The sequence below is a fragment of the Lotus japonicus genome, chromosome 1 (genome assembly GCF_012489685.1).
Source record: "Lotus japonicus ecotype B-129 chromosome 1, LjGifu_v1.2".
Lineage (NCBI taxonomy): Eukaryota > Viridiplantae > Streptophyta > Magnoliopsida > Fabales > Fabaceae > Lotus > Lotus japonicus.
Window position 1 is genome coordinate 7,567,038 of NC_080041.1, and position 60,948 is coordinate 7,627,985.

A 60,948-nucleotide genomic window follows, 5' to 3' on the forward strand; every position below is an offset into this window, starting at 1 on the left:
CCATGCCAATTGCAAACTGAACTCCCCAGCTATGATTGATTCTGTTATCTGCGCTGAACTACCTGACCCTCAGACGGAACCCAGTCTCTTTCATGCTGTGTCCAATTACATGGTTCATGGACCCTGTGGGTTGAGCTATACACAATCTCCCTGCATGAAAAATGGCCAATGTTCAAAATTCTTTCCCAAAAAATTTACAGATACTACGTCATTTGACAGTGATGGATTCCCTGTGTACAGACGAAGAAATACAGGAATAACAACTACTCGACGAGATGTCCCGCTTGATAATGGTTATGTTGTTCCCTATAACCCGAAATTGCTCATGAAATATCAAGCACACATCAACATTGAATATTGCAACAAGGCAAATTCAATCAAGTACCTATTCAAGTACATCAACAAGGGTGTTGATCGAGTTACAATGGCAATGTCGGTGGGAGGAGTTGAACGGGAAATCGATGAGATAAAACAATACTATGATTGTAGATACCTCTCTCCATGCGAAGCTGTCTGGAGACTTTTCAAGTTTGAGATACACAATCACTGGCCACCGGTGAAAAACTTAGCATTCCACTTGCCTAATCAACAACCTGTCATTTTCAATAACAATGCTGATATAGATGATGTACTTGAGCGCGGCAGAGAAAATAATACGATGTTCATTGCATGGATGGTGGCAAACGCAAGATACAACATTGGTAAGAACCTCACATACGCTGAATTCCCATCCATGTTTGTGTACGACAAACCCAAGCGGGAGTGGAGACCTCGGAAGAAAGGCTTCTCAATTGGACGCATGAACTTTGTGCCCCCAGGTACTGGTGAGCTATTCTATATGAGGCTTTTACTGAATGTGCAACGTGGCTGTATAAATTTTGAAGAATTGAGGTCTGTTAAAGATCACACATACCACACATTCAGAGAAGCGTGTGAAGCACTAGGATTATTAACCGATGATCGAGAGTTTGTTGATAGTATACATGAAGCTTCTGAACTGGGATCTGGGTACTATCTTAGAGCATTATTTGTTAGATTATTACTATCAAATACGATGGCCAATCCACTAAACGTTTGGAAGATGACGTGGAAGATGCTAGCGGATGGAATCGTATATAAACGTCGAAGAGAACTCAATAATCCAGGTCTGATTGCATTTATTTATGAAGACATGTTGAATGTTAAATTTTTTTTTAATTAACAACGAGCATGTTCGCTGAATTTAGCTGCATTTTGCACTGTCCTTTAATTCACATGTTAATGTTTTGGTAGATCTTACAATTGATGATCAGAGGTTACAAGAATTGTGTCTGATTGAGATTGAAAGCACATTGTTGGTTAATGGAAAATCACTGAAGGATTTTAATGGTATGCCTTGTGTTGATTCAGACATACTTGCTGAGTATGGTAACCTATTATTGTACAATGAGATGAATTATGATACAAATGAGATGTGTCGATTGCATTCCGACTGCATGCGACAATTGAATACAGGTCAAATGAAAGTATTTCTTGAAATAATGTCAGCTGTTGATAGTAAAGATGGGGGTTTCTTCTTTGTGTATGGGTATGGAGGTACTGGCAAGACCTTCCTTTGGAAAACTTTGACATACAAGCTGAGATCCGAGAAAAAAATTGTTATAAATGTTGCGTCCAGTGGCATAGCATCACTATTGCTACCTGGAGGCAGAACTGCGCACTCATTGTTTTCTATACCGTTAAACTTGGATGAAGATTCATGTTGTAGTATATCACAGGGGAGTCCAAAAGCAGAATTGATCCAAGCTGCAAGTTTGATAATTTGGGACGAGGCACCCATGGTCACGAAATATGCATTTGAGGCACTTGATAGGACTTTAAGAGATATAATGAAGACCAAGGTCAAGGATAGCATGGATAAACCATTTGGTGGAAAGACTATAGTATTGGGATGTGACTTTAGACAGATATTGCCAGTCATTCCAAAGGGCAGTAGAGCTGAGATTGTCATGGCAACCGTCAACTCATCAAGGTTGTGGAGGCATTGTAAAGTACTCACGCTATCTGAAAACATGAGATTATTATGCAATTCTGGTTCCGAAGATAGTGAACATGTGAAAGCATTTGCTGATTGGGTTCTTGATCTAGGTGATGGTCAATTAGGAGAGTACAATGATGGTGAAAGCGATATCACTATTCCACATGAGCTAATAATTGAAAAATCATTAGATCCTATAGCTGATATTGTGAGATTTGCTTATGACAATATAACTGAAGATATTGTAGGTGCTGACTACTATAAGGACAGAGCAATTCTTGCACCAACCTTGGAATCCGTTGATTCTGTTAACCAGTATGTATTGGCATTGTTTAATGGGCCAGAAACCACTTACTCGAGCTCTGACACTATCTGGAAGGTAGATGAGCAAGTTGGTATTACTGCTGATTGGATAACGACCGAATTTCTAAATGATATGAAGTGTTCTGGAATACCTGATCACAAGTTGGTGTTGAAGAAAGATTCACCGGTGATGTTGATGAGAAACCTTGACATATCATCTGGTTTGTGCAATGGTACCAGATTAATTGTTAAAGATCTGTGTCCGAATGTAATAGGTGCTATTGTTATTACTGGGACGCACATAGGAAAGAAGGTTTTTATTACAAGAATGAATCTAATCCCTTCGGACCCGAATTTACCCATCAAATTCATGCGACGTCAATTCCCCTTGTGCCTATCATTTGCTATGACCATAAATAAGAGCCAAGGCCAGAGCTTATCTCATGTTGGTGTATATCTCCCCAAACCGGTATTTTCTCATGGCCAGCTATATGTTGCTGTTTCTAGGGTGAAGTCAAGTTCTGGTTTGAAAATTCTCATTTGTGATGATGGAAATTTGAGGAGTGATGTGACCAAGAACATTGTGTACAAAGAAGTTTTCCAAAAAATATATAATTGACTTGTGCTCAATCAATGCATGGTAATGTATAGCTAATTTGTGTCAAGTTGCCATTCCTCATTAAACTGTAATCAGGACATTAACCCCATGTTTTGTCTCTTTTGCAGCTCATACATGCATTAGTTGTCTTTGATGGAGTTAACCACAGCCCACCCACCATCAACGTGAAATTACACAATGGGTTCTACTGATAATTGCTGAGCAGTAGAAAGGATTGGTTTTGAGAAGTACAGACTATGATAACATGGAGTCAAGCTTTTATCTAGGAGTGCTTTAGAGAATAGATTAGATGCCTGATGTAATCAGTTAAATGAGTATTGCTCAATTTATACCCGATGGAGGTCTAAGAGTTCACTCTTCTATATTGCTACACACTGAATATGTGATGTTATTTTGAGTGTGCTATTTTGACAGTTTCATGCCATTTTGAATTTGTTAGATAGCTATTAATATCAGTTTCACTAAAACAACCCAATCAAATAAAATTTAATGTATTGGATGTGAAAATACACACAATTAATGGTTAATATCTATTTTGATAATTACTGAATTAGTTGCTTTTATTGATGCAGTTTTCTTGAGAATTCAATTGTTCAAGCATGGGAGGAGGAGTCACGTGTATACATCCATTCATGTGGCAAGAGAGGAAAAAAACCATGCTCCACCAACTGTCCATACAGTCAACAACGTCCACATGTGTTTAATTGGAAAAAAGAGAACATCTGCTCAAACCGACTGTGCATGTTGCAGCCGTCAACATACTCCAATCAAGATTTTGACAAAACCCATTTCACATATAATTCGTTAGACTTCCTCAAAACCAATTCATATTGCAGACCCAATACACTTCTCATGTTTCCCATAAACAAAAAAAGGTTCCCTATCTCCAAGTCTCAATATATTAATAGTTGTAGTCCATATTCTGACTCCAAAAGTTTCTCGAGTTAGTGTAGCACTCTTTCAAGTATCTGTGACTTCATCATCTGATATTTATTTGAATTACATCATGGGACACGTCCAGCTATTAAGTCTGCCTGTGGGTGGTGGATGTTTTCTACTTAGACTTTATGCTAATACGGTTAGTTTTTTTATTTTTTATTTGTTTAGAACTGGAAAATGAAGTGCATTAAGTGCTAACACGGTTAGCTATTTGTTTTTTACACTGAGTTAGCACTATGTTTCTCTCCAAAGTTCTTTTTACACGTATCTCTTTACGTTTGACATATATTTCACCTAGGAGTTTCATGCTCTCCCCCGGTGTTTTGTTCGAGCACATCCAGAAATCAAGCAGTTTGGCAGTGTGCTCTTTACTGACTCTGCATATCATTGGTACTCGGTGGGGGTTAGTTATATGTCTGAAGAGGTTCGTTTTGCTGATGGGTTTCAAGATATCTGGCGAGAACTTCATATCAATGGACCTGTGACGATGCATTATACATATAATGGGTTGGGGCAGTTCACCATCAGGATCTTTTATTTTCGAGGTGGACTATGGACCATATGAGGAACTGGATCCTATGGTTGAAGATGAGTTAGCTTGTTTTAAGGATCTACAATTTTGAGTTAGATTGGTTGAAGTAGATTACATCAATATGCATCTTTTATTATAGAGTCTTCAATTTTGAGGTGAATAAAAAATGAGTAAACCTATATTGCTTCATTTGAATATTATTAAAAAAATTAAAGTCAATATAATCACTCTTAACCATTTTTTTTCTCTCTATATCCTCTAAATTAAAGCAGATCAAATAAAGAGATAAAAGAGCCATTTTGTGGAAAAAGGGCTTTTTGTTTGGAAAAGCCTTTATTTTGACCCGTGACCCATAAGCATTGGTGAAGGTTGTGAATTAGGTTTCTTCAACCATTCTTCTCCATTTCCCTTCATCTTCTAAAGTCTGAGCTACCCCGCGGCTGCACCGTGTCCACCTCTTATAGACTCTGAGCTATCCCGCGGCTGCACTCCGTCCACCTGCAAGTCCTTTGTTGTCCCCTTGCAAGGTAAGCCCTTTACGTTCTCAACCTCATATCTTGATTTTCATTAGGGGTATGTACCAATTTCCATCCTGTTTCATGTCTGTTCGTTCCTGTCAAGTGTGTTCCAAACTGTTGCCCCTTGATAGTGATTTTGTTGTCCCCGTGAACTAACCTGAAGAAATATCAAAAATAGTTAGAAGCGTTATGCCCGTCAACTAAGTTTTGCCAATGTTAGCTAGCAAGTGCAAGGGTTAAGTCCAACCACGGATTCACCTCCTCTAGAATGTTGGACAGTCCAGCCAGCTCTTTTGCAATTGTGGGCATATGTTAATTTGGTCCTGTGTGAATGATTTGCTAGGTTATGTGTTGGGGCTTTAGTTGTTTCTTTTTATTGTTTTTTTTGTTATCTGCCTTATGTATAACTATACAGTGGTTGAAATTAGCCCCTCATATTGTATATGTTTTCATGTTTCCTCATTACCCCCTCCACCATTTATTGATTATACTCTGTTGTTATTTGTATATATAGAGATAATCCAGTTGAAATCATTATGTTTTATCCAATTTAATTAGTACTTATTACCTATTTTGGGTTTAATGCAGTATCTGTATTGGATACATATCATGTCTCAAACCACATTGTCAAGTCTCCCACAAGGAACCAATCACTTTATGCTTATCCACCATCCGGACCCGGTAAGCGTTTAGCTCCCGTAAGTCCATCAAGTTTAAGTTCTGTAAACTCGCTTGCAGAAGTGCAATATACATGAAATAAATATCTGTTGAACAATTTATTTTTCTTTGCGTGTTGACATGATTATTGCATACATCTTCTGTAGGATCTTGTATTGCTCCCTAGGTGGTTCGTTAGCCGTAATCCTATTCTAATACCGTATCAGAATGTTCTTCTAACTGATCCGGCCAACAATACATTCTCTTTGAGTCTTAGAACAGTGGAAGGTAGAAAGGGAATAAAAGGTTTTCAGGAAATCTGTAAGGCGCACCATATCAATGGAACTGCCAGGGTGCATTACACCTATATTACTGGGAGTCAATTCAATATCCGGATTTTCCTAGATGAGTACACTGAGGTTGCTTACATTCACCAAGAGGAGGAGGATTTTGATGTCGAATATGAGGATTTTGATGATGAAGAGGAGGAATTTGATGATGAAGAGGAGCTTGCTTGGTTCAGTGTTATCACTAAGCCAAGGTCATTCGGAAGGCAATGTCTGGTATTACTAATCACACTACCCTTTTCATGTTATTAAGCATATTTGTCCAGTAAGTGATTGTTTGTTTGCTACATTTTTCCAGCACGTGCCTGCCAATGTTGCGCTTGAGCTTATTCCACACAAACCTCCCACACTAAACATCATATTACCATATGGCAATTTAGATGTGTGGACACTGAAATGGGCAAGTGCTAGGCCCAATGCAGTTGATTTTGGTCATGGTTGGTATGAGTTCGGCAAGGAGAAACGAATCCGTACTAGGGATCAACTACGATTCTATAAGACGGATTTGACAGACACATACCGGCTTGAAGTCCGCCGTCGCTAGATAAGTAGATGCTGAAGGATTATTCGTTTTAATTGTGATGTTTAGTTCAGACTATGTTCAAAACAATGTTTGTATTTTCAGATCTGGATAATGACTCTATTATGAATTATGTTTTGTGGTGGTAAATCTTGCTGGTATATACTTTTTCATGTTCATCAATGATCATCTCTTCAAGTTTGCTTTGCTCGATGTAACTTAGAATATTAAACTGCATTGTTTTGTTTGTGGTTTTTGTGAGCTGTATGAAATTTTGCTACCATAAGTTTCAGAATGCATAGAACTGAAGGATTACTGAGTATGGGATCTGCTAGAAACTACATTGAGGCTCTCTTAACAGTAATAGTTTGTAAAGCATGAAGAGTGACCACAAAGACTTGGCAGCTATTAGTCTTGTGCTGTAGTTATCACATTGCTGCCACCCTGTTTGGATTATGAAATTAACCATATATAGATCGAGAGGAATATGGCCATCTTAGCTGTTGTTTTAAATTATCAACAACAGTTTCTGCTTTGTCGACTGGATTTAAATCAGGGGATAAGAATGGAATTTGGCTAAAGAACAGAGGTTCAATTCCCTATAAATCAGAGCTAACATTTGCATGGATTAGGATGTTGTGGATTAAATATGTCAAAGTGGTGGATTAGGATATTCTCCCATATTGTTTTAGTTGAAATTTTTAAATATGTCAAACCTGTAGATTATGTTGTTGTTATGTGAAAATAACAAAACCACAAAACCATGTCTATTACATAATCGACATCATTCGCATATAATTATTTTGCGATACATACAAATTACAGACACCGTGCATCGCACGGGTTAAATCCTAGTGGAAAGAGAGTTATAAGCAAAAAAACACATGAAACTATAAGCTATGAGAAATTAGAGAATCATGGTCACCCTATCATCGTCACCTTCTTGAGCTTCTTCAATGTCAATGTCCTTTGCTTCAATTCATGCTACAATTCTCTTGAGCTGGAAACCTCTAATTATGAATCACCAGGAAAGACTACTACTCATATTGATAGAAATCCGGCATTAGAGGAAATCATATTAGTGGCCATAGTCATTGAATCAGTTACTTACCATTCATTAAATGATGATTTAAATTTAAATTGACAATATTTTTGTATTAATCGAATGATTGATATATAATATATTGCCCATGAATACCCATTACCTTTTAACACTTTCATATGACTTAAAAAAACACTTTCATATGAAGGATGCATCAATTTAAATTGACATAAAAGTTTGATATACCTTTTAAAATCATCTCATTGATGCGCGAAACCTCCACAATATTTCTAGGCAAGATATCAGCACCTTCCTTAAATAAATTTTCAAATTGAATTTCCTTTTCCTAAATCATGTTCTCGACTGAAAGATCAACTTCATTTGTACGCTGTAACAAAAAAAAACTTCATTTGTACGTGTCCACTACTGCTACTTTCTAGAGATAAAGGTTACTCTTTATATTTTATTTTCCACTGTACATAAAATAGTTTTAGCATGGATGTGTGTCTTTGAAAAATTTAAGCCATTGTTTAAGCTCCATGAATGAATAACACGATTATATAAAATAAAATATGAAGCATTATCATACTATTTATGAGATTGCAGATTATCATTTTATAATTGCATCAAGACAATGATTTTCATGCATTAAAAATACATTGAAAACTATGCTTCTTTTTAGTTTAAAAAAAATTATGCTTCTTTTTTACTTTTTTAGTTTTTTTAACCGTTAATTGCAAAGATCACATTCAGGTTAAAATGAGATTATAGGCAAAATGATGATTTTCCACATGTGAGATCTTTTGTTAGAATATTCCTAATTAAACTTGGAAATTTTTCAAAAACGTAAACTCAAATCAGAATTGCTAGCTTTAATTAAATATATTGATTTATTAATTGTGGACCAATGAAAAGTCATCAATATGGACCAATTAGAATAAGCCATTTGGAAATTCAATGGAAACAACCAATAGAATGCTAACATTTGGAAATTATGTAGCAATATGGCCCACTTTGGTGGATGAGCTTTATATATTACTAGTTGAAATTTTATGTTGTAATATTTTAATAAATAAATAAGCTATTTTTGTATAAGGCAACCCTGTAAAGATAGATGAAGAGAAAAATGAAATAAATAATTGTAATTGTAATTGTGTTGTGTACATTAAACATTTCCAAAAACTTCCTTAAACACTACATTTACAGTACTGGTCTGTTGTTTGCCTGTTGCCCGCCTCATCGAATATACAAAGTTTAAGACCTTTTTCTTGAGCGTACTCTAGAAAGAGCTACATATAACTGACCATGAGTGAAGACGGACCTTGGAAGGAAGAGTCCAATCTGAGATAGTGTTTGTCCTTGACTCTTGTTTATGGTCATAGCAAAGCATATTGCAATTGGAAACTGTCTTCTTCTGAATTTAATTGGAAATTTGGAATCAGAAGGAACCAAGTCCATTCTTAAAATGTGCACTATGTCATTGACATTTTTTCCCATGATAACAGTTGTACCAATAAAACGTTCACCAAGTTCATCCACAATTAACCTGGTTCCATTGCATAAATCTGCTGCTTGGTCTATATTTCTCAAAAGCATGATTGAAGTATCAACTTTCAATAAAAGTTTGTGGTTTGATATTCCTGAACTTTTAGTGTAGTTCAAAAATTATGTGGTAAACCACTCACCTTGGATTTCAGAATCCTCATCAGATCGCAAGGCAGATTCGGAGCTCAGATATTCATGTTCTGGTGTAGCTATCATCCCAAGCATGTAAGTGTTTATCATTTCAACAGCCTCTAGTGTAGGGGCCAATATTGCCCTATCTTGAAATAATTGAGGGTCTTTCATTCTGTGCGAAAGGTCAGGATATGTATATTTAATCAATTTCATTAATGGGTCAGGACTAATTGAGATGAGCAGATCTGGCGGGATTTGGACATCGTACTCTCCTGCTCCGGAATCTGGATGGTCGCAATTTCCAATTTTAAGAATCCAATCTACAAACTCTTTGATTTCTTTTGCTTAATCAGCCGTCTCAGCTGCGGCTAGCCGCATGTTCTTAGACAATTTCATAACTTTGCAATGTTTCCACAATGAGAAAGAGTTTACAGTAGCTTCGACGATTTCATGTCTGCTTCCTCTAGTTATTACAGGTAGTATTTGTCTAAAATCACCTCCAAGTATTACTACTTTTCCTCCAAAAGGCTTATGGGCTTTGTCTTCATTTTTCGACGTCATTAAATCTCGAAGTGTAACGTTTAGAGCTTAGAAACAATACTTTTTCAACTTTGAAGCTTCATCCCATATAATAAGACTTGTTTCAAGTAGAAGCTTTGCTCGTAGACTTCCTTGCTTTATATTACATGTTGAGGTCTTTGTAGCATCTAATTGAATGCAAAATTTAGAATGAGTTGTTCTGCCTCCAGGTAAGAGTAATGACGCTATGCCACTGGAAGTAACAATAAGCACAATTAGTCCTTTGGATCTAAGTGACGCTGATAAAGTGTTTCACACAAAAGTCTTTCTAGTTCCACCATATCCATATAAAAAGTAGAAGCCTCCTGAGTTTGACAACACAGATGTGACAACCCTCTCATATACAGACTTTTGCTCAGGTGTAACCATACTAAGAAACTCTTCAAATTGTACCTTTAATGCATCTTTGTCATAGTTTAGTTCATCGACAATAAATCTATTGTCAAATTACAGGACTTCATCATATTCTGGAGTTGGCAAACATAGGTAATCATTTAATGACTTACCATTTCTTTGGAGCAACTTCTCAATTTCAATGATACATAAATTTTTCAAATCAGCATCTGTGATTCGTAGGCCTACAGTCGAGAACAAAGATTAACAAATTATTTTTAACTTGTGTTGTTCACATATAATTCATTAATTATATTGCACAATGTGATTTTTTAAAGTTTTGAATTTCAATAAAATTAAATCCAAGCAATAATTAACTTATTATAACAACATTTTAAATCTTAATAATTTAACTTGAAAATTTTCATACCTGGATTATGAAATTCTTTTCTTCTATGATGTAGAATGCCTTCTGATAAGAGTAGCCAACATGCTTCCCAAACATCATTAGGTTTTGAGATTGAATTCATCATCAACGTTCTTACAAAGAGTTTCTCATTTGTTCTCTGGAAGCTAAATCAGAGACTTCTTTAATTGCATAAATATATTCTTTGTCATCTGTTAGCAATCTCAATTGATCGCATGCTTCCTTAAAAGTATCATATGTTATTCCCTTCACTGTTCTGATACTTCTATATGATGTACAACCCTTTTGCATAGTTGGTAAGATTATCATGTAATATAACTATCTGATGCCTGGAGGGATATACTGTAGTCTGCCAATTTAAAACCACTCTTTCTTGGTTTACAGATTCTATCTTTTTTATGATAAACAAATCTACTGGGAAATTCAGTATATGTCAGATCCTGCCATTCTCGGTATTTTTTCATTAGCTGCAAAAAGCCATAAACATTGTGGATTTTGTACCACTCTTTTCTATAACATCTCCAACGTCTTCGTCATCATTATAATATACCAAATATTCATTTGGAAGATGAAAATTAAGTTTTTGCACAGACGACCATCGTTTGTGTATGGTAAAGCCAAATGTTCTCCAAGCTGCCTCACACGGAGAAAGATAACGACAATCATAATATTGCTTTACCTCATCCACTGGCTCTTTCGCTTGAGCATCGTTGTCCTTATGTGAAATTTCAAGCATTGCTCGGCCTGCGCCTTTGTTGATATATTTGAACAAATATTTTATAGCATTGGACTTGTTACAATACTCTACATTAATGTGAGCTTGATACCTCATAAGGAGCGTGAGATTGTAAGGCACAACATACCTGAAATGTAGAACATGTCGCATACATATTACAATTGTAATAAATAACATATCTGAGGTATTTTTCATTTTTTCACGAAGTTATGTTTTTTCAAATTGGTATCAATTTAGTTTACTCGAAATGCATATTACATTTGTAAAAAATTACATACCTGTTATCAATTTCAATGTCTTTTTTCTTGATTACAATCCCCGTTTGCCTTCTTCTATACTGCAGATAGCCTTCTTCGTCAATCGTGGTGGTGTTTCGAAATTTCTTTGGAAAGAATTCAGTGCACCTACCCTTCTGTGATTTTTTGTTTGCACTACCACACGGTCCATGTATCATGAAGTTAGAAACTATAGCGTGCAATTTGAGATATAACACTGGATCAGGAAGCTCGGCACAGATGACTTTGTCAATGTCGTCCTCAGTCTTCAACTTATTTTCTCCTTGCAACCAAATCAATATGTTCGCGTAAGGAAGTCTTCTTTTATGAAATTCAATTGTATACATACCTAAAAAAACATATTAATGATTAATAAAGGATGCAGGATTGATGAGACAGTGCTAGTGACAACTGTGATATCTATCAGTAGGCTTTATTGGACCCTTCTCTGGACCGATTAAGGCCAATTGTGCTTATGATGCCTTGATTCGCAGCCCTTGAGGACTCAAGCAGAAAGTGGTGTGAAGAGCACAGTTTGGTTTGATGCTTTCTATTTATGTGATTCACGCTGCTGCTAGAATTTGTCCACAGTTCTCAAGTAGAGTTGTTTGACACCTTTGTCTGCAACATTGTATATCCGCTCCTTTTATTCTTTCTGCCCCCTGTTTTTATTTTTCTTGTATCAGGGAATAGCAACCTTGTTTGCTATAATTTGGCATTTTATTAAAAAAAACCATGTGAAGAAAGAGAGCAGATTTTAAAACAATAGAAAGGCAAAAAAAAAAAATACGTGTTGTGTGTGAAGTGTAGTCTGGTGTTTTAATATAGCTCTGTTTAGGTTTTCAAAATTTAAAAGAAAGGAATAAGTTAGTATTTTAATTGTAGATATTTTTAAATTATTTATTTTATGGAGATTTAGTTCAGTTTTGATTCTATCATCTTATGTTGTTGTGTACATTAAGTCAAACTATAAGAGTGAATAAAATATTTGTTGAACCACAATAATTAATAATGCTTAAAGGAAACGGTAAAAAATCTATAAAAATATTTTTATATATGGTAATTATTTAAAGCAATTAAATTATTAATTTCGAAATTACTAAAATGTTTAATATTAGTCTTTAAATAAAGAAAAATCTTATTATTTAAAGTCTTTAAAATTGGCATCTTTTCTCCTTTTCTGGCATATCATCTTTTTTTATTTTTATAATTTTTATAATTTTATAATTTTCTCCTCAATACTGTGTGGGTTGTCTGTGATCTTAAACTTGTCTATCCAGTGCTTGTGCCTATGCGTCTGAAGCTGGTTTATTTGCAGCTGGCCCTCCATTTAATATATTTGGGGATTATTATATGTATGGTCTATGGTTTTGAGGATGCCGTGGTGAGAGACAGTGGCCTTGGTTGGATGGCTTGCATTTGACATTTGCTTTGTATGTTAGAGTGATCTGCTGGTTTGATATAGGGACAGTATGGGTCTTGTTCTGTTTTGCTTCTTAGGTAGTGCGATATGTAATCTTAGTTCTTTTTCTTCTCTTTCTTTTATTCTTTGTATTCTTAGGTTTTGAGAGTATCCCTAGTACTCCACTTAATATATTTTGCTTACCCAAAAAAAAGACTAATATCATATATTTTGCAAAAGCAGGACACAATCTTGATAAGTTCATAGTGGCACTTGTTTACATATTCAAGGGTAGCATATGTTTTAAAATGGGTGAAATGAAATTTTTAAGGACCTTACATTACAATTTACATGTAGTCCATCCTTAAATTTCACTCCAATTTTATTTGTTCTATTCAAACTTCTACTAAGCACGCTCTAAATGTGGCCATTCCTTTGCAGCTTCAACCAATTAACAAAAGGATGTCATTTTAACTTATCGTTAATCTTAATATTTTGCTAAACCATTCAATCACACTTAAGCACATATCATATAGCAAAACGTGATGAGAAGTTAATGTAAAACTTTTATATTAACAATGTATCTAAATTAACCTCTTCATAAAATTCTCAGATCCACAAATGTCCCAGTGAAATTTCTCTTCCAGAACTGTATTTGCCAATAGATAATTCAGATACTCCGCAAGTTTCTAGGTTCTTAGATGCAGTAGATCATTGAGAAGATCTACCTAATAAGTAGTAGTTGCTAGATTAGGACTAAACGATCACTATGTGTTTGATTTGTGACATATATTTGTAGAAGTGTATGGTTTTTGTAGTTGCTCGATGAGTTCATGGGGTTATGCTTGCTGGTATAAGCTATCTGAGTTGGTTTGCATGGCTTTTTTGTTTTTTGTTTCTCCCTTTCCTCTCCTATTATTCAAGCTGATGGTCTGGTCTAATTTTTTGGAGTATCAAAGGAATGCTTGCTGATCTATATGCTGCAATGCTGTTGGTTTTTTCTTCTGCTTTTCAGTGCTGCTGTTTTTGTTGGTTTCTTTGCTGGTTTATTGCTGTCTAGCAGGTCTATTGCAGCTCCAATCATGATGGCCTCTTGCGTATGGGATCTGTATGTCGTGGCTGCTGTCCAAAGATTAACAAAAGGGGGAACAACACATGAAATACCCCATGAGGAGGTTAATAGCCACAACAATTACAACAACAAAGATCAACATTAAAAATACACCATGGAAAGGCATGCTAAAAAATTATGCAGCAAACTCACATACAGTAGCTAGAAAGAAACCTGAGAAAATACACCTTGTATGTGGCCAAAACACCACCTTATATGTGGCAAAAACAACACCTTACGACGAATAGAAGGTACGAACTTCTTGTGATGTTTAATTAAATTTTGTCTTATGCAAAAAAAATGGAGCAATAGAGATACTTGAATGTAAATGAAACATCAAAGTAGACAATACAAAATATATAATACCATTTCATTAAAAAAAGGTAAAGAATAAACTTTGCCCATATGATGTAGAACAACAAAGTTTTGCATCTCCATGATCAAAACAAATATAATGAAGAAGAAGAAAAAATGAACAGTACGACCAATGTATTTTTATGGTGATTAAATGTTAAGAGCTTGTGGATTTATATAGCATGAGAAAGGCGGGATTTTTTGAAATGAAAAATTTAATTTTTTCAAAAAACAAAACATTGATTTTGTAAATTATTGGTATATTCCAAATCTGAGATGATATTCTTGTTTGATATAGGCTGGCCTTAAATATTTTTTTCCACACATACGTAATTTATGAGTATATTCCAAATTTGAGATGAAAGTCAATTGCAAGAAATAAATCAATTTTATTTCCGGTTATTATTATACTTGAATTTTGAATTGTATATTCCTCTTTAACATATGGAGATGTATATTTAAGGAGATGAATATATAATTTGGATTATTATACACGGTGCCGGTTTTTATTTCCATATGATTAATCTTTTTTTTTTGAAAAGTCCATATGATTAATCTTGACCACATCACAATAGCTTTATTTTCTTATCTCTTAGTAATAAAAAAGGAAAAACATGTGGGCAAAATTTATCATATTTTCCAAAACTTTCTAACTGAACGTGGAGGAAGTTAATTGTGTCAAAACCATGTGCAATTTGTAATAAAATCGGGTATTAATATTGTCAAAACCGGGTACTAATATTGCCTAAACCGTGTACTATTGATGTTTCTATTTAATGATTCAATGATTTCGACCAATCAAAATGCAAGGATTTGGACCAATCAGCTGAGGCCATGTGGAAAATAGGAGAAACCAACCAATAGAGATGTGACATGTGGAAATTAAATATCAGTATGGCCCACTTTGTGGATGGGCTTTATATATTATTAAGATTAAGATTTGACAAATCACTCTGTAATATTGAAATTAAGTCCATTTTTAGCATTACACAAATGAAGAAAAATCAACAAGTATATGTCATTTGCTAGATACAAGTGTTATTATTTGTCATACCTGGGAATGCATATGTAAACACGGGAGAGGTGAGAAATGTACATTCCAAAAATGTGCAACGAATTTAGCAAGTAAAAACTTGGGCATCACCCACTTAAAGATTTAGAATAAACATAAGCAAAGAACAAATAATAAACTGAAACCAGAAGAGAAAATTGGACACTTCTTTTCTACCTACCGTATAAATCTTTTCATTTCATTCATACATTTTTATTACAACTTCAGCTCAGTCATATTCCTAGGGGGGGAAATCAAGAAATAAAACAGTACAAAGTGAATTATATAATTGTATCCTACTCAAAAGTGGACCTAAGTTTGGGGACAATAAGGGGAGAAGGGCAGTTATCAAAAGCTAGCTACTCTGTTTACAAGTCCCTGAGTCTTGAATGACACAGTTTTGCCATCACCAATAATCGCCACAAGAACAAGTCGCATTTCTAAAATGGTGAAATCTACTAGCATCTCTCACCACAATCTCTCGTCCTGTGACCATGGCTATAAGTTTGATTGCATTATGGCAATCCCCGCATACGCGATGTCCTTGAGTAATCTGCAAAGGTGTCCAATCTGGAGTGTTGATAAGACCGAAAGCTATTGCCAGCTTTTCGCTATGGTATTGTTGAAGGCGCTGTTCCTCTTCATCCACATCAGGAAGCAGCATTTCATTCTCCTTAATGTAACCATGCCTTGATATCTCATCTAATATTTCATCCACCTTTTGGTAAATTTCTTTTGTCTGGGTGTGAGATTTATCTCCGCAGAGGAATGCATGTGGCTGTTTCTTGACTTCAATCCAGGTACAAGTTGGAAGCATTCTTAAACCCTTCCTCTTTAAGGTTTGTAAAACACCAGCAGCTTCCTTCAATTTGCCAGAACTGTTGTATATATTCAGAAGCATCACATAGTTACATAGCTTTCCAGGATCCATTTCGTAAAGCTTTTCGGCTGCGAACTTCCCAAGCTCTAAATTCCCATGCATTCTGCATGCTGTCAGCAATGCTACCCACATGTTTTTGGTTGGCTCGAAAGGAGCACGTCTTATTAGTGCAAAAGCTTCATCTAATAAGCCCTCTCGCCCTAATAGTTCAATCATACATGCATAATGCATAGCTCGGGGCTTAACCTTGTGATCTCTACTCATGGAGTAAAAAATCTCCCACCCTCGTTCCGATAATCCTGAATAGCTACAAGCAGATAAGACAGCAAGAAAAGTGACATGGTTGGGAATCACCCTTTCTCGAAGCATCTGCTCAAACATTTGTATTGCCTGTTCTCCCTGACCATGATTACCGTATCCGGCAATCAACGCATTCCAAGATATAACATTCTTGCGATGCATCCGATCAAAAACATGTCGAGCATCTTCCATCCTACCCCATTTGCTATAGAAGTCAACAAGCGCTGTGTTTGCCACTATATCCGAGCCAAAACCATGACGAACTAATGCAGCATGAGCTTGTTTCGCATGTTCTAACGATGCCAATCTCACACAAATTCTTATCACTATTGAAATAGTGAAATGGTCTATTTTAGCACCACTATCACGCATCTCTAGGTATATACTAAGAGCCTCCTCACTGTAACCATGAAGCGCATAGCCAGCAATAATAGAATTCCACCCTACAGTTGTCTTCTCCGGCATTTGATCAAACGCACATTGAGCATCTTCAATGCTACCACACTTGCTATACATGTCAATCAGTGCACAAGCCACAAAACTATCTCCCCCCACTCCCATCTTCAAAGCACATGAATGAATCTGTCTTCCCACCTGAATAAGACCCAACCCAGCCGACGCCCGAACCATGGTGGCAAAAGTACGAGACCTGCCATCATTAAACTCCACCCACATGAACAAAAACAACCCGAAAGCTTCAGAGTAATCCCCGGAATCCACAAGTCCGCCAATCACGGTCATCCACGAAACCACATCTCTCTCAGGCATATCACCAAACAGCTTGCGCGCATCGAGCATGAGACCACATTTCACATGCATAAGCAAAACCCTGTTCATCATATACAAATCAGGCTCAAACCCACTACTAATCATATAATTGAACACCTTCTTAACACCTCTAATCGATCTCAAACCAACACAAACATTCACCAAAGCATCATATGTGCTAGCACCCACATCAGCACAGTCACCTTCAAGTTCCAAAATTTCAAACAGCTCCATTGCCTCCCTATGCCTATTACACAAACCCAACTTCTCTATCTGACTACAGAGTCCAGGAGTGGATGGTTTCATGATCTGGGCATCATCCAAAACTGGCATTTTTCTATCCACATACTCAGTTTTCTTGGGTTTTGGCCTCAGCCCTTGTTCCATGGAAGAGGAACAACGAATCCGGGGGAAAGGGTAGCTCCAATTCCTCATGTTTGAGGTAAAACAAGACCTGTCTTGGAATTGGTCCAGTGATAAGGTCTGGTAACTGGAGAGTGGAATCTCCATTGGCACCAAAAACAACTTCAAGTGGTTGTGATGTTGGTGTTGGTGGCTTCTTCATAGCATTGAAGAAGAGGGAGTGAACATGAATGTGAAGAGAGGAAGAAGGTGAGAGTGGGAATGAGTTTGCATCACAAGCATTGTGTTTTCCACCCAGATTTGGTAGTACATGTTGGTTTAGTAGTTACATCACATGTACATTTATTTCTTGTTTTAACTTTTGTTTTTTTAATAGTCTTGATTTTAACCCAAGTGTAATAGTAATTATTTAAAATTTTGAATAATCTTTATATTTTGAATATAATACAGGTTCTCTTTTCATTCAATATATTTTGATTTTTTTAAATTATTTGATATCCGGTCACCCTTCGATTGTCAACTATTATAAATTCAGAATTTAGTTACTGTTATAGCTCTTCATCTCTCTCCCCTGATATGCTGTGTGGGGTTCGAATACAAAAGCTCTCCTTGTTCACTCAGTTCGTGTTGTCAAGTGCCAACTCGGAATATATTTTGGATTTGATTAGTAGTTTGATGTAATTTGAATGATAAACTATAACAACAAATAGTTCACAAATTATTTATGAAAATACATATTTCATGCCTTCATTTTAGGTTTTAGTCACAGAACATAATATATAGTACTAGTAGGAATGTGAAGGCTATGAGGCCTCAAGGTTTAATTTTCTTATTTTTTAGTGAATACCCCAAGGCTTTCATTACTTAACCAGAAAAAGATTTAATTATATTGTCCTGCTTCTGATAGACATTGACAATCAGAGAGTGACAATTGTGTTTTTTGTGATAGATAGGCTTAGATTTTGCCAAAACATCAGAGCTTCAGCTCAGCCACTGAAGCCAATTAAGTTTCATCATTTTCTAAGGTAAACATTTCAGTATATGCTGAAGGGCTACTTAGGATACTGAGATATACTCAAGAAATGCTGTTTTGGAAGATATGTAGTGCATGTTTGGAGATTTTTCTAGAATTGATTCTAAACCCATAATCAATTCTTAGCAGAAACTTAAGTGAGTAGCGCGTTTAATAATTGATTATGAGGAAAGAGAAGTGGATCCAAACATGTTATTCCTATTATCTTGCGTTGATAAAACACTTTGTCTTCAACAACTAGTCCCTATTAGCCACACTCATATACATACTATATTAAGCTGCCGACTCATGATTCTTGGGAACTACTTCCAATGCACAAAACTTCCATTGACAAATAAAGTTTTAACTTCCATTGACAAATAAAGTTTTTAGCTTTACCATCATAATCATTGTCATGGTAGCACAGAGTGTGATAGTGATCCAGGATGCATCATCTAGAGAAGTCAATACTAGAGTTTTTCATTGGGCTCTGAGGGGCTTATCACTCAAGTCAGGAGATAAGGTGACCCTTGTTGCAGTTCTGCATCAAGTTATCAGTCCTTGTAAGTAACCTTCCATGAACTGTAGGAAGCTTCTTAGAATTTTATTTATTCTTCCCTTCAAAAGCAATTTTGGACAAAATAAAATGGTAAATCAAAGAACAATGAGACTACTTAGCATCTAGTGTTAAGTGACACAGGCTGAGTAAGAACATTGAAAACTTTGTCTTTCCAGGGTGATTTTACAGAAATTGAGAAAAACAATTTTATGCTCTTGAGTTCAACAGAAATCAAAACATACAGCCTTATAACATGTTTGGATTCACGGTGAAATGCTCTAGAATCACTTATGGTCTAGAAGCTACAAGTCTTGGTGCGTGTTCGGATCATCATTCCTCATGGTAAAAGTGGTCAGAATTGGTTTTGGATAAAATTGATTATGGTAAAAGTGAAGTTATTTATGTTTGATGGGAAAAGTGATTTCTATAATGTTGTGAAGTCAGTTATGAAATCTCACAATTAATTATGTCCACTCTACTAGCTCTAACTTCTCTGCATAATTAATTATGGAACTAAAATGAATTTTCTAAATCGATTGCCAAACATTTATATAACCTCAAAGTTATTCTGGTTAGTAAGAATTTATTTTAAGGCTCCCAAACATGGAATTAGCTTTCCAGTAACCATGTCTTGGATTATGTGCAAATCCTAGAAACAAAATGCACTTAGTATTTAGTGTCAAGTGATAGAGATGTTTTCTTTTTGTAGTGGGATACAAAGTTAGTGTGGATAGCAGGTTAACATTTGGAGCAAACCAGAAGATTATTAAGGCAGAAGCTGCAAGGAAGAAACAAGACTATCAGAAAAATGAGGAGCTTGCTCAGATTCATAAACTATATCGATCAATGAAGGTACTATCAATAATATTTAATACACTTTTTTTCTCAATTTTGGTTTCTCATTCTTACTTCATGAGGTTTTATGACCATTAGGATTTAGGATGCATCAAGTACTGCTTGCAAGTTTGTAGATATGTTAACTGAATTAACTAAGCATGGAGAACAAAACATCAAATATACTTGCTGTACTGTTAAGTTTTCATTATGATTTTTTAGCTGATGAAACATTGTGCTTCATATTTTCAGGTTAATTTTGTTATAGAATTAGCTATGGGATCTTCACCTAAGTCGGTTGCAATTAAATCGGCCACAAATCTAAAAGCCACTTGGATGATACTAGACAGGTTAGTTGAAACTAAACTAATCTGAACTACATTCTTTTGCATGGACAACAAAAACATAGATATCAATCATACACTAACTAGACATGCAAGAATGATATAGTGTGTGTTTATATCCTGGTTAAGTATAACGTGAATGAACACTCATTTCAATTTGCAAGAAGAGTTCTATTCACTTTTTTATCTTAAAGTGCATGCTAACAGATGTCATAACATAGACATAGATCCCTCATCCCGTTTCGAAGAGCTTATGTTATAGCATAAACGTTTATGCAAGTGTTTAGAAGAACTTATGTAAATAGTTTATAATAAACTGTTTTGAGTTTATTTTCATAAGCAGTTGAGATTAGCTTATGAATGAGAGCATATGCTGATCTATAACTAATTTTTAGCTTATAAGTAAGTGTTTATGCCGTAATTAATTAAGCAATTTACCCAAACACACATATTCTGCTGAACCCCTTCATCTAAAAGACCTATTAAAAAACTACTTTTCATGATTATTTAGTTTTTCTAATCTTAATGAGTGCCTTCATCATGTGCCATATACAAATTGTAAAAGAGAAACCTTTTTTTTGTAAGAATGATTTGACTACAAACTCGTATCAATGAAAAATGCACTTGGATCACAGGAAAATGAAGAATGATGAGGAGTATTTCCTTAAGAAGCTTTCATGTGGCCTATCAAGAATAAAGAGTTCCAATACAATTGTACATTTAAGAGAACCACTAGATCTCCCACAACAAACAAGAACAGACAGCAGCTCCCAAATATATGCTGACAGTATACCACTACCAGACTTTTCAAGTGAACTGGATCATTGCAGCATTGACACTTTCTTCAACAGTAAGAACTTGAATACTCCTAGATAGATTTCAGCTCATGTCATTTATCCATAAGTATTATACACACTAAAGAAGGGCAGATTGGCGCAACTATAAGAAAATTGTTGCCATGTGACTAAGGTCACGGGTTCAAATCCTAGAAATAGCCCCTTATGGAAAAAAAAAAAAACATGGTAAGGCTACGCACAATAGACCAAATTGTCTAATGACAATCTAATGACAGGTCAAGTAAAAAGTTATCGGATGAACCAAGAACAAGGACAGAGACTGAAGAGCCCCCATGATGAAGCAGGGTATTTAGCCCTTGGCAGTAATCAAACAGGAGACATGAATCCTGATAAATTGAACATGGATAAGCTCAAGCGAGAAAGCTCTAGCACTGAGGTGTATCAGAAAACTGAAAGATACTTGCATTCTGGTGGAGCTAGGAACTTCTATCTTGGAGGGGCTGAAGAATATACAGCATGTCAACAACTTTTTGATTTGAGTACTTTTCATAAAAGAAAGGCTTACCCCTGTAATTGTAAAGGGAATCAAATCCAGGGCCTAGAAAATTTTTGCATCAAATTGGGTCCCTAGAAAAAAATTTTTAATTCAATTAAGGCCAAAGTGTGCCAGCTCTCAATTTTATCCCAGTCAGCATTTCCACGTGGCTTTTATTATTATTTTTTAATTTAAAAAATAATTAAAAATTATTTTTAATTCCATCTCAGTTAATTAATCAGAAAAAAAATTAAAAAACTTAATAAATAACCTAATCTAATAATCTAACTAATAAACTAATCTAACCTAATCTAATCCCAAATCTAATAATCTAACCTAATCTAATCTAATAATCTAACCTAAAACAAAGCATCAAATTGAACCCAATCCCAAATTCCCAATTGAACCCTAACTGAGGAGAACGAAGAACACGATTGAGAGACAGCTCCACGAACGAGAGAGTTGCAGGAGGGAGGAAGGAGCTGAGCGAAGGGTGAAGAACGACAAGAAGAGAAGCGAACGAAGCTTGTTGGGTCGACTGAGATGAATTCTCAGAACCACGAAGCATCGAAGAACCCAAGGCTCAGTGGTCGTTCATCCACATCTTGTCCTTCACCCTCACTTTCATGCAAGACCTGTGGCTGTGGGAAAGAGGTAATTCTCTACCGATCCAATTCCAAGAATAACCCAGGAAAGCTATTTTGGAGGTGCCCTGATTGGAAGGTAATTTCTTCTCTACTGATTCATGTATAATTATTCATCTGATTGGCTGTGGTTCTGCTTGTAATGTTTGACTTTTCAATTGTTCCAGGAGAAAGGGACTTGTGGTTTTTTCGAATGGGATAAAGGTGTTGCTGCTGAAGATGGTATGCAGGGTTCTTCAAATCTGAATGAAGACATAAATGACATTATGGAAAAAAGGATTGCTAGTTTGAGGGAAGATGTTAAGGAAATAGTGCACAGGGCAATTATTAAGTTATGTGAAGACATGAATGAGAAGGACAACAAAATTGAGATGATGAAGATGAAGCTGGAAACAGAGGGATTGAAGATTAATGTGCTCTTGTTCTTTTTAGGCATTACTTTGGCTGTAGCAGTGTCAAAGTTTTTCTAGGAATGGGGTGTGGTGGATTTAGGGCTTAGGTTCTTATGTGTTGTCCAAGTTGAACTTCTTTTGTCTGCATTGTATGGCTTTTGTATTTTGCCAGGATTGAATTGAATGCAAAAGGTCCTATGTAATGAATGCAACATCCAGCATGATTAAATGCAATGTGTTCTGGTTGTTTTGAACATAAAGTATGGTCTTCAATTTTGTTATGTTTTCCCCTGCAATGTTCCATAACTCATGCACACAATAAAGTATACTTGCTGCCCTGTTTTGGCAGTATATGCACATGATGCATAATTGTAAAGTAAATGCTTAATAAACAAAAGCCAAATTGTTATAGAAAACACAACCTCAAAACATGTGAGTCTTGAACATAGCAAATGTGAGCCATAAAGCTAATACAAAAGTAATGGAGCCAAAGTAATGTCATCCAAGCATTTCATTACAATAGTTGGTGATGTGGTCCCATGTTCCACTAAATAACTATATCTAACATAACTATTACAAAAAAAGACAGATATGAGCATCTTTTGTTGTCCTGCAGCATCATGTGCTCCTCTTTTTCTTCAGATCCATCTTCTCCTTTTGATAACTCTCTTCTTTCCTTGGTCTCCTGGAATCCAATGACCAATCTCATTGTCTGGCCCTCTCTTTTTTCCCCTTTGATTAGGAGCAGCAACAACAGGTTTCTTGGGTTGTGTTGCAGGCTTTGAGGGCTGAGCAGCAGGCTTGGAGGGCTTAGTAGCAGGCTTTTTGGTGGGCTGAGCAGCAGGCTTTGAGGGCTGGACAGCAGGCTTCTTTGGTTGTGATGCAGATCTAGCAGCAGGTTCTCCTTCATGTCTTGCCCTAGCAGCTGCAGCTGGAGATGGTGGAGGTGGTTGTGGTGCTTGATGTCTAGCTCTGGCAGCTGCAGCTGGAGATGCTGGAGGTGGTGGTGGTGCTTGATGTCTAGCTCTGGCAGCTGCAGCTGGAGATGGTGGAGGTTGTGGTGCTTGATTTGTAGCTATGGCAGCTGCAGCAGGCTGAGATGGTGTTGGTTGTTTTTTGGCTTTTCCAGTGGCAGGTGGTGGAGCTTGTTTTTTTGCCCTTGAATCAGGTTGCACTAGCAGTGGAGGTGGTGGAGCTTCTTGAGTTGATGGAGCAGAAGCAGACACATCTTGTGATGTAATAGAGCCAAAGACCTGTACAGAAACAAAGACCATACTTAGACATTTTTACACAACAAAAGCACAATCAGATGCAACATGGCTTAATTTTATTACCTGTGAGAGATCCTCTCTTTGTGGTTCATTCTCTTCTTCAATGTGCTCATCATCAAGTGGTGGAGATGACGGAGGCAAAGGGCACTTCCTCTGGTTGTGTCCTTTTTGGTGGCACCTACCACATGTGTAAGAACTGCCTCCCCTTTTTAATTTGGTTGGATTCTTCTTATCTGGTTCATCAGGTTCCCTTCTCCTTAACTTTTTTGGGCCTTCCTGGCCCTCTTTTAATCTCAGGAGGAAGGATGTCATCTTGACTCATCTTTGGCCATTTATTCTCACCATTAATTGGGGAAATCATGTGCCCATAGCAAATTTCATAAGTTGCTCTAAGGTAATATTGATGCACATAATTCTCAGGCTTAAGACCCTTATCATTGAAGCAAGCCACAGCATGTCTACAGGGAATTCCATTTAATTCCCAATAGTTGCAGGTACATGATTGCTTATCTATATCAACTATAAACTGGTCTTCAAAACCAGCATGCTCAACTTGGAATAGACCTTGAGCAACCCAAGTTGCTACCCAATTACCACTATACTTTATCTCTCTATCTAGCCTCTTCCTAGGTTTAGGCATCACATTACCCTTCCATTTTTTACTTTTTTCTCTCAAAGTAGCAAATCTGGTCATTAAATACTTCCTAATCCATTCAAACATTGTGATAAGGGGTTTGTCCCTAGCAACTAAAATGGTACAGTTGAAAGCCTCAGCCAAATTATTCATGGTTACATCACATTTAGGGAAATAAGAAAAAGCATGCCTGCACCAATGTATTGTAGGGATTGCCATCAGCCACCAGTAAGCAGCTTCATTGATTTTTTTGATTTCTTGCATTTTCTCCTCCCACAGCTCCTTATATGTTGCTTTGGATGCCCACATCAGCAGGTCTCTAACCTCAGTTCCTCCACCAAACTTCTGCTTGAAGTTTGCGTACAAATGTCTCACACAATAGCGGTGCTCTATACCAGGAAAGTCCTCAGCAAACACTTGTAGCAACCCCTAGCCAACACAATCAGATTGTAATGTAAGTTAAGTAAGGCATGATGACTCGGGTTTAATATAGGCTGTAAATATAATATGTTAATTTAGGTTACCTTTTGCTTATCACTGATGAACACCCATTTTTTCTCACCATTATCCCCAATATCCCGCATCAAATGGTTCAAAAACCATCTCCAAGATTCTTTGCACTCAGCTTCAACCACTGCAAATGCCAGTGGGAAGTATTGATCATTTGGGTCCCTTCCCACAGCAATGAGAAGGATGCCACCATATTTGGTTTTGAGGTGACATCCATCAATCCCAATAAATGGTCTGCAAGCGAGCTTAAAAGCAGATTTGCATCCCTCCAAACACATATAAAAACAACCAAATCTAGGCTGAAGTGTGGTGGGAATATATCTCAGAATGATAGCTGCTGTGTTTTCATGATTCACCCTCATGAGCTCAGCTGCATAAGATGTTATCAAGGTGAACTGCTTTAGGGCATCTCCCTCAACAGCCTCCTTAGCAATTTTTCTTGCATTCCAAGCAGTCCCCCAACTGACACCAACACTGTACCTTGTCCTCATCTCATGAATAATCTCCTTGACTTGCATTACCCCATTAGAGTTCCTCATTCTGTCCTCAATGACCTTTGCAATCCACTTAACTGTTGCTGCCCTATTCTTGAATGTTCTTCCACATGTGTGATCAGGATTAAGTGTCTTAATCCTGTATGTTGAAGTCCCTTTTATATTGGCACAGTATGCAATGAACCTACATTCTTCTTGTTTTCAAGCAAACCTCACCCTATTCTTGTCATTCTTCTTGTATATCACAGCCTTCCCATTCATCACAGAGTGTGCAAGGATAGCTTTCTTAAACTCTTCTGTGGAAGCAAACTCCATTCCCAGTCTGAACTTATAGTCTTTGTCAAAGTCCTCTTGCCTGAACCTCTGGTATCTGACCCTGGAACCATTATCTTCCTCATCACAAGAATAATCACTCAGAAGGTCATCACTCTCATACTCCATATCAATGTTATGTTGGGCTGCAACCTCAGAGGGAATGAAACCAACATTATTATCACTTTCATCACCATCTTGAACACCATTGTTGGGCCCACTGTTTCTGTTCACATCATCTCTTCCATCACCATCCTGTTGTACATCAAATGGTTCATCCACATCATCAAACCCATCATTGGCCAGGTTTTTACAGATTTCATCCTCACTGTCTATGTTGCTAGCACCGCTCCATTCAATGTCACTGTCACTAGAGTATACTATCCTAATGTCATCAGAATCACTGTCAGCAAGAGATTTTCCCTTTGCTTCTTTAGTGGCAGGATTCACTTCCACTTCAGGCACAGTAAGAGGAGCTTCCTGAGTCATAGGAATCACTCCCACTTCAGTCACTTCCACTTCAGGCACTTCCACTTCAGGCACTGCAACAGTAGGAGCTTCCTGAGTCATAGGAATCACTTCCACTTCAGTCCCTTCCACAAACACAGCATCTTCATCATCCAACACAGCATCTTCTTTTGGCATCTCATTCCTAACAACTTCAGGCAATTCCACAGTATGTTCCAGGTATATATCAACCACCCCCCCAGTATCCATTGCATACCTAGCAACTTCCATAGCATCCTTATCATCAAGTATCTTCTTCAAGCCCTTTGCTAAATTCACTTCTGAGGACCACCACAATTTGTACTCATCATCAGGATATCCCAGAAGTCCCTTCACAGTAGATTTGATGGAAAAGTAACAGAATAAATCAACATCCCCATCAATTTCAATGGACTCTCCCCCAACATATCTCAAAGGTATGCCTCTGAAATGACCCTTATGGTGGATTCTGGTTTTGATCAAACCTTCTGCCATTCCTGCAAAAGAAAACCTAACTTGTAAGTATTCAAACTCATAGCAAGTAAGCAAGTAGTCAAACCCATAACAACTAAGCAAGTATTCAAACCAATAACAACTAAGCAAGTATTCATCCCCAACAAAGAACAAGTAAGCAACCATTCATCCCCAACAAGAAGTAAGAACATCCCAGACAGCATTTTAATACGCAAATCAACAACTATATTCGTAATACCTGGTTCGACCTTTCTAAATACAGCACCAGCTTCTTCGAGTTTGTTGATCTTCACCTTCTTCTTCGCTCTCTCGGTTGGAGTTCGTTTTCTTTGCCTTCTTCGATCGTGATGGTGGTGGTTGTTCTTCGATGTTATCAAGGTGTTCTTCGCTCTCTCTCTCTCAGTCGTGTTCTTCGCTCTCTCTCTCAATCGTGTTAGGGTTCAATTGGGAATTTGGGATTGGGTTCAATTTGATGCTTTGTTTTAGGTTAGATTATTAGATTAGATTAGGTTAGATTATTAGATTTGGGATTAGATTAGGTTAGATTAGTTTATTAGTTAGATTATTAGATTAGGTTATTTATTAAGTTTTTTAATTTTTTTTCTGATTACTTAACTGAGATGGAATTAAAAATAATTTTTAATTATTTTTTTAAATTAAAAAATAATAATAAAAGCCACGTGGAAATGCTGACTGGGATAAAATTGAGAGCTGGCACACTTTGGCCTTAATTGAATTAAAAAAAATTTTCTAGGGACCCAATTTGATGCAAAAATTTTCTAGGCCCTGGATTTGATTCCCTTTACAATTACAGGGGCCTTCTGATGTATTAAGCCTAAAAGAAATTAATTTTAAAGTTATACTTACATGCATTATTTCTTCACTGAAAAATGCTTTTTTGCTACAGATGTTTTTTCATAAGTAAATTTTGTGGTACTTTGAATTTTTTTTTGTGTGGTACCCTACATTAAGTAGTTCAATAAATTATTATCATGTTATTCAAGGTGAATACTACATCTTTAGATTTTACATTACTTGTCAATTAACTTTATCTCATTAAATTCATTTTTTAATGAAAAATGGATAAGTGGTGGAAACGAATGATGACGCTGGAGATGCGAGTAAGATGTCCATGGTTGATGGATGAATCATAAAACACAACTCGCAAATCTCACGTGCCTAAGAATGGAACGTTGCATTACTACGTACAATAGAACAAAATCAAAATTTTAAGTGGTACATGAGTCTTTATTATTGAACCAACTCATTTTAGGTACCACATTTTGTCATAATCATCTATAGTTACATCTATTGTACTTACTATTTTTTATGGCTTAAATAAGTTTTTCGTCATTTGCAAAAGACCTTATTTTTATTTTTTCGGAACTACACGTGGACTTAGAGGCTGAGTATTTTCGAAGGACGGAAAACAAAAAATTAATATTTTTGAAGGACAAAAAAATATCACCGATGATGCTGACGTCTATTCCCATTTAGAAAATTTGACAGTAAGGACGAAAAAACAAAACGTGCAATTTTCAAAGGATGAAAAACAAAAAATAAATTTCTGAGGGAAAATATGAACTTTTGCTCTCATAGGTGTACTTGAGATCCTACATTGAAGCAATCATATTTGATATGAGTTTGATAGATGACAGAGATTTCAGTGTTTTAAATAACAACTTTTAACCACTACGACGGGTACTTTTTGAATGGGTCTTAGAATTGGAAGTTTCGTTGGCAAAGAAATTTAACGGGTAGGGAGGAGAGGTGGTTGGAGGACTTGTTGGGAGTTTTGGGTGTTGTGCAGTTAGGGGGGGGGGAAGATAAGGGGGTGTGGAGGCATGATGGAGGGGAGGTTTACAGTTAACTCTTCTTATTTGATGTGGGATTGAATTTAAACACGAGATAATCTATGCCAGAGACGGGTCACTAACAGCGAAGAGAGTCCTTTGTCCGGGTTAGAGGAGGAGTCTAGTTCTCATTTCTTTCTGTACGGGGACATTTTCCTCAATTTTCTTCAATTGGGCAGAAGTATATCACAAAAAATTGGGGAACTTGTTATCTGGAGGCACTTGTCTGGTCTAGGTGATTTTCAATGGGCCTCTTTGACCACAATCAAGTTTTGGAATCAGCTCAACTGAGAGAGCGTGGCAATGGCTGAGAACAAAGGTTGCTAGCTTCAAGTATTCTTGGTCTGGGTGGAAATCAGACGCTTGTATGGGTTGCGCGATATGGTGACACGCCTAGGCTACATGCTGTGTCAGGTTTGATATATGGATACCTCTCCTTCTCTGCTTTGCTATTTGGCTGGTACCTTACGGTTTGGCAGCAAGGTGGATTTGATGGCTGGACTGGGCGGGCCTGCCTCAACTAGATGCCCGCCCAAGTACTCAACGATATGGCAGGATTAATATTACTTAGCACTTGGCGACCACTAGGGCAGCAAAGGGACGCTCGCCCGATACGTGGTCCCAAGCCAACTGTCCTATTCTATCCGTTTTGTCTTATTTGCATAGAGACTTGGACCTCGTTTGTGAGGTCCAAACCTAAGAATATTCTAGATAAGGATAACACTCACAGTAAAAGGGGTCCCCTCATTGTACTAGACACATTTTTTATCATTAATGGAAGAATATCCTATTTTGACATCATTTACTATTTTCATGTTCAACTATGGTTTATTAGAATATTCTTTTATACCTCCAATATGCTCTTACTACAGAACAATGGCTTTTATAGTACTTGGCTCATGTTTTCTAGCTTCTAAATTGTTTATTTTTCCTCTGTTTTGGCATTATATTTTGGCATAAATACTCTGGAGGTCCTTGGAATTGTATGTCGTACGAAAATAAGTCCCTAAAATTTTTTTTTCCGATTCGGGATCCCTGGAATTTTTTTTAATCGAAATAGGTCCCTACCCTTGTTACCAACTTATGTGGCTCTATTTTTGCCTAGTCATTGATTCCACGTGGCTTCTATAATTTCTTTTTATTACACATGGACTGATAAAAAAAACTAAACATTTTAAGTTTAAATTTAATCCCTAATCCCTAATCATCCCAAATCAAAGATGGACAAAACCCATGGACCTCGAAGCTCCGCTGGCACACAACATTCAATTCATCCCAAACAGCACCCTGTTAACACCGGCTGCACCACCTATGTTCCCTCTCTTGTTCATCAACTCACCCCACCTCCTTAACACCATGGCCCTAAAACAACAGAGATACAGGGTTTGTGTAAGTATTTATAATCAAAATTGCTCTGTGTGTTAATTTTCTTAAATGGGGTTTTGCATGTTTTAGGGTGCGGTGGTGAGATGGAATCTCGCGGTTGGTTCCTTGTTCTGTGGTGGCTGGTGTCTTGCTTCATGGTGGTTGGTGTTCTTGAACTCATGGAGTTGAAGCCATGGAAAGGAGATGCTGAAGAACTTGGTAATTGGCAGCTTCATAAGATTTGGGGAAACGATTTTAATTGTGGAATTTTCATTGTGTTAAAATTCATGGTTTCAAGTGGTGTTTCAGAATTTCTGATTTTTTCCTTTTTCGTTCTGGGTTGGTAATGGATCTGGTTCAGGGGACTATTCATCTTCATGAAAACTGGGTTTAGGAATGTTTTATTTTTGAAGATAATGTTTTGTAAAAGTGATCTGAAAAAGAAAAGATGAGTGAAGTATGTGTTAATTAGGTTTAGTTAATTTTAAAATCATATTAGTGTAATTTTATTTTTAATTAAGTCTTAATCTTTGTTAATTAAATAAAGAAATTTGTTAATTATAATTCATTAACACACTTGGAATAAAAGAAAAAAGAAAAAATACACATGGAATTGATGACTGTGTAAAAAATGAGCCACATAAGCATGAAACACAGGTAGGGACTTATTTTGATTAAAAAACAAATTTCAGGGATCCCAAATCGGGAAAAAATTTTCAGGGACTTACTTTCATACACCATACAATTTAAGGGACCTCTAGAGTATTTAAACCTTATATTTTTTTTCTGCTGAATTCTTTTCATTTTTGCTGTTCTGGTTTCATGCGTTTTGTATTTTTTTCTTCTAGTTGGTTCTAGTCTTTTTACGGGTTATTTCCTCATTGTATTCGGGTTGCATCCCTTGTGCAGTTGAATGCAATGTTTTCGATTATAAAAAAAAGTACATTTTTGGTTATATTTATAGAAGAGAACTTTTAATTTATTTTTTCAAATTTATCCTTATATTTAATATAAAAAATATAATAAAATTTTAAAAAGCTTTTTTTACATCGGAAAGATAAATTGCACCCCCAGGAGCTGATCCATGGACCTGCCTCACCCAACCCATTTGTCCTCGTGCTCTTATGAGCTATGATTTGGGGACATTCTAAAAAGTTGTTAACTTGGAAAATTCATTAAAGATTAAACAAATAATTAAACTAGAGAAACAAATTCATGGATAATATATGCCGGAGACAGGTCATTAACAGCGGAGATGAGTCCCTTTGTCCAGGTTAGAGAAGGAGTCTAGTTCTCAGACATTTTTCTCAATTTCCTTCAATTGGCAGAAGTAGAGCGCAGAAAAATAGGGAACTTGTTATCTGGAGGGCAGTTGTCTAATCTAGGTGATTTTCAATGGTGAGGTCTTTGAGCATAACCAAGTTTTGGAATCAGCTCAACTGAGAGTGTGGCAATGGCTGAGTTCTTCGCTATTTGGCTGGTACATTACGACAGCCGTGAGACTAATCTCTGGCCCCAGAGTCAGCGCACTAAGCGGTAGGGGCCTGGCCAATGAGTTTTTTCTATTCGCAAGAGTTGGGATTCGAACCCCCAACCACTTGCTTAAACGATGAAGTGCTGAACCACTACACCAACCCACTTAGTTATTCGGAGACGTTCTAAAAAGTTGTTAACTTGGTGAGAAAGTCATGAAAGATTAAACAAATAATTAAAGTAGAGAGAGAAAATAAGTGATTATGTGCGTTAAAAACAAAAAAAAGTGATTATGTAAATTTTTAATTAAGGGTAATTTATCCAATCAAAATAAATTAAGGGTAATTTACAAAAGTAATAGATATTTTAATAAGTTTATTACTAGTAATTAATTTTGTTAATTACAAAAAATTAGGTAAAAGTAACCGAATAGATTGAGTATAAAAAAGATAATCTATATCTATATCTATCTGTATAATATACTAAAGAAATGTTTTTTTCTGAAAGGTTTTGCTACGTGTAAACCCCATATCATCCCAAAAAAAAAAATATAAATTTTGTTTTTATTAACTTTGAAATAATATTTTTTAAAACAGTATTAAATCTGCATTTAATTTTTGTATCTTAAAACCAAACATTGAACAAAAATCCATCATATATAAAAAAGTGCAATATTTATGAATATTTTATTTTCAAAAAAAATATACAAATATATATTTCAAATAAAGTGGTTGTTTGAACGTAAAGGTTGAAAGTTCAATCCGTAAGAGCCACACTTTTAGATAGATTTTTTATCTCCACCACACTCGGGTCAAAATTGTGAGAGCGTTTTAACACACAAAAAATAGAAAAAAACATTTATATATTTATGCAATTGAAAACTGTAAAAAGTTAAAAAAATATAGTTTTGAACAAATTTTAGATATAACAAAAGTCACAAGTCACTCGTGCATTGCACGGGTTACTCAACTAGTAAAATTCTAAAAAATTGTTAACTTGGAAAGAAATTTGTACCAAAAAAAAAACTTGGAGAGAAATTCAAAGATTAAACAAATAATTAAAGTAGAGAGAAAATAACTGATTATGTACGTTTTTTTGAACGTAGTGATTATGTACGTTAAAAATAAAAATAAAAAAGTGAATATGTAATTTTTTAATTAAGGGTAATTAAGAAAAGTAATAGAAATTTTAATAAGTTTACTTTTTTTTGAAGGAATATTTTAATAAATTTATTACTAGTAACTAATTTTTGTTAATTACAAAAAATTAGGTAAAAGTAACCGAATAGATTGAGTATATTGTTTTTTTTTTTGAAATTGAGTATATTGTTTTTTTTTTGGAACAAAAATTGAGTATATTGTTGATTGGCAAGTAATCAGTTAAATTAGGAGGGAATCCTGAAATTCCTAAATCGAGTTAAAATCGTAATCAAGATATAAATAATTAGAAGATATAATAAATTGGTAACTTTTTTTTAATCAATCTATCTATTAGCCGCGGTTTTGATCAGCAACAATCATTAGAATTCAAACGCCGAAAAGATATCCGGATGAAAATAAACCCTATTTTTTTTCTTCAGCCTTCTTAGCTAAGTCTAACCACCCAATGAAATCCTAATAATTCCCCTCTTTTCTTCACACCCCTCATCAGTGCACTCTTCACAATTTCCATACTAAGAACAACAACATTCGCTCTTTGAGGAATGTTCGTTGTGTGATTTCTTCAGTTTCTCTGTTCAATCCTTCCTTTCAGTAGAGAAGAAACCAAGAAACACAAGATTTTTTTTGGAATTCTAAGTAGTACTCAAATATGGATGGTGATCATCACCAAAATCAGGTAAAAAACACTTTTTCTTTCATTTGCTTTCTTTTGCTGCAGCTCAATTTTTTTCCGGATAAAACTTAGATACAAGACTAGTACCGGTAGTACTAGTACCCGGGTGTGTTTGTGTTGTTGACCAATACAAAAGTCGATTTTTTATTTCATGTTTTTGACTTGTTTTTTTCATAAGGATGATGATAAATCACAAGGGTCAGCTATGACCTCAGAGGATGAGATAGAGTTTAAGACTAAAAATTCAACTGGTAATGATTCAAAGGGTTGTGATATTGAAGGGTCATCATCAGGTGAGAAACTAGCTCCATCAAAAAATCACAAGTGTGAGATTTGTGGAAAGTGTTTCGGTTCTGGCAAGGCATTAGGAGGCCACAAAAGATCACACCTTCAAGCTCTAAAAAAAGAAGGTAGGTCCAGTAAGAAGGGTAATTGCTCATCAACATCAAAAATTTGTTATGTTTGCGAAAAGGGTTTCCCATCCAAGAAGTCCTTGCATGGCCACATGAGGTCCCACCCTGATAGGAAATGGAGGGGTGTTCTCCCTCCCGATCATCCCGCCCTGGCGCAAGGCTCTTGCTTCCCCAACTCAGAGTCAGAAGATGATGATGATGGCAGTGATGATGGTGATGACATTGGATCAAGAGATTTGCCACAAGAGTGGGGTGGGTATCACAAAGGGAAGATCAATGAAAGTGGTTCTAGCAATGAGGAGGTTCATAATGCTGCTAGTATACTCATGCAAATGTCTCAGGATAAATGGCCTCAATCATCACAACATGTCAAGCTCGAGAATGGTGGTCAATATCACAAAGGGAAGATAAGTGGTCATTATTATGTGCAGAATGGAGAAAAGACATCTTCTGAATCTGGGGATGAGACGGATAGCGAGGAGGAAGACGAGGAAGATGCTTATTTCACTAAAGTGAGGTATATGAATGCAGCATTGAAGGGTAAGAAAGGTAAAACTTGGGCGGCCGCGCCTAGAATAGTATTCAAATGTTATCTTTGTCTCTTTCGAATAACTATTGTTTATTTTGTTTGTGTTAAGTTTTCGCTTTCCTTACTCACTTTTTTTGGTTCTGTCCTTGATCAGGTACTAATGGAGGGCGAGATCTTGAGGAGACGGTGGTGGTGGTGAAGGAGAGTAACAAAAGAAGGAAGTTGGTGGTGAGAATCAAGCTTCCAAATTCAGAATCTAAAGCTGAAAACTCGCGGCGGGCGGTGAAAGACGAGTACCAATGTGACATTTGTGAAAAATCTTTCTCAACACCTCAAGCCTTGGGAGGGCACAAATCAAGCCACTATAAAGAGAAGAACAATAGGCCTTCTTCACATGGAGCTGGGGAATCAAGTCAAGCTGTAGTTGCAAGAGAAGAAAGAGGAAGAGTTTTAAGGGATTTTGATCTCAACCATACACCAAATGTTAAGCAAGAGGATGAAATTTAAGTATAGTGATTAAAATTGGAATTTTTCAGACATAGTTTGCTCTATTTATTCTCATTTTAATTTGCATCATGTATTATTGGCATGATTGATGGACATTGGTAATAGTCCCCCCCTATATTGAAATTAACATGAAATTTAAGTTTAGCGATTAAAATTGGAATTTTTCTGACATAGTTTGCGCGGTTTTATTCTCATTTTGCATCATGTATTATTGGCCTGATCGATGTACGCTGGTAATCGTATCTCCAATATAGAAATTAACCTTCAAAATCAAGAGCTATTAGAAATTGAGAGGCATACACTCAACCACCAAACCTAATTATGAGAGGTCCACAATAAACACACTAATTTTGGTAAAGATAAAGAGTTATGATTCATTTACTATTATTTTATTTTCATATTTATTTTTATATATCATATTTATTTTTAATCATATAAGTTATCCAAGCAGGATTCTTCTCATCCATAAAACTATGCTAAAGAGTTACGAAGTGCTAAACCACTACCCATCTCCCTGTTTTTTTTTTTTTGTATAAATCTCGATAATTGTTCTCCCTTCCTATAATTTAACTCTATTTAACTCAATAGTTTCCTTTGATTTAACTTTATTTAACTCAATAGAGTTTTGCTAAAATTTGGCCTAAGGTTAATCTTAATAAGAGTAAATTCGCGGCTATTTCAACTGAAGCAGGTGGGCCCTTTTGGTCAAACAGTTGACCCCAAAAGATTAGTCCATTTTTGTCATCTGCCCACTTTACCCTATGTACACGTTGTCACCCCACAAGTCTGGCGGTTTCGTCAGTGATCTGCAAGTATGTCGATTCAACAACCTTCCCGTATGCAACACTACCATCATAATATTCGGCGGTTTTGCTGCATATCTAGGAGGGTTTTCTTGTTCGGTGTTTGAATGGTCTATGGCTATGCAACCCCTTTTATGCTTGAAGTTTTGTAACGTGCTGTTGTAAGTTGCTCGTTGGTTGCTGATTTTGGTGGTTTAAGTAGTGGGTAGGATCAACCCTTGCGTGACAAAGGAAACAAGGCAATGTTTGGCTTTGACGGATTTAATTTCTTGTTCTTGTTTGGTTTCTTTTTTTTAAGGGTTGAAGTATCCCTTGTACTCCCTTTAATGCATTCTTCGGCTTATTTAAAAAAAAATTGCAAGTTACACATCACAAGGTAATAGTCATGTTGAATTAGAGTATTTCACTACTAAAAAAACGTGATTTTAGCGACGGATTTTTCACCTCGCTGTTGTTCCGTCGCTAATTCCATTTTAATATTTTATAATGCAAATTAGCGACGGAATTATACCGTCGCTGATGACCTCGGTGAATTTTGTCAGAAGTTAGCGACGGAAATCTAACAGAAATTCCGTCGCTAAATATATTGTTTTTAAAAATGAATAATTTTTCTCCCAGATTCAAACATGGTTCTTGTCTCCAAAAGGGAACTAGATGATATATTTTGTATTAGAGTAAAGTACACTCACCCCCCTTAAGGTTTGTTAGAATTACACTCCACCCCATTCTTATCTAAAATCTACATCCCACCCCATTTTATATAGAGGCAAATTTAGTGACGAAAAATATTTTTCATTAATAATTAGTTATTATTTAAATTGTTAATCAATAATTTCAAAAAAAAAATCAATATAATCCAATAAATTTAAAAATGAAAACATCACAATCCTCCTCATTCTCTCAATCGCGTTTTTCCTCCGTAAATTCATAATGCAAATTATGCAATAGCACACCTGCCCGATTTACAAACCATATCTCGAACATAGTTAAACATGCTTGTGTTTTCATATTTGGTAATAATTCAATTTTAATCAAAATAATCTCTTTATACCTCCAATTTTCAAAATTGGGTTGTAGGCCAAAAAAGCAACACAAATGGGTGAAGAAAATAGAGAAACAAAATTATGAAAATATGAAGTGGATCTGAGGTTATTAGAGCCCAACGAGGCGGTGGAGCATCGTTTTTAACAAAATCCAACAATATCTAAGACCAACAGAGCGTTCGCTCACAACTTCAAGGGGTGAAATTCACAAGAAGTAGTTGAACAAGTGGCTTTAGGGATGTGCGATTCACGTTCTGGGGTTCAGGTTGCAACAAAACTTTGAGGCATGGAGGTGCCATGGGGTTTCACATTGTGGGACAGTGGAGCCGTGTTAAAGGGAGTAAAGGCTTGGTGGTGGCCGTTTGTGGTGAGAAATATGATTTGGAGATAGATGGGACGTGGACTTAACAGACAGAGTGAATGGTTTTTTTAAATTTAATTCAGTAAAATTATTTTCATAAATTAATGTATGATAGTGTATATGCATTAAATTTATTTAAATTTTTACTAATTAGTAATTAGTTTTTAGTAGTGAGGAATTTGTTTTCGTCACTAAAATTTGCCTTTATAAAAAATGGGGTGGAGTGTAGATTTTTAAAAAGAATGGGGTGGAGTGTCATTCTTGCAAATCTTGAGGGGGTGAGTGTATTTTACTCTTTGTATTATGTTTGGAAATAAATATATTTAAGTTTAAAAACACTACTAGGTTAAAAGATTTCCAAACACTTAACCAATCCATTCACTCATGCTCGCTAACACACTCATCTGAAACCTCTCGACTCTCACATCACATGGACGCCGCCCTCTCCTTCTCCACCGTTTGTCCTTCCCTCCTCTCATCTCACCTTCCCTTTGCGTGTCTGACTCCACCCTCTCCTTCTCCATCGTTGGCCTTCCCTCGCTTCCAGCAAATACGTGAACCCTCCTCCTATTTCTCAGGTAATTGAAATTCTTCTTCTATTGTTGTTCAATATTTACTTCCCTTTTCCCTTCTATTTAGTTCTTTAGATCTCTTTGATTCTCTTCCAAATTGCTGAAACTGAATCCATTTCTGTGTGTTTGATTGTTTGTGTTGATAGTTTCTGGTTACGCCAAGTCTCAAGGTAGAACTCGGGAATTAGATTTCCCACCCCTGGGTTTAGAATTGCCACCCTAGTCTTTTTAAAAAAATGCCGGGAATACCCTCCGGGACTTAAACCTCCATACCAGTCCAGAGGTTGATGTTCTGGACTAGTCCGAGAGTTAAACCTTCGGATTCTTTAATTACAGTTAAAATAACATGACTTTAGTCCAATTGCAGCAAATATAACATGACTTTAAAATTGAAAAGTTACATAATCCAATTTAAACAAAATTACAATACAATAATCCAAGTTAAGCATTAGAAAAGTAAAGCAAAATAACAATACGAAATCTAAGTTCAGCATTTCAAAAGTTACACAAATAGTCCTTAATATAGATTAGTAAAGAACTAATATTAATCTTCTGTTATGTTTGTGAAGCTTCCAGGTGGAGGTGCACTGTCCTTTGAAAATACCTGTATAATGAAAACAGATTCAAATGCTTTGTTGTAGATGTGGAAAAGATTCAAATGCTTTATTTTAGATGTGGAAGAAGATTATCATACCTTGACTACATTGGACAAGGTTATATTCAGATAACAATTAGACTTTCTAGGAGAGAACACAGCGACCTGAAAGCAAAGTGAAGAAACGATGTGATGTCCAAGTTGTCCAAAGAAGCTTAAAATGTTAAAGTTGCCTATAGATTAACCTTTTGGAGAAGCAGAACAGATCCAACAGTTATGTCTTTCGCAAATACGCTTTCAGTGAAGACCTTGTGATGGATACTAGCGCCAACAGTGCCCGTAGGGTCCTGAATCTCAATCTCAGATGTCATGAGAGAAACATGAATCATTTCACTGAAATATAAGGAGGAATAAGGAAATACCTTGAGTGTAACTGTTGCATCTCCAAACCCATTGGGATTGCAGGATTTGATAACACCGATGACGTGATCTACTCTTTCATGATGGTGAGTGATTGCGCCCAGAGGAGTGGCAGATCCGTTTAATTGCAGGGCTGAAAGCCAAGCATTGGATTGGAAATCGGGATCGGTGTCGTGGCCGTCTTGGAGGACTTGCCTAACGAATTGTTGGGTTGAAATGTTTGGTTTGTCGTCGGTGGATCTGCGGTGAATCATGGCGGCCTGGACGGCGCCAGCTGGGCCGGGAATGAGAGGACGAGAGCTGGAGGCAAGGTTGTCTTGGCGTTTGCAAGGGCGGATGAAGGTTGATGGTGGATCTTGTTCCATTTCTTCTGGTTATTTCCTGCAACAAGGGAAGAAGGGAAGTAATGTAATGGTGTAGGATGCCTTTGGTGCATAGGGGACTAATATAGGAAGTAAAGGGATTTATGGTGTAGGAGGAATGAGTAATGGGGTTGGTGGTGAAGATTAATGGTGGTCAGAGTTGGTTGTGTAGGCAGTGATGGTGGTTGAGATTGTAATTGATGGTGGTCAGAGTTGGTTGTGTAGGCATTCTGCTGCTTGATAAGGGTGATCCAGGACTATAAGTTTCGGATCACTCCAGGACTTTAAGTTTCGGATCAATCCAGGACTATAAGTTCCGGACTGATTCATAATTAAATTTACCACCCCCCTTTTTAAGACGTCCGAGAGTTGAAAACCCGGATTAATATGAAACTTCAAGATTCGTACCTCTAAAACCAGATACTGTCACAGACAGAAACGTGAAAATGCAGTGACAATAATATGGGACAAACAGACCTCGTTACAATACTGGAGCATTGTCTTAATATATGTAGGAAAATATTCTTGCTAATAATATGGTTACAGACATGGTTACAACATTACAAACATGAATCATATTATCAATCTTCTGTTATGTCTGTTAAATCAAAGTTGGTAATAACACAAGGACCAATCCAAACAGTGTGTTCAGCCATAAATCTATCCAAACGCTCTTTATACGGTTTACACCATTCGGACTCGGGTTCTTCAACGTTGTATTCCCATTGGGGAGCAATTGGCGGCATAGGATGTCCAGACACCAACTTCAGCTACATTTAAGAGTATAGTAGTAAAATTAGATATATTTCAATATAAATTGTTTAACGTGACAAGAGAGTGTATTAATAAAAAAGAAGATATGTATTTAATTGAGGATATACCTGTACAAAGTGATTGGTCACATGACCAATAGCTATGACAGGATGTTCTAACGGTGGGGCGCCTCCTCTCATCGGAAGGTAAGTGTAACTAGATTTTAACGAGATGGAGATGAAAACCACCCGAAACCGGTTAGCAATAAGGTACCCCATCTCCGGTAGATGCATCCATTTGGCTTTAGTGGCTCTACCATCAGGAGGGAGAGTGAGACGATTGTGCATGGCTTGTACCACATCATAACCCCACATGCGTGTATAGTGTTTCTCATAGAGTGTGAGTTCTACAATCAGCTCTTCCCTAACCCGAGGCCAACCGTCCTGACCGTTCTGAAGGTCCAGCAATGCAGCGACGGCTCTGTATCCACAATTACCATCCCCGACAACATCTATCACTTCATGTATATATGGCCATAAAAAAGATGGCAACTCCGGTAAGTAGATTTTGGAGCCGGTGGCCGTCATAGCCATCTTGTTCTTTGACTTAGGAGCTTGCGATGTTGGAGTTGTTTTAGGAGTTTTGGTGAGCCTAGGTTTCCTCTTGCTAGCTTTCGATTCTTGTTCTTTGGTCTGATTGTCAACATGTTCCCAATGTGAAAGGTCACGCTGGGTGGATCCTATTGATTGACCTCTGGGAGGTTTGGTTTTCCTCTCCTTGGACGATTGATTGTGCTTTATCTTCACTTCAGGAGGACACAATGAACTGATTTGAGGACAATAAAGCTCTTTAAGCTTCCTTCTCAGCATACTTTGGCCCGCATCATCCAAGGTATTGAAATGAGCCCACAAAGCCTCAATCTCTAGCGGCATGCATCCACTGTTTGAGGTTTGACTCTCCACAACAGGCACTTGTTCCCAAGAAAGTATCTTCCAGAATGGATCAACTGCTGCATACGGAATTGAGGCAATACTCTGAAGTGCACAAGCGCAAGGTAGTCCATGAGTGACTTTCATCACGCAACCGCATTTCTCACCATGACCCCAAAATCTGTTTTGTTCATCATACATTAGGTGAAGTGCATGTTTAGCAACGAATCCTCTCATATTCTTATACATTGGAGACTTGAAACGGTGCTCTACAATGTTAATACTGCGCTCAAACGATGCTTGTATTGCATTGTGGCGTACAATGGTCAACCTATCAATTGCTTCCCATGAATCGCACAGGTTACCCTTGCCATTCCTAAGCATCTTCTTCAAGCTTGCATGTGCACTTTCAGCCCTGCATACAAACATGAAGCTAGTCTATCAAGCCTATCAAATGCATACAAAAAATGAAACAAGCCTATCAAATGAATCAATTCTATCAAATGAAACAAGTCTATCAAATGCATACAAAAAATGAAACAAGCCTATTAAATGAATCAATTCTATCAAATGAAGCAAGTCTATCAAGATTGCATGTGCGTACTAATCCGAGACTTGAACATTCGGATTTATGTCGGGGCAGAAAAGTTGAAGTGATGGTGGTGGCAAAAAATGAAGAGAAATTTAAATGGTAGAAAATATAAACAAACGTATATTATTGGCAAATTATAATGGATGCAATGATACATACCAAGGTGGTGCTGGTTGATGAAGGTTGTTGTTGGTGGTGCATGAAGGTTGTTGTTGGTGGTGCAATGATGGTGGTGGGGGGTTGAGGGGTAGTAAGAAAAGAGGAAGTGAGGGAGTGAGGGTGATCAGAAGTGAAATGTAATGGGGGGTGGTTTGGTGGTTGAGGAGTTTATGCAGGCCATAATGGTGGTGAGGTAGGTGAAGCTATGGAGTAATGGTGCTGAAAAAGGTGGTAGAATCTGTCAGAGGTGTCCGGAAGTTGAAGTTTCATACTAATCCGGAAGTTGAAGTTTCATACTGATCCGAAGGTTGAAGTTTCGGATTATATCTTGAAGATTAAACTTCATTACAAGGGTTTGTGTTGTTGAGTGCCAGGTTTTGGTTTCCATTACAAGGGTCGATTATTAGGGTTGGTTATAAAAGTTATTGATTTTTAAAATTATTAGGGTTGATTATAAAAGTGAAAAAGAAAAAAAAAATGTTAAAGTGAAGATAAAGCTCACAAATTATTAGGGTTTAGGGTAAAAGTGAAAAATAAAAAAAAAATATACGTTAAAGTGAAGATAAAACTCATACTAATCCGAAATAGTAGTGCAAAATACATAGTCCCCTAATATCATAATAGTAATGTCAACAAAATGCTCATACAACTAATGTCCCCTACTGTCCCCTACCCCGACGACCTCCCCTACCCCTACGACCTCCCCTGGCTCCTGCCCTGCCGCCCTCCCGGCCACCTGCTCGGCCGCCGGCTCGGCCACCTACTCGGCCACCTGCTCCCAGACCTCCTCTCCCAGCAGCGTAAGCAATGCCCTGTGTCCCAGCCAAGTCCTGGAGGATGCGAAGTGCTCTCTCCGTTAAAGCGCGGGCCTGTGTGCCTGGCAGCAAAGCATCATCCACCTCAAGTGACAACTCAAGGACTTCTAAAGCCCTACGCAAAGCAGCCTGAAAGTAAATAATAAAAAAAACGTTGTTAGTAAATCACATACAGAAAACCACAAGTGCATAAAGAAAATAGAAATAAAATTTAAAATTTACCACGGCACTGAGATCAATCCTCCTCTCATCCGGTATGATGAAACAATGAGACACTCTAGCGTACCAATCCATGTAACCGCCCACAGCCTGTCCCTCCTCTATAGCAGGGTCGCCCTCAGGGAATGAGTACTGCACATAACCTGCGAATGCCGCATCAACAGCCTCAGCTGCGGGAGATCTATCCATCTCACTAGGGTGGCGCGGGATCGTCTGTATATACCCAAACTGTCGCATGACCCGCTCCGGAAGATGAGGTCGCACAGCAGGGGGATAGGGACACCGAATGTAGCCTGAGAACAAAGCTCTCTCATCCCGCTGTCGCCATTCCCTGTGGGCCTCATATGGAGTCCAAGTGACGTCGTCGGCCGTCAACTCATCAAGTAGTACTCGCCTCTCGTCAAGCCTAGCATGCCCCGACCGTGACTCTGTCCACCTACGAGCTCTGGGCTGGTCCTCTGTGTAAGCCGGGTTCGCATACCGGCGAACGAGCCTGTCTGGAAAGTGCTCAAAGACCCAGGCCATCAACAGGGAAGTGTAACCGCCCATCTGTTTGACCCCGCTGCGAGAAGACTGTCCAAGCTGGTCGTACAATGTGGCAAGGGCCATGGCGCCCCACGCGAACTCCGACACCCGCTCAAGATCCTGTAGCATGCCTATCCAACGGGCGGAGAATGAGTGCCCCCCACTCTTGTCGGCGAACAATGTCGCGCCAACAAGATGCATCAGGTACATCCTGGCTGCATGCTCGTACCGCCCCTCTACATTACAATGTAATACCAATTATGATTAAGTAAATATAAATAATAGTTGGAAAAAGTTCAGATAATGAATGAAACAAACCTGCAACAGCTTTCGGGTAAAGGTCTCGCAAGAAGCTGAACCTCATAGTCGGACCCCTAAGCTTATCAAACTCAGCCATGTACAAATCTGCATCCCCCCCTAACAGCAAAGCGCAGGTCTCTGCCACATCATATCTCGAGGCCACTCCTGGAGTGTAGAATCTCCCACCAACCGGGATGTGAAGAAGAGCGGAGACGTCGTCAAGGGTGACAGTCATCTCCCCAAATGGCATGTGGAAACTACTAGTCTCCTCGTGCCACCTCTCCACAAGGGCCGATATAAGCCCTGGATCCGTCTCTACATAGCTGCACCTGACCAGTGGATACAGTCCGCTCCTCTCCACAATCAAGCGGACCTCCCTGTAATTGTCCCCCTCACACGTCATCAGCCCGAGCTTCGTACCAGCAGTGGCAAGCCTCAAATCACCTCGCTCAGAATAACGAGGGTCAGTGGTGCCTAGTAGGGTATGCCACGTCCACGGCGCTATGTGATCCGGGTAATGCTGCAGAAGTGACAACTCAACCGGCCCACCAGGAAACGGTGGATCTCTCTGGAGCGGCGGCATATTCGGATCCTCTACCTCTACATCCTCACCCTCAATCTCAGACTCAGACCCCGACTCCGACCCCGACTCCGACTCCGACTCCTCAACTGCATCAATATCAAGTGAAGAGGTGGAAGGCTCAACAGTATCGTGGGCGGTAACCTCAGGCGTCGACTGAGGAGAAACCTCAGTAGCAGTAACCTCAGGCGTCGAGAGAGCAGGAACCTCAGTAGCAGGAACCTGAGTAGCAGGAACCTCAGTAGCAGGGGCAGGAACCTCAGTATCAGGAACCTGAGTAGCAGGAACCTCAGTAGCAGGGGCAGGAACCTCAGTGGTCGCCTTCAGAGCCCCCTTCCTAGCCCGCTTCCGAGAAGTCGACACATCTGTATCATGATCACCTCGCCTATGAGAAGCGTGGAGATAGGCACGACGATCGGCCAACTCTTCAGACGATACCCTCTTAGTTTGCTTTGTCCTCGCCATAATCTATCAGAAAAAATAAGGAAAACAGATTAATAGCTATGTAATGAGTAACTAACTAGTTGAAGCAATCCACAAGTATACACAGTAAACTAATGTTATGAAATTTCAATACAATTCAAATAATGTTATGAAATTCAAATGTGAAATCTCAAGTTGGTTATGTCCTTAACCACTACCCTAAGATAGCCAAAAGCATGGAAATTATCTTCACCCCATTCATCTTATCATGAAAAACAATAACAGAAGCAATAGGAGAGACAGTACTGAATCTCTCAAGTCCGAATCTTGAAGTCCTGGACCAGTCCGAATCTTGAAGTCCTGAACCAGTCCGAATCTTCAAGATTCGGAGTACGAATATCCCCAAATTCGCACCTCAGAACCCCATATACCCCAGAAATCACAATAGGAATGAAATTTCACCAAATCAACTCATAAAAAGGGATTCGAAACCTAACCTAATCTGAAATACCTAAATTTGAAACCCTAAATTTGAAATCACAACACTAACTCATCAAAATACACATGATTCAAAATACACATGATTCTTGGTCGTGGATTCCAACAAATTACCTCAGTGTGGTCGGTTTTGAATCACAGATGATTCTTGGTTGCTTTTGGTCGTGATGTGTGGGTCGATTTGGGTGCCTCTGGGTCGCTTCTCCTGAACCAGTCCGAGAGTTGATGTTCTGTCCCGTTACAAATGTGAATCTGAATTGATAGTTTTGTTCTATTATTAACTGAGTCCGACATTTGAAAATTCGGAGGAGTCCGAATGTTATACATTCGGACTAAAACACGGAGGGGCAATATTGGTTTTTCCCCACTTTTAAATGGGGTGGCAATTCTAAACCCAGGGGTGGGAAATCTAATTCCCGTAGAACTCCTGTCACGTTTGGACCAACTACTATCCTTTGCTGTAGAACGCTACAAAATCATACCGAAAGGTAACCTAATTCAGTAATTTTGAGAGTTTGTATCATACATGAATAACTTTATAACATTGCAGATTAAGGTTCAAAATATTTAATAGTTGTCATTTTGATCTATTTCATGTGCTGGATCTTATCAAAACTCATTTTTGGTCTTGATTATGTGCATAATTAGGAGGACATGGTCTTTAATTTGCAGCCTTAACTATCCCTTATTCTATTGGCTTTGAGTGCTCTGATTTCTGTCTATTAGCCTTGGTCGTGAATGCAGTTGCTGAGGAAGTTTAATGTTGCACAAATTGGACTTTACAGTTGTTGGCTAGAGATTAGAGAAGCACAATTTGTAAACAAATGCAAATATTTACGTCTTCCCTTTGCCTATAAAAAGAAAATCATTAATTAGATCGTGTCTAAACTAAATGAAGAAATTAGATCCCATTTCTCCTGACTTATACGTAACATTTACTTCAAGTTTTATTGGACATGTTATATAGCTCTAATAGAAGATAATATATACAATTGGACATGGCAGATTTTGACTCTGAATTTGATGGAGGATGGATTATATTTAGGTGGAACTTTGAATTTCTGTTTTTTGTATCTGTTAGTGGGTTGGTCTTGTTGTTATCACAACTTTGCTGAAGGTAGAGTCTTGCCTTGGGGTGGTTCTAGTATAATAAGGAATGATGGTTTCTTTCCTCTAATTGCACCTAGTTAGAACTTTAATTGTGAGACTTTTGGGATCAATTTGGAGTCATTCCAGAATTCTGTTTTGCTGCACCATTAATGAAGTAGATAGTATTGAAATTACTTGATAAAATGGCATTCATTTATGCACCAGTACATTTAATAAACTTAGGAACAATTGTTTTTTGTGTACCAAAGTGTGGGCACTATCAATTTAATTTGTAGAATTGGTGGCTTTAGATTAACAGTAGTTGTTTTCTCTTTAGTTTCCCCAACAGCAAACATAAATTCCGTCGCTAAATATATTGTTTTTTAAAATTATAAATTCTTTTCCCAGATTCCAACCCGGGTCTTGTCTTCAAAAGGGAAGGCTTTTACCATTTGAACTAGACTAGAAGACATTTTTGTAATTTGTTTTGAAATACATATATTTAACTATACAAACACTATTAGTTTAAAAGATTTCCAAACACTTAACCAATTCATTCACTCATGCTCGCTAACACACTCATCTGACTGCACCAGTTTGACTGCACCAGCTGTTCTTTCTTTCATTGATGCATACACTGGGAAGGAACTCAAATATGAACTTTTTCTTTCAAAGAAAAAACTAATCAACTTTTATTTTTGAGCTCACCTTAAGAGATAGTTTTTGCAGTTGTACAAAAATGCTTACTAATCACTGTTTCTTTGTGATTCATTGAATTTGATGTTTGATTTGCTGCCCTATGTACAGGTTTGGGTTGGAACTTGCAGTTTCATCTCCTCTATAAGCCTCGACATCTCAGGATAGAGGGAGCAATCTGCTTTGTGTTTCCCTTCTGTGGATGTGAAGCTGCTTGAATAAAGAGGTACATCCCTATCTGTCTAAGTTTGAAGCTACTGAAGGGTTTGACACATGTGCTTGTGTGTAAAATTGTTGTTGGGACTTAACTTTATGGGTTCTCACTATTTTCAGCAACAATCTTTACTAAACTGCTACCATATGTTGCTTTAAAACCTTGCTTGCATGAGTTAAATATGAGGATTCAAGCCTTCAAAGTTTATTTTAGCTTGAAATCCTTGTTATGTTATAGATCTAGTACCCTTTCCCTGCTAACGGTGATCTCTTGTTAATTCTTGTTACTTGAATGTAATTCTGAATTTGGTACAATTTGTACATAGAGCTATTGACAGCCTTCTTTAGGTGATCTTTCATCATAGTTCTATTTTTTAATTCACAAGTTGCAGGTTTAATGTATTAACCATATTTTCTCCACTTCATATACATGTACACTTGTATTGGGTATTATGATTTTAGATTTGTCAGACTTTGAAGTGATTTCTTAAACTTCTCTTCATATACTCTGGAGCATATAATCTGACCATTAGTAGCATAGTTCTGATGTTCCTTTCCAACCGTGAATTGAATTCATGATTTTATACTAATCTCCTACCTATTGAGATGGAAACTTCTATTTCTTTTACATATGAACTTTTCTTTTTAGCTGTCCTTTGTTAGAGTGCTTGGGTAGTATGCAACTACGCATATAACAAAATAATCCAAGTTTCAATGTCAATTTCTTTCTATCATTTTGATTCCCTTGGTAAATGAATGTGTTTGAATGAGATGTTCCTTTTTCAAAATTAATTTGCAGGAATAGTTTGTCGGTTGCAAAGGAGAAAAACATCCAGTATGTTGCATTCCCTGTGGTGTCTATTGTCTATTTGACAAATTAAAAGCTATCTCATCAGACAAGGTACTGAAGAATTTCTTTGAACATCCAGTATGTTTAATTTGTCAAAATCTGTCATATGCATATCATTAAACCTCTCTTCTCATTTAGCCATCTGTTATTGGTATATACCCCTTTGTTCATAATCTTTTTTATTCAAATGGAAAAATTTCCCAATCCATGATGACATGTCTCGAAAATAGTATTTTCTGCAATCTCATGGACTGAAGAATTTCTTGTAGTTGAGGGGTGATTTTGTGTTCTAGTCATGAGCTTAGTTTTGGGATTTAGCGAGGGAATTAGCAAGGGAATGGAAATAAAAATGTTAGGCAGTTAGCGACGCACTGTCTGTTCCGTCTGAAATAGCGACGGAAACATCCGTCGCAAATAGCTACGGATTATCATTCTCCCTCGCTAATAGCGACGGACTGTTCCGTCGCAAATAGCGACGGAAAGAGGCCTAATACGGAAAACAAGTTAGCGACGGAAATATATAAACCAGCGACGGAAATACTCCGTCGCCGATAGCGACGGATTTAAGAATCCGTCGTTAAATATTTATCGACGCCACTTTACACGGCGGATGGAGTTCCGTCGCTAAATTTTTAGCGACGGAATTTTCCTTGTTTAGCGACGAATTTTGTCCCTCGCTAATTTGCTTTTTTTTAGCAGTGTTTATTCAGAACGTTATGATTATTGATTACAAGTAGTTAGTCGCAACTTAATTTGTTGATAGCATTAGTCGCAATTCTTGATCCTATTATTCCGCATAGAAAATTGTGGTACAGAACACTGGGCACTACGTACTCTTTAGTAAAATCAAGTTAAAAGTGACACTTATTAAAATTAAAAAAAAATCGAAAAGTATCGAATTAAGCATAAATAGGTGAGTCTTACAATATGAAAAAAAAGAGGTTCTCATCACTCAAGTACTAGGGAGGGCTATAGATTTTTCCCCATGGCAAAGCCTAGCACAGTCTACCCAAGTTCGCCCCCATCACCCCCAAACGCAGCCGGAGTCTATCTGGTTGATGTTACTCCGCGACGTACTTCCATTTTGTTATGCATCTTCTTAACCACCTTTTGTATTATCATCCCAGCTTGCATTATCACCATTACCATTGTTATATGTGATAGAAACCGTCACTTGAACCCAAATATTTGGTTCGACTCAGCCTCATTCACCTCACTTGACAAGTCCATTGACCCCAAACTCACGGCCAAATTGAATGTCACTTTCGTCGTCACGAATCCTAACAAGAAGTACAACATCTCTTTGTTAGAAATCTAGTTGTGATAATCCTGGATAACTTCGAAGAATCGTGTTGAACACTTTCCGAACAAAGTATTTCGATCCTATTCTTGCCTGGGTTCACGAAATCCTTGTTGGGATAATTCTGAAGATCAATCTGCTTCAGGCAAATGAAGAACAGATCAAGAATGTAGAGCGTAATTTTGGTTTCTGTTTTCTGTATCCATTCCTTAGGCTGCAAGTCACCTTATATAGGAGGCTGCACGAATGATCACAACTGTTCGAAAATAAGTCACGATTTTTCAAACAATTTCAAACTAGGGTCACACCCGTTCAGCGGGACCCCAGCCAGGGGCTCCGCCCCTTGGACCCCGGTTCGTATTCGCGGTCAATTATGCGTTGGCTCACCGAGCGTGCACTCCGCACTAACCTGACTCGATTCCGAGCCTAACGCGTAATTGCATCAGCCTATAGTAGATCACATTACTACTAAAATACATTGATGATTCTAAAATCACCAACACTCTTATGAAGTCATTGTTGTCACTCTTGATTATGGTGGTGGTTGTAAAGACTCACATAATTTTTGCCCTGGCCTTCTTGCCTCCACTCGCTTCTCAAATTTCTTGCAACTTACCCGGAGCGAGAACACACTCTCATTTCAAATCAATGTGGTAGACCAGATTGTTGGTAACAGCATTATCGCTGACAGGGTTCGAGGATCAATAGAATTTGGACTCAAATTGTATGCTCGTATCAATTGTGAATCTCACATCATGGAATTTTACTGCAAATGTCTGAGCTTTATATTCAAGTCCAGTAATGATACTTTTGCTTCAGGAACTTGTATGTCTCATCCAAGTCTTACCTTTTAATTTCTAGGCCTCCTAGTAACTTTTTGTCGATCAATCACATTTATTTTCATGGGTTGCTAGGGGTGCCTTTGTTCATTACAGGGCATCGATGTTATTTATTTTTTCTACCAAAGTGTAGATTTGAACAAGAACATGAAGTTTATATCTCCACGAGTCATGTGACAAGAAAAAAAAAATTTAAACCCTTGTTAGTGTGGCAAATCACATTTGTTTTATATTACTGACACGCTACTTGATACAAGTCTATTATAATATATTAATTTTGAAGCACGAAATATAACGTTGTCACTTGTCATTTACTTCAGCGAGATCACATACTTAGCTTAGTTGTCATCTCATAGATATTAGAGTTTTTCATCTTCCACAACTCTACATGTAACTTCCATTATAATTAAATACAAAAAGTAAATATAAATTTATTATAATAATTTAATTTCTTATTAAAAATACAAATAGCACATTATCAAAATAATAATAATAATAATAGTTATTATTATTATTATTATTATTATTATTATTATTATTATATTTTCTAATCTCTCAATCATCTTACAAAGTAATTATATGCTCTCGCTCTCATGTATTGTGCATGTCTTATTTTAATAGTATATTAAATCTGAAATTGAGATGTGGAGCTGTTACATCATAAAAATCCGCTCACATTTTATGTCACATAAGCAATTTTAAACAGTTGGAACACTCCCCTTTTAATTTTTCAATTTTAAATGATCATTTTTAGTAACATTTTTAACTCTATCAACATCCAATGCTGAGTCTCAAGTAAGAAAAAAGTCCGAGATATGACTCAATGAATATAGTTAACATTTCATCTAACCCCTCTTTAAAATACATTTGCACACCTTTTTTTGGTACACATCGGAAATAATTTGCAAATATGACATTCATTACAAGAAAAATGGGAATTACCGTTACTGACAGACAAAAATCGTTGGTAAGCCCTAAAAGTCGTTAGTAAAGAAAAATCACCGACGATCAAGTATCCATCGTTATTAATCTCCTTAGTAATATTTACCAACAATTTTCAAAAGTCATCAATAAATTAGCAATGGTTATAGTCGTTGGTAAGATACTAACGACCTCAATCGTCGTTAAGTTATCGGCAACACAAATAGTCAGTAATTCTAATTTGAACGAAAAAAAATCCATTAGTAGGATCAAAAGTGTTTCATTAGTAGATTTGTTTTTTAATATATTGCGCTCTTCGTGACAATACAATAAAACTTACTTATAGTTTGATAAAAATTACCCACATTATTAGATAATATTATTTAAATATAAAACCTTAATATCAATTTCCATATTAGCCCTTTTTTAAATTAGTAAAATAATAATAACTACGAAATACATAATTAAAAAAATATTGAACATTAAAATTATTTAATCATAATTCTATTTATTGATAATTATTTAATCATAATTCTATTTATTGATAATTATTTTATAAAAATATATCATTAATATGTAAATTATTTTTTACATATTTATAAATATAAATCAAAATATATCTAGAAACTTCTAGATTATCTCATAGAGTCTATGTTTTTTCATTCACAAAACATATATAACACGCTTATAATGCATGTTTGTTTGTTTTTTAAGTTATAATGCGTGTTTGTATGACCAACATATATTGCATGTTTAATATATATACCAACGATTTATGTATACATATGTCTGTGTGTCTATATACATATACAAATACTCACGGTATTTTATGAAATGTATAAATATTTATTGATATATTTAGTAAAACTGATAATATGAAAAAATAAAATATATTTTTATTTATTAAAATTATTTTTCATTAACTAAGTTTCTTTAAAATGATTTGCCTTTATTAAGTACATTAGTTAAGTTAGTTGCATGAATTATTGTTAATTTTATTTCTAAGTAAGCTTTTAATTATTACCAAATATTATAAGTATTGACACAATTAATATGTTAGTTTACTATTTTATAATACTTACCATTTCATTTATGTGTTAAAAAAATATCTTGCTAAAAAAATATTAATATATGGCCGCGCAACGTGCGGGTGTACATCTAGTTTATTTGAACTTGAAACGTAAAAATGCACAAAATCATCTACTATGTGCAGTCCGTTTAATTTGATCGCAGAAACTTCTATAACATGTCATGAACGAACTATATAAAGGTTTAAACGGTTTGAGTGTGATCGAACCCACATAGTTTTACACACCACATTCAATCAAATTTATTAATTTTGTTTTAACTTAATCATCATGTCACAAAATGATGAAACTTCTTTTTCTTTCGAACTCCAAGTGTATCTTTTGACTCGATAGGTGAGAGATTAATCTCCCAAAGTACAGTTAGGCATCAAAGAGGGGATTCTTCTCATTCATATTTTTTCATACACATAGATTCAGGGATCGCACTCAAGGACTACATGTTTAAGAGCTCCAAACCCGAGAATGATTGATATACATATATATATATAAATGTTAAACTCTATACTAAAAACAAGTTTTCTTATGCATCTTAATTTTATCACTTTAATGTAACCAGAAGAATCGATGCACAAGAAGAATTGATGAACAACTTTAGTTTTCTTATGCATCCTCGAAAAAGTTATTTATCATGTTGATGTAACAAGAATAATATTTTTTATAGGTAAATGTTAGTAAATTAGTCATTCCTCAGGTTCGAACCCTGGATCCTTCACCGTTCATCTCATCCAACTTTTTTTGTCCACTAACTCTTAGCACTTGAGTTAACCCTCGAGGACAAGATTAAATGAATCATATGTAACTAAAGTGCAAATAGACCCGAGTCACAATCAACGGTTGTCCTTTTCTTCTTTCTCATTAGCAAATAGACGCTTATAATAGCATTATTTAAGATAAAAAAAAATAAAAATTTCTCGCCAGAAATTTAATGGATCAATTGGCGACACAGGGTTTTGAAGCGACTAAAGACCGCTAGAATCGTGTTTTACATTTTTTTTTAGCTTTTTACACTTTGTGGTAGTTTTCCATTAGCCAACTAAAGTCAGTAGAATGTCTCTCATTTTGGGTTTAACAATCATGATAAGATACTATAAATTAATTTACTTTTGGGTTCTTAAGTGGATACAGCATAAAAGTGGTTGAGCTTTTAACTGCTTCATTTTGGGAACTATTTATTAGTTTTATTGAATTCTTTGTTTTTATTTGTTTTCTGATTATATACGCAACAAATTAAGTAGGAAGTTGTTATATAGATTCATATTTTCAGGAAGGGTCTCTTGTAAGTGAAGTTGAGATCAATAAAATTTCCTATATCTCTGTCAACATCACCATGATATTTGTTATTCTCATGTTAAAAAGGCTAGACTTGATGTTTGGGTTTGTTCTGTCGTTTGGCATTTTCAGCCTTTAATTCTGTATATTTTACTTTTTAGTCATATGACTTAGTATGTACCAATAAAAAGACTTGAGGTTATTCCAAGTGCTACAAATTTGATTAATCTTCCTTAAGTACGATCTCGAGTTCAAGTCTTGTCTATAAAGAGCTAGTCTCGTCAGAACGTTGATGTTTCCGACTAAAATAGAATCACCTTTGGAAATGATATTTGTCTTAGATAAAATAAACATAGAGAATAAATTTTCATGAACTCGGGGTAAAACTGTTTTAATTTGAGAAACAGTGAAAATTTAGAGCATATTTTGAATAAAGGTGAGTTTGCCAATGAATTATGGTAGAAGGTTTCAGTGTAAACAAGAGTTCCTTTCACTGTTCAATCTAGTTGGAAAGAACGTGGCCAATGTGGTTTAAAAGAGCTAGGCAATCCTCTCAATTAGGAATCATTTTTGAGATTATGGACATGTATAGGGGTAGGGCTAGAATAGAGGGGAAAATTGAAAGTATTACTGAGACTTACTTTCTATTAAGCAATGGTTGCAAGTTTTGAGTTCTAAAATTACTGTTGTTCATCACCTTAGCACTAGTGATCTCCTGGTGCTGTGGAATATGGAAGTGAATGTTTTACACAAAAAGAAGTTGCATGTTCTTAGATTGGCTAAACCAAGACAAAGTAGATTCAAACTCAACCTAGACTGGAGTAGTCTTGGTAATCCTGGGCCAGGAGGTGCTGGCGGCGTAATGCGTGACTGCAATGGTAATTTCGTCTTTTGATTTTCCAAGTTTATTGGTCCTTGCACTAACAATGAAGCTGAATTAAGAGCAGTTCTATATGGCATAAGCATAACTTTGAGTAAGTGACTGTGTGTTATGATGGTATTGAGTGACATTGAATGTGACTCTAGGATAGTGGTTTGTTGGATTCAGTTTTGGAGATGCAACTTATGGTACTTTTGGGAGAAGCTTATAGAGTTACTAGATATATATACAGATTACTCTATTCGTCATTTTTATAGGGAGGTAAAATGTGATTGAGTCTTAATACTTCACAGCATATTAAAGCAACCTGTTTATGATGCAGAGTGAAGCGATCTCAAATAGGCAGCTGTTTCCACTCTTCATGTACCGTCATGGAGTTGTGATCACCTTCCTTTCAAAGTACAATCCAAATAATTGGAGTATAAATTCATACACTACAAATATAACATTTGTCAATTAATACACCCGGGTAAACTCATGAAATTCAAAAAAAAAAAAAAAAAACTCAATCTAAACTATAATTTTGAATCAAAAGATATAAATAACATATATTCAATATATAGTCACAAACTCAATGAAAAACTCGATCCAGACACGGGTAAATCTGTCTTTATATACTTGAGAAATTTCTCACGCATCCTGACTGTGTGCAGATAAATAATTCTTCGTGCCAGCTGATTCATAATGTACTCTAGACATGGTTTTATATATCTTGAGAAAAGGCTAAGTTGAAGCTCAAGAACAAAAATTATTGTGAGAAGCCCGAACGAAGTCACTACATATGCAACCCACTTGTATATATGACCAAATATCAAGAAGGAAGCTGCAGCAAAAGCTATGATCATACTGACAACGGAGATATACAGCAGCTTTTTCCCAATAATCAAGTTTGGATATAGTGAGATGACAAAATCGCTTTCTTCGAATCTAGATGAAGTGAATATTGATAAGAAAGCGACGATAGATAAAGAAGATGTGAAGAATGCAATTGTATTTGTCATGATGAATACAGCAAACCAAGCATTGTTCTTGTCACCTGGAGTAGTAAGAGCTGCAGCAAAAGCGACGGTAACAACAAGTGCTGCCACAACCATACAAGAATAGGCTACTGCTTTGGCTGTGTCTTTAACTTCGTTAGATAACTTCCTATGATTTGCATAAAACATATCATTTGGTGTCATGCCATCTTTGTTTCTCATTGTCCATAGCTCAGGAGGAACTCTCTTCTTCATTTTCTGTATATATATGAATTAACATAATAACATTAACCAAGAAATTATACATTCTTTATAAAGAAATTAAAGAAGAAAAGTTAACTATACCGTATACCATTCCAGTTCTTTTTGCATTCGAATGTCTGGTCTCAAACTTAGTGATGCTTGTTCTGGTTGACGTGCAGCAAAGTGTAGAACATTGTTACGATCTTTATCAACTGCTTGTATAATTAGCTTTACATTCGGCACCCTGCCTAATATGAAGTCGATGATGCTATTTTGTCGAAATAAAACAACAATGTGCAGTAGGCTCTGTCCATTTTCAGGGTCCTTTATCATCACTAGTTCACGTGCTAGATCATCACTTATGAGAAAAAGGCTTTCCACTACATAAAAGTTTCCTGATTTTAATGCATCAAACATTACTATTGAAGGTTCAGTTATCAACTCCAATCTCTAATTGGATTCCAATTTTTTAACTTGAAACCATAATAAGACAAGCATTTTCGTTTGTAAAACTTCTTCGTTATGGTCTTATGGATGTTCTTTTCTGGAGGCTTTCGCGCCAGCATATGCAAAGCTGTTAGATTCTCTTCATCATCTCTTGCAATGCTCAGAGGCTCTAAATATAACACAAGTAATTTATCTGCTACATATGTTGTGCATACACACATTACATGTTAAAATTAATATGAATTGTATTACTGAAACAATAGAATAGTAGTCTTACACTACTCACCATATATGTTGCTATTCAAGGCCATGAAAAAGAGTCGTTCAATATCCTTGAAATTCATTTTCTCAAGGAGATTATAAGAGGAAAGATGTTGCACGATTTCGTGGAAGCCACTTAAAAGAGCCAAGTGAACTGGAAGCATCCCATTTTGCCCATGAATCAGTGGCAAATCTTCATTCTTTTGAATCATAATTTCTAAAAATTCTCTCTTCCCTGTAATTGCAGCCAAGCAAAATGCTATGTTCCCATTTGCATTTGGTATTTCCAGGTCTTGTCGGGTCACGTGTTCATAGTTAACAAACTCTCTCACAAAATCATTGTTTCCTCGGCTCACCGCAACATGAAGAGTTGTATCCTCATTATCAGTCAAGGGAATGCGCACCATGATAGGATCCAGGGAAAGCCTATAGTCAATGTGTATGTTAGAAGGTCAGCTAAGGGTAAAGCTGTTGATGTTAGTGAGTGAGTTTTGGGGTCACTCTTGTAATAATCCAGTTATTAGGGACTGGAAGTGAATTAGTCAATAATTGTAACACAACTTATAAATAGCTGTCAGTTAGAGTTTGTTAGGCAGTTTTCTGGTTAGTTGAGTTGTTGGAACTGAATTGTGGAATTCAGTTGGTTCTCTCTCTCTAGGAAACGTGTATCTCTCTCTCTGTTCATCTGAATAAGATTCTTCTCCATTTCCTGGAGAATTCTCATTCTGTTCTTGAATTTTCTGTGCAATACAGATTACCAGTTCTAACACTGGTATCAGAGCACCGATCTAGGTGCCCTGATTTCGCTTCTGCTGAAGATTCCGCAACTCGTTGAAGGTTCAAGCATGGTGACCACTCGCGCAATTGCTCAGGGGAGCGATGATGGAAATCCTGAGAAGGAGGAGCTTCGAACTCGCATGGAGTTGAATGAAGCCAGAACCAAGCGCATGGAGGATGCGATTGAGGAAAATGCGACCAGAGCTAAGAGAATTAAAGATTCTCTCTTTACAGTGCTAACGAAATTGGGGATTTCTCCTGTGGATGAAACCCTAACTCGCAAATTGGGAAGTGAAACAGGAATCGATCCCAATCCAGAACGTGACAAGGGAAGCAACAGATGGAGGAAATTGGAGATTCCAATTTTCGGAGGTGATGATGCTTATGGTTGGACTCACAAATTGGAGAGGTATTTTGCTTTGAGAGGAGTGTCTGAGGAAGATAGAATGCAAGCCACATTGCTAGCATTGGAAGGAAAAGCTCTTAGCTGGTTTCAATGGTGGGAGAGGTGCAATCCCAATCCAACATGGGAAGGGTTCAAATTAGCAGTGATTAGGCGTTTCCAACCTGCTATGGTACAGAATCCATTTGAGCTATTGCTATCTCTGAAGCAAACTGGAACTGTGGAGGAATTTGTGGAAGAGTTTGAGAAGTACGTGGGAGCTTTGAAGGAGATTGATCAAGACTTTGCAAAGGGAATTTTTCTGAATGGTCTGAAAGAAGAGGTCAAAATGGAGGTAAAGCTTTATGAATTACCTACCCTTAACTGCTGTTATTCAGAAATCTCTTATGATTGAGCAGAAAAATTTAGTGTTGAATAAATCTAGTTATCCCAGCTATACAAGGCCCAATAGTTATAGTAGAAGTAACTCTTATAACAAGGTAGTTACCATTGATGCCAAGGGAAATGGGGATAAGAAAACAGAGCCTACTGTAGGAAGTAGTGTGTCTGGTGGTGTGGGTGCAACAACCACTTTCAGAAGTGGGGATTACAAACATCTCACAAGTGCTGAAATGAGGGAGAAGAGAGACAAGAGATTATGCTTTAGGTGTGATGAACCTTATAGCAGGGAACACAGGTGTAAAAACAAACAGATGAAAATGATCATTCTTGGTGAAGAAGAAGTGGATGAGGGGAATGATAAGGAAGAAGAAGTTGAGCACTTCAATTCCCTGCAATTATCCCTGTATTCCATGGCTGGTCTAACCACTACTAAGTCTTGGAAGATTGCTGGACAGATGAAAGGAAAACCAGTGGTAGTCATGATTGATTGTGGAGCCTCTCACAATTTTATAGCTGAGGAACTGATTCCAAAGCTGGCACTTACAGTGACTAACACTCCGAGATACACAGTAGAGGTTGGAGATGGATACAAGGTTGCTTGCCAGGGCAAATGTGAGGGGTTATCACTCACTGTACAAGGAATAGAAATTTCCCAGAATTTCTATTTGTTCAACCTTCAAGGAGTGGATATAGTCCTTGGTCTTGACTGGTTGGCCAGTTTGGGAGAGGTGAAGGCTGACTTTGGAAAGTTAGTACTGTCCATAAAGCAAGGAGATGAATGGATAACAATTTCAGGGGATCCATCACTCACCAAGACACAATTGTCATTGGCAGCTTTCATGCAAGTTCTGAAAACAGAGAAAGAGGGCCTACTCCTCCATTGTACAGATGCAGGGGAAGACATTAGACCAGAGATTACAGTACCAGGGGAATTGTTAGGGATCCTACAACAATTTGATGAAGTCTTCCAAGACCCTAAGGGACTACCCACTTCAAGATCTCATGACCATGCTATCCACTTGAAGGAAGGGGCTGAGATTCCAAATTTAAGGCCATACAAGTGCCCACATTTCCAGAAATCTGAGGTTGAAAAATTGGTGGGAGACACGCTGCAAGCTGGAGTAATCAGACCAAGCATAAGCTCATATTCCAGTCCTATTATCTTGGTCAAAAAGAAAGATGGAGGCTGGAGATTTTGTGTAAACTATAGGGCTTTGAATAAGATAACCATACCTAACAAGTTCCCTATCCCTATCATAGAGGAGTTACTAGATGAGATTGGGGGAGCAAAAATATTTTCTAAGTTGGACCTCAAGTCTGGATACCACCAGATTCGAATGAGGACTGAGGATGTGGAGAAAACAGCATTTAGAACTCATGAGGGCCACTATGAGTTCCTTGTTATGCCTTTTGGCCTAACTAATGCGCCCTCTACTTTTCAGGCTCTTATGAATACAGTTCTGAAGCCATTCCTAAGGAGGTTTGCACTGGTCTTCTTTGATGACATCTTGGTCTACAGCCAAGACATTCATGACCATGTTGGCCATTTGAACCAAGTGTTAACAGTACTGGAAGAAAATTCTTTGAAGGCTAACATGAAAAAGTGTTGTTTTGGTCAACAAAGTCTGGAGTATTTGGGCCACATTATCTCAGGACAGGGAGTAGCTGCAGATCAGAAAAAAGTTGCAGCCATGCAGTAGTGGCCTATCCCTAAAGACATCAAAGGGTTGAGGGGATTTCTGGGATTAACTGGATATTACAGAAAGTTTGTCAGAGATTATGGAAAATTAGCCAAGTCATTGACTGATTTAACTAAGAAAGATAGCTTCCAATGGAGTGAGGCGGCCACCACATCTTTCAATGCACTTAAGACTGCTATGGTAGACCTTCCTTTGCTTGCTGTTCCAGATTTCTCCAAGCAATTTGTTGTTGAGACAGATGCTTCAAGTAAGGGGTTGGGGGCTGTGTTAATGCAAGAGGGCAAACCTTTGGCATTTTGGAGTAAAGGGATGTCCTTAAGAGCACAACGGAAATCAGTTTATGAGAGGGAACTCATGGCCTTAGTACAGGCAGTCCAGAGGTGGAAGCACTATCTTATGGGCAGGCATTTTGTCATTAAAACTGATCAAAGAAGCTTAAAATTTTTGATAGATCAGAGGCTATTCACTGATGATCAGTTCAAGTGGGCTGTTAAATTGATTGGCCTTGACTTTGAGATTCAGTATAAACTTGGACATGAGAATAAGGTAGCTGATGCTCTCTCTAGACGGGATATGTATTCTGCCTTGTCCCTTATTAATAGTGAGGAAGCTGAGGAATGGATACAAGAGGTGGATCAAGATGCAGAACTGTTGAAGATCAAGCAAGATCTTCTCTTATCTTCTACTTCCCACCCGGGCTATGAGCTCAAGCAAGGGGTGTTGAGGTTCCAAGGGAAGTTGGTTTTGTCCAGAACATCTAATAGGATTCTCATCCTTATTTCTGAATGTCACACAACTCCAATTGGAGGGCATTCAGGGCTGTTCAGAACTTATAAAAGAATTGCCAGTTTTGTCTATTGGAGAGGCATGAAGAAGGATATACGACAATTTATTGCTGAATGTGATGTGTGCCAGAAAAGCAAGTATTCTACATTATCTCCAGCGGGTCTTTTGCAACCCTTACCAATACCTTCTCAAGTTTGGCAGGACATTTCTATGGACTTTGTGACTGGTCTCCCAAGAGTAAAGGCCAAGGATACAATTCTGGTGGTGGTTGATAGGCTCACTAAATATGCTCATTTTTTGGTTTTGGGTCATCCTTTCACAGCCAAGGATGTAGCTCTGGTTTTCACTAAGGAGATCATCAGATTGCATGGCTTCCCCTCTACTATTGTGACTGATAGAGACCCTATTTTACTTAGCAATTTTTGGAGGGAATTATTCAAACTGGCTGGCACTTTACTGAAGTTTAGTACCTCATACCACCCTCAAACTGATGGCCAAACTGAGGTGGTCAATAGGTGTTTGGAAACTTATCTCAGGTGTTTTGTGGGACCAAATCCTAAGAGGTGGCTGGAAGGTTTGTTGTGGGCAGAGTATTGGTACAATACCACCTTCCACATTTCAGCAGGCATGACTCCATTTCAGGCTTTATATGGCAGGGAACCCCCTGTGCAAATTAAGGGTTGTGTGATACCCTCCAAGATTGCAGATGTCAACCAATTGATGAGGGACAGAGATGAGTTGTTGGGAGTTCTTCAACAACATTTGCTGAAAGCTCAGGATCAGATGAAAGTCCAAGCAGATAAGCATAGGAGGTCTATTTCTTTTGCTGTGAATGATTGGGTATATCTCAAGTTACAT

The 60,948-nt window shown here is 37.1% G+C and overlaps 9 protein-coding genes and 1 long non-coding RNA gene across 10 annotated transcripts; 5 read left to right on the forward strand and 5 right to left on the reverse strand.

The window, feature by feature from the left end:
* Positions 1 to 15,570: 15,570 nt before the first annotated feature.
* Positions 15,571 to 18,062, reverse strand: LOC130733341 (pentatricopeptide repeat-containing protein At5g50390, chloroplastic-like). Its single transcript, XM_057585487.1, has one exon. The coding sequence runs from the start codon at positions 17,895 to 17,897 to the stop codon at positions 15,846 to 15,848; it is 2,052 nt and encodes a 683-aa protein (XP_057441470.1). The 5' UTR covers positions 17,898 to 18,062; the 3' UTR covers positions 15,571 to 15,845.
* Positions 18,063 to 19,060: 998 nt separating this feature from the next.
* LOC130731565 (uncharacterized) lies at positions 19,061 to 21,978 on the forward strand. Its single transcript, XM_057583851.1, has 5 exons — positions 19,061 to 19,325; positions 20,031 to 20,173; positions 20,408 to 20,505; positions 21,135 to 21,349; positions 21,572 to 21,978. Exons 1-5 carry the CDS (start codon positions 19,178 to 19,180, stop codon positions 21,925 to 21,927), a joined length of 960 nt encoding a protein of 319 aa, XP_057439834.1. The 5' UTR covers positions 19,061 to 19,177; the 3' UTR covers positions 21,928 to 21,978.
* A 165-nt stretch (positions 21,979 to 22,143) lies between these two features.
* LOC130733342 (uncharacterized) lies at positions 22,144 to 23,219 on the forward strand. Its single transcript, XM_057585488.1, has 2 exons — positions 22,144 to 22,554; positions 22,643 to 23,219. The coding sequence occupies exons 1-2, from the start codon at positions 22,375 to 22,377 to the stop codon at positions 22,943 to 22,945; spliced, it is 483 nt and encodes a 160-aa protein (XP_057441471.1). The 5' UTR covers positions 22,144 to 22,374; the 3' UTR covers positions 22,946 to 23,219.
* Positions 23,220 to 30,091: 6,872 nt separating this feature from the next.
* LOC130731566 (uncharacterized) lies at positions 30,092 to 30,743 on the forward strand. Its single transcript, XR_009016742.1, has 2 exons — positions 30,092 to 30,290; positions 30,357 to 30,743. It is a non-coding gene; the product is annotated as an uncharacterized LOC130731566 (long non-coding RNA).
* A 2,805-nt stretch (positions 30,744 to 33,548) lies between these two features.
* On the forward strand, positions 33,549 to 35,021 carry LOC130713743 (zinc finger protein ZAT9-like). Its single transcript, XM_057563572.1, has 3 exons — positions 33,549 to 33,575; positions 33,751 to 34,534; positions 34,669 to 35,021. The coding sequence occupies exons 1-3, from the start codon at positions 33,549 to 33,551 to the stop codon at positions 35,019 to 35,021; spliced, it is 1,164 nt and encodes a 387-aa protein (XP_057419555.1).
* Positions 35,022 to 38,014: 2,993 nt separating this feature from the next.
* LOC130733343 (uncharacterized) lies at positions 38,015 to 39,417 on the reverse strand. Its single transcript, XM_057585489.1, has 4 exons — positions 38,818 to 39,417; positions 38,641 to 38,742; positions 38,495 to 38,560; positions 38,015 to 38,404 (listed from the first exon to the last, which is right to left on the reverse strand). The coding sequence occupies exons 1-4, from the start codon at positions 39,178 to 39,180 to the stop codon at positions 38,345 to 38,347; spliced, it is 591 nt and encodes a 196-aa protein (XP_057441472.1). The 5' UTR covers positions 39,181 to 39,417; the 3' UTR covers positions 38,015 to 38,344.
* Positions 39,418 to 39,543: 126 nt separating this feature from the next.
* LOC130733344 (uncharacterized) lies at positions 39,544 to 40,218 on the reverse strand. Its single transcript, XM_057585490.1, has 2 exons — positions 40,059 to 40,218; positions 39,544 to 39,947 (listed from the first exon to the last, which is right to left on the reverse strand). Exons 1-2 carry the CDS (start codon positions 40,206 to 40,208, stop codon positions 39,759 to 39,761), a joined length of 339 nt encoding a protein of 112 aa, XP_057441473.1. The 5' UTR covers positions 40,209 to 40,218; the 3' UTR covers positions 39,544 to 39,758.
* Positions 40,219 to 40,233: 15 nt separating this feature from the next.
* On the reverse strand, positions 40,234 to 45,382 carry LOC130713826 (uncharacterized). Its single transcript, XM_057563664.1, has 5 exons — positions 43,488 to 45,382; positions 42,648 to 43,405; positions 42,274 to 42,554; positions 40,287 to 41,274; positions 40,234 to 40,242 (listed from the first exon to the last, which is right to left on the reverse strand). The coding sequence occupies exons 1-5, from the start codon at positions 44,512 to 44,514 to the stop codon at positions 40,234 to 40,236; spliced, it is 3,063 nt and encodes a 1,020-aa protein (XP_057419647.1). The 5' UTR covers positions 44,515 to 45,382.
* A 9,296-nt stretch (positions 45,383 to 54,678) lies between these two features.
* LOC130713908 (ankyrin repeat-containing protein ITN1-like) lies at positions 54,679 to 56,450 on the reverse strand. Its single transcript, XM_057563768.1, has 3 exons — positions 56,069 to 56,450; positions 55,438 to 55,730; positions 54,679 to 55,350 (listed from the first exon to the last, which is right to left on the reverse strand). Exons 1-3 carry the CDS (start codon positions 56,448 to 56,450, stop codon positions 54,679 to 54,681), a joined length of 1,347 nt encoding a protein of 448 aa, XP_057419751.1.
* Positions 56,451 to 56,775: 325 nt separating this feature from the next.
* On the forward strand, positions 56,776 to 57,617 carry LOC130713989 (uncharacterized). Its single transcript, XM_057563871.1, has one exon. The coding sequence runs from the start codon at positions 56,889 to 56,891 to the stop codon at positions 57,615 to 57,617; it is 729 nt and encodes a 242-aa protein (XP_057419854.1). The 5' UTR covers positions 56,776 to 56,888.
* Positions 57,618 to 60,948: the final 3,331 nt, after the last annotated feature.

Coding starts and splice junctions, on each gene's coding strand:
- LOC130733341 (XM_057585487.1), bottom strand. CDS start 17,897: ATGGAGATTCCACTCTCCAGTTACCAGACCTTATCACTGGACCAATTC.
- LOC130731565 (XM_057583851.1), top strand. CDS start 19,178: ATGGTAGCACAGAGTGTGATAGTGATCCAGGATGCATCATCTAGAGAA. Junction 20,174..20,407: donor AACTATATCGATCAATGAAG/GTACTATCAATA, acceptor TCATATTTTCAG/GTTAATTTTGTTATAGAATT. Junction 20,506..21,134: donor ACTTGGATGATACTAGACAG/GTTAGTTGAAAC, acceptor CTTGGATCACAG/GAAAATGAAGAATGATGAGG.
- LOC130733342 (XM_057585488.1), top strand. CDS start 22,375: ATGAATTCTCAGAACCACGAAGCATCGAAGAACCCAAGGCTCAGTGGT. Junction 22,555..22,642: donor GGAGGTGCCCTGATTGGAAG/GTAATTTCTTCT, acceptor CAATTGTTCCAG/GAGAAAGGGACTTGTGGTTT.
- LOC130713743 (XM_057563572.1), top strand. CDS start 33,549: ATGGATGGTGATCATCACCAAAATCAG. Junction 33,576..33,750: donor GTGATCATCACCAAAATCAG/GTAAAAAACACT, acceptor TTTTTTCATAAG/GATGATGATAAATCACAAGG. Junction 34,535..34,668: donor AGCATTGAAGGGTAAGAAAG/GTAAAACTTGGG, acceptor GTCCTTGATCAG/GTACTAATGGAGGGCGAGAT.
- LOC130733343 (XM_057585489.1), bottom strand. CDS start 39,180: ATGGAACAAGATCCACCATCAACCTTCATCCGCCCTTGCAAACGCCAA. Junction 38,743..38,817: donor ATGCAACAGTTACACTCAAG/GTATTTCCTTAT, acceptor ATTGAGATTCAG/GACCCTACGGGCACTGTTGG. Junction 38,405..38,494: donor CCTTGTCCAATGTAGTCAAG/GTATGATAATCT, acceptor TTCATTATACAG/GTATTTTCAAAGGACAGTGC.
- LOC130733344 (XM_057585490.1), bottom strand. CDS start 40,208: ATGGGGTACCTTATTGCTAACCGGTTTCGGGTGGTTTTCATCTCCATC. Junction 39,948..40,058: donor TGACCAATCACTTTGTACAG/GTATATCCTCAA, acceptor TCTTAAATGTAG/CTGAAGTTGGTGTCTGGACA.
- LOC130713826 (XM_057563664.1), bottom strand. CDS start 44,514: ATGGCGAGGACAAAGCAAACTAAGAGGGTATCGTCTGAAGAGTTGGCC. Junction 43,406..43,487: donor TTACCCGAAAGCTGTTGCAG/GTTTGTTTCATT, acceptor ATTGTAATGTAG/AGGGGCGGTACGAGCATGCA. Junction 42,555..42,647: donor GGATTGATCTCAGTGCCGTG/GTAAATTTTAAA, acceptor ATTTACTTTCAG/GCTGCTTTGCGTAGGGCTTT.
- LOC130713908 (XM_057563768.1), bottom strand. CDS start 56,450: ATGGTGCGCATTCCCTTGACTGATAATGAGGATACAACTCTTCATGTT. Junction 55,731..56,068: donor CTTGAATAGCAACATATATG/GTGAGTAGTGTA, acceptor CATTAAAATCAG/GAAACTTTTATGTAGTGGAA. Junction 55,351..55,437: donor AAGAACTGGAATGGTATACG/GTATAGTTAACT, acceptor ATATATATACAG/AAAATGAAGAAGAGAGTTCC.
- LOC130713989 (XM_057563871.1), top strand. CDS start 56,889: ATGGTGACCACTCGCGCAATTGCTCAGGGGAGCGATGATGGAAATCCT.